A 70,582-nucleotide genomic window follows, 5' to 3' on the forward strand; every position below is an offset into this window, starting at 1 on the left:
CCTGTGCCCTCATGATTGGCTTTGGGGTCGTTATTGTTCTCATCATCGAGGACAGCAAACCTCGTACCAGCAATTGCTACCTTTCCTTTCCTTACCTCTCCTCCATTCACCCCACTACTTGTACCTGTGTCTACCCCTTTTTCGCATTTCTGCCACGCGTCCCTCTTTGTACGACCATCCATGGTCCAAAGGGCTCTTCTGGTCCGTCAATGACGCTTTTGCCCTTGTCAAGATTGGCATTTCCCATATTGTCCCTTCCATTTGTGTCTCCTCCACTTCCATTCACCTGAATTTCTCCTTCTCTCTGTGCCTCTTCTGTGACTTTCTGGCCACCGTTCTCCCCAGTTTTCTTCATTGGACAGTTTGCTTTTTCATGGCCCACAATCCCACAAGAGAAGCATATATTGTGTATGCCCTCGTACTCCACCAAGTAGCGGACTCCATTAATGGAGTATTGGGAGATCAATGGTTGTGACAGGTCTAACTCAACGCACAGCCTTGCAAACCTTCCTCGACACTTGTCTGTTGTGTTAGTGTCCACTTTCAGTGTTCTCCCTATAACATTGCCAATCTTCTTCAACATTTTATCTTCATAATATTCAATAGCAAGGCCGGGCAACCTTATCCATGCCGCCACCGTGTCAATGGTAGCCTCCGTTGGGTTGAAGTCTGGTTTCCAAAATCTCAGAGTGAGATAGTGGTCAAATATCTTCCATGGCCCCCCAGTGAGAGCGTAGTCAAGATCCTCTTGAGAGAAGAATTTGACGATGAAAAACTCATTCCCTATATCAATGACTTCAATACTTCCCTGTTTCCCCCACATTGCTTCAAGTCTCCTGGTAAGCACCGGCAAGGATATCCTCCTTCCCATAAGCTTAACAATGAGTGTTTCTCACCAGGGCTTTCTTAAGCTTTTCATTGCAGCTTCATTGACTACAAAATTAAAGATACCATTTACCTTCTCAACACGAATCTCAGGCTGCAAGCATTCCCCCTCTTCGTCATCAGACTCATCTGATGATTCTGAGCTCTCCTTTTCTTCTATGGCTACGGGCTTCTTGCCACCTTTCACTGCCTCACTGAAGGATCGTCTGGTTGGCTGCTCTTCATTGGGACAACCTTCTCTTTCTTCCACCATCCAATCTTCTTCTCTTGGAACTAGTGACATGTCTCCAGAAAAATCAAGACCTTCCCCACCTTTCCTTATCTTTTTAGCTGAGCGTTGTTCTCGATTGCGTCTCGACGATTCTGGGGGCTCATGGGAACGGGAGTGTCCTCCCCTAACATAACCACCTTTCATTGATAGCTCGCAATGGATCAGTTAGCGTGCTCTGTTTCTCTGAAGCTTCGGCAGGTGCTACTTTCTGTCGCATTGGATCGTTATGTAATTGGAATTGGAATTGGATTTGTGTATAGGTCATTGGTTTATGCCTTTATAGCTTTATGCACAAATTCCACATGAAAATATATGTTGAGTGCAAGGGAATTATAGACCGTGTCCGTTAAAATTAGCTATTAAAATTAGTTATTAGTATAAAATATATTATATTAAAAATAAATTAAATTATGAATATATTTATATATAATTATATGTAATTAATATTTTATGTGTACATAATATTTTTTACTGGAAATATTTGACTTTAGATTTGGAAGATTGTGCAACTCAAAAAATTCTGAAATTAGTACATTTAAATTTTGTGAAATAAAAAATAAAATATTATTATTTTTCACTATTTTCTTTTTCTCTTTTTATAAAATCTTAAAAAAATACTTAAAAAAAAAAGCAGATCCAACATTAAATTCGCGCTTACACAGTTCATGTGATTTCACACTTATTCAAAGTTGTTTGGTAGGTAGTGAACGCTTTTCAATTATTTATGTACACTTTTTGCATTGAAAAAGGTACTTACTAGTCATCACAAAACGCAAAAGGAAACCTCTAACCCTGAAATTCCTGAAATTTAGAAAATTATTCTTCCTCTAAGGGTTATACTTTAAGAAGTATTTCAGGTATAATTCGAATGCTTCAATGTATATATATATATATATCTTAGAGATCATAACTAAAAATATTAAAACACTTAAATTTTCGATACATCTAAAATGCTTCTTATACTTTATTATTTTATATCCCTTCACAAGCAAACCAAAGAAACTTAGCATTTGATTCTTTTAGACTTTTAGTTAATGAAAAAGTACAGGGATAGCACATCTACCAAACAAAATAAATAACAGCTTGAAAAATTAATTTTAAAAATTAAATTTTAAATTTGAATAATTAGGATTAGATAATATAACCTCTTCTATATACGCCCTCACATCAAACTTTCACACCACGTTCTTATTTCCTCTCATCGTGTCAACCCTCCGCTGTGAACACTGCCATAGCCCGCCGCCGTCGCCACTGGTGCGCGTCCGTTCATCCTGTTGTCCAGGTCGCTGCTTTCGACTGCTGCAGCACAAGTGATGCCATCGCATTGTTAAAAATAAATTTGATGGTTAGAATTTAAGAATGAATAGAAATCATAGTTTGAATAAGTTGTCTGTATTTAGTTTTAATTTAAACCATTTGTTTATTAGGATGTATTAAGTTTAGACATCAAAGAAAAGTATAAATACATATGTAATTATTTCATAAATAACAACACACAAATACATTCAATACATTCCTCTTCATTTTATATTTTTTGTGAATGTGTGTGCCTTGTTCTTTTATTTTCAAACAAAGTGGTATCAGAACCACTTATAAAATGTCTTCGTCAAAAGGAACTACTTTATCTTTTCAATACCCACAATTATCTAAGCTCAACTATGACAATTAGGCAGCCCGAATGAAAGCAATTCTCGGTGCTTAAGGAGTGTGGGAGATAGTTGAGAAAGGTTATGTAGAACCAGAGAATGTGGACAAGCTAACAGAAGCTCAGAAGGAAGAATTAGAAAATAAAAGAAAGAAAGATCAATGTGCACTTACTATCATTCATTAAGGCTTGGATGATGATATGTTTGAGAAGATTGCTGATATAACCAATGCAAAGAAAGCTTGGGATACTCTTCAAAATTCCGTCATAGGAGTTGAAAAGGTCAAGAAGGTTCGTTTTTAAACTCTAAGGGCTGAGTTTGAGTCTCTAATGATAAAGGAGACTGAATCCATTTCGGATTATTTCACCAAAGTTTTGACGGTAGTGCACCAAATGAAAAGGTTTGGAGAAAAATTAGAAGATGTTCGTGTTGTTGAGAAAATCCTTCGTTCTCTCAACTCAAAATTTTACCATGTGGTGGTAGCCATTAAGGAGTCCAAAGATTTAGATACGATGTCCATTGATCAGTTGAATAGTTCCTTACGGGCCCATAAATAAAGAATGGATAAAGGCAAGCAAGAACGTGTGGAGCATGTCTTGCAGGCAAAACTTTCGTGGAATGCTAGAGAAGAAACCAACGAAAGTGGAAGACAAGGACGAGGTCGAGGCCATAGACGAGGACGAGGACGTGGTTACGGAAGAGGAAGAGATGAGAAAAATTATTCTCAAGAGAAAAGAAATCAAAATTTTTCTCGAGCTTATGGAAGAGGAAGAACAGTTGACAAAAGACACATTGAATGCTATTCATGTGGAAAGAATGGACATTATTCTTGGGAGTGTCAGACATCCAAAGAAGAAGAAAATAAACTTGTTGTGCATAATGAAGATGTTGAAGAACCAACATTATTCCTTACGCTCAAGGAAGATCAAAATTTTGAAGATAGTACGTGGTATCTTGACAATGGAGCTAGCAACCATATGACAGGTGATAGGAGTAAATTTGTAGCACTCGACACCAACGTAAAAGGACACGTGCATTTTGGTGACGAATCAAAAATAGAGATCAATGACAAAGGGACGATTCTATTCGAGTTAAAGAATGGAAGTCATAAGATTCTTATCAATGTTTATTATATCCCAAAGATGAAGAATAATATCTTGAGTATTGGGCAACTTATGGAGAATGGTTGTAAGATAGTCATGGAAGATCGCTATCTTTAGCTTAGAGATAAAAATGGAAATCTTATTGCTAAGGTTTCTATGACAAGAAATCGTATGTTCTTGTTAAACATGAGAAGTGGTGGAGCTATATGTTTGAAGTCATGTATTGAAGATCCACCATGGATTTGGCATATGAGATATGGACATTTAAATTTTGGCGGGCTCAAAGAATTACAAAAAAATGGTAAAAGAAATTCCAACAATTGATCATCCTCATCAGTTATGTGAAGCTTGCTTACTTGGAAAACATTCAAGAAAGAATTTTTCAAAGCAGTCCAAATCAAGAGCTACCAAGCCACTTCAGCTTATCCACGCGGATGTTTGTGGACCTATCAAGCCTTTGTCACTTGGTAAGAGCGCCTATTTTTGCTTTTCATTGATGATTATTCAAGAAAAATATGGGTTTATTTCTTGAAGCAAAAGAGCGAAGCATTTGAAACATTCAAGAAGTTTAAAGCCCTCGTTGAAAAAGAAGGTGGCTATGAGATAAAAGCTCTTAGAACTGATAGAGGTGGAGAATTCACTTCAAATGAATTCAAGATATTTTGTGAAAATCATGGTATTCGATGTCCCCTAACTGTTCCTAGATCGCCTCAACAAAATGGAGTTGCTGAAAGAAAGAATAGGACAATTCTAAATATGGCAAGAACGATGTTAAAAAATAAGTCATTACTAAAAGAGTTATGGGGAGAAGCAGTTGCATGTGCAGTTTATCTCTCAAACCGCTCACCTACCAAGAGTTTGAGAGATATAACACCTCAAGAAGCATGGAGTGGTTTGAAGCCTAATGTATCACATTTAAGGGTTATTTGGATCTATTGCATATGTCCAAATTCTTGAGTAAGAAAGATCGAAACTTGATGATAGGAGCCAAAAGCTTGTATTTATTGGTTATGAGGAGAATAATAAAGGTTACAAATTCTTCAATCCTATCAATAATAAAGTAATAATAAGCAGAGATGTTGAGTTTGAAGAAAATGCAAAGTGGGACCGGAGTACACAAAATGAAGTCACTTATGATTTTCTGCCTTACTTTGAGGAAAAAGAAGCCCCGATGCAAGAAGTGCAAGGCGAAATCGATCCTTCAACACCAACATTAACCCCACTAGCATCATCATCGTCTTCTCCATCCTCTAGTTCAAGCGAAGGCCCTCATAGATATCGAAGTCTCCCTGATACCTATAAGCAAACAGAAAAGCTAGAGGATGAAAATTTATTGTGTTTACTCTCCAATGATGAGCCTTTAAGTTTTAAAGAAGCTGTCAAAGATGAGAAATGGATACAAGCTATGGAGGAAGAAATTCAAGGAATTGAGAAGAACAACACTTGGGAACTTGAATCACTTCCAAGTTCCAAGTGGTCATCAGGCTATTGGAGTCAAATGGGTTTACAGAGTTAAGAAAAACTCTAAAGGTAATGTAGAAAGGTATAAGGCAAGACTCGTTGCAAAAGGTTATACAGAAGCAAGGAATAGATTATGATGAGGTGTTTACTCCAGTTGCTCGCTTGGAGACAATAAGGCTATTGTTGTCACTTGCAGCACAGAACAAATGGAAAATCCACCAAATGGATATGAAGTCTGCTTTTCTGAACGATAATCTTCTGGAAGAAGTTTATATTGAACAACCTTTGGGTTTTGTTGTTGAGGGTTGTGAAGATAAAGTTTTAAGGCTTAAAAAGGCCTTATATGGACTGAAGCAAGCTCCAAGAGCTTGGAATAATCGTCTTGATACGTATTTTCAAGATAATAGTTTCAATAGGTGCATTCATGAATATGCACTCTATGTGAAAGAGGAAAGAGGAAATTTGTTATTTGTTTGTATCTATGTGGATGACCTTATATTCACAGGAAACAATCAAATAATGTTTGAAGAATTTAAGAAGGTAATAGTTCAAGAATTTGAGATGAGTGATATAGGACTAATGTCTTATTATCTGGGAATTGAAGTGAAACAAATGGAGGATGAAATTTTTATCTCACAACAGGCTTATACAAGAGAGCTATTGAAGAAACTCAATATGCTAGATTGTAATCCTACCAATACACCTATGGAGTATGGAGTCAAACTTTCCAAAGAGGAAGAAGGTGTAAGAAAAGTTGATCAAACATTATTCAGAATCTCGTGGGGAGTTTAAGGTATTTGACCTGTACCAGACCTGACATTTTATTTTCAGTTGGGTTAGTTAGTCGTTACATGGAGAATCCAACAGAAATCCATATGAAGGCAGTCAAGAGAATTCTTCGCTATCTTAGAGGCACTCTTGAGTATGGCATGTTTTATTCAGTTTCAGATGAATTCAAATTAATGGACTATTGTGATAGTGATTATGCTAGGGATATTGACGACAGGAAGAGTACTATTGGCTTTGTTTTTCTCTTTAGGAAATAATGTAATTTCTTGGTGTTCAAAGAAACAACCTATAGTCACTCTTTCAACTTGTGAAGCTGAATATGTTGCTGCCACTGCCTGTGCATGTCATGCAATTTGGCTAAACATACTACTGAAGGAACTTCATTTTGAGCAAGTTGAATCCACCAAGATCATGATGGACAATAAGTCAGCGATTGCCCTAGCAAAGAATCCAGTGTTTCATGACAAAAGCAAGCACATAGAAATAAAGTATCATTTCATTCGACAATGTATTGAGAATATGCATGTGGAGGTTGAGTATGTGAAATCACTTGATCAAGTTGCTGACATTTTCACAAAATCTCTGAAATATGATGCTTTTCAAAAGTTAAGGATTATGATTGGAGTCAAAAAATTATCAAGTTTAAGGGAGAATGTTAAAAATAAACTTGATGGTTAGAATTTAAGAATGAATAAAAACCACAATTTGAATAAGTTGTCTATATTTAGTTTTAATTTAAACCATTTGTTTATTAGGATGCATTAAGTTTAGACATCAAAGAAAAGTATAAATACATATGTAATTATTTCATAATTAACAACACACAAATACATTCAATACATTCCTCTTCATTTTATATTCTTAGTGAGTGTGTGCTTTGTCCTTTTATTTTCCAACACGCATGCGTTCCTCATGCGCCACTGCTGCTGTCTCGCATTCCCGGGGCCGGGTGCAGCCGCTACTGCCTCGCGATCCCTGGCGGCACTGCTGCTGTGTCGTCGTTGTCCTCCCTCTGCCGCATTGCAATAGCCCGCCTTTGCATTGTGTGTCTGTTTATCCCGTCGTCTAGGTCACCATTGTCGCAGTTGCACATGATGTCATCGTATGTTCTCCATGCGCCACTACTGCCATTTCGTGTTTCACAGACAGTGCTGTTGTTGTCTTGTGTTTCACAAGCGGTGCTGCTGCTGTCTCTTCCTCCTTCACTTTTTCGGATGTTTCTTTTTATTAAATGGATTTTTTTGTGGTAAAACTTTTGGAAGGTAGAAGGTAAAATTGTAAATATAAAAGATGAAAATAAGATTGTAGTAGATAATTGAGACTGAATTTTTTTTAATATTTAATGGACCTGAAATTTCGCTCATTATTTATGTTATTTGCACTCTATTGTTTATTTAGCGGAATTATTTTAAAACATAAGTTAAAGAACATCAAGTAATTAACTGAATATAATTAGCATCTTATCTAGCTAAACTTATGTTTCTTCTACATTACACCATCAAGGACATTAAAGTAAAGATACCATAAGAAATTTTGATACTTGATCATGATATCATGATAAAATGACTATTCAATAAGCTGCATGTGTTCCTTAGAAGGTTTATGACGTTGACATGGAAAAAGAAAAAAAGGACATGATAGTCATTAGTCACCACCACCAACAAACATAGAAACCAAGAGGAATTGAACTTCTCCATATCCATATCCATAAACTCATCATCTTCTTCAAACTACATTATATATCATGAGCATAAATGAATTAAAACCACTTCTTAATCCACCAAAATTTAGAAATTTATGGTAATAAAGATCGAGAAATACAAGAAAATAACAAGGAGATTTTTATTTAAAAAAAAAGAAAAAAAAAACTCTAATGAAAACCTACTACTACAATGGGGAAATAAAAGTTACATAAATGGTTACATATGAGGGTAACTAATTATAAAAATATCTAACTAACACTATACATATAGTATCTCTAAATAACAACATTCATAAAAGAAAAAAATTTCTATAGTTACAAAAGAAAAATTATTTATTTTATTTATTTTCTTCTAACTCCAAGGAGGAGTAGTCTTACTGTTGTGAGGGGCTGCTACGGTGGAGTCTCCTTCGGTTTCCGATTCGTGTCGAGAGCTCGAACCTCGCCGGTTCCGGAGGCGAGGAATCACGATGATGAAGATAATAAGGAGGAAGAAGGCAGTGGTAAGAACAAGAAACACTATCTTACCATGTAGAGCAAAGTTCTTGTCTTGAGAAATTGGAACCTCATCTACTTGTTCTTGTTGTTTTGGGCCATAATAATAATAATTAGTGTTGTTATTATTGTTGTAAGGAGTAGTAGTCATGGTTATTTAGTTATTAGAAAAGTCTATGGCTCTAGAAGGGTTAGAAGTGGCAAAAATATATATGGTTTATATAATTTGTATTGTTAGTTTTCAATAATTCATCGTGGGAAAACCTTGACCTTTTTTCTCAAATGGGACAACTTAACGGGTCGCATTCGTTTTTTGTTTTCGGTTTTTCCAATGATATTGCCAATTTTCCACACACATTCTTATTGATTAAGAGAAAATTAAAACTAAGCTTTGTTTTTAAGATAGGGAAAAAAAATCCCAGTTTTTTATTTTGTTTTATGTTAATGTTGGAAAATAAACTTGTGTTCTTGTGGAACACAATTATACAAATTAAATATATAATTTTTAACAGGAATTTAACAGGAATTTAATAAAAGTAATAATATTTTACACTTTTTACTTTCTCAAAGAATAAAAAATTACTAAATACACAAAAAACCGTAATAGAAATTACTTTATATTTTAAATTTTTTTCTCACGAGATCCTTTCATTTCGAAAATTTACTTAAATGAACTAATGAGATTAGACTTTATTATTATTATTATTATTATTATTATTATTATTAATTCAGCATCTCAGTTATGAAATTAAAAAGTGTACTAAAAATAGAAAGCAAGAATAATCAACATTTACATTTTCACCTTACAGCTGTTGCTTTTTCTGTTTTAATATTCGGATGTTATACTAACCTTTTTCTTTTCTTTCTATTTATTAGTGTGTAAATTACTAAACATGCTTTCGAATTATCATATAGCGGACAAAAGTATTTTAATTTGTTTACGATTAAAATAATTATATTTTAAAATACGAGAAAAATATTCAACCGTAAAACATATATTCTTAAAAAAAATTTAGAAATCGAATTTTGATATTTTTTTATAAAAATATTTAATCCTCTAAATTTTGTGATTTTACATTAAATACATTTTTTTTTTACTTTTTCTGTCAACAACAAAAAAATTTTTTAATAATTGAAAAAAATATAATAGCTAAATTTTGGTCTTTTTCACATATACTTTTTAAATAGTTATATTAATATTCTTACAAAATTTCGGATTAAATACACGAGTAACATGTCAAATACAAAAGTTGTTTATTATAAAAAAATATATATATTTTTTGTTATTTTTATCATATTTTAAAATGTTTTAAGAGTATTTTTATCATTAGTAAATTAAAAATGTGTTTTTGTAAATAATTTAATTATTCAAACACTTCTTTAATAGTTTACTACTCGTTTTTTTTTTTTTTTTTTGGTAAGTTACTACTCGTTTATTTAACTGTATGTTTCTTCTTCAGTTCTTCTATTTGAGGCCCACCGAAATTAGAGCGTAGAGGCTGGGGTGGACCAAGTGGCCCATGGTTCTTTTGTTGCTTCATCCATTATGAAATAATTCTATTTATGTAGAGACATTAGCATTAAAGTATTAAACACTATTCTGTTGGTTCTTTGTTTTCATTCTAACATGTGAACAATTTATCTTGAGTTGTATTTTATGGTAGTTATGATTAATAGTATTGGTAAATATGAAATTTTGATAATATTTAAAAATATAGCTAAAATTAAAATCATATCTTTTATTATTCAAAAATATTTTTAATTTGAAAATAAAAAATAAAATGTATGACTTAATAAAAAAAAATTATCAAACAATAAAAAATACAACCTTAAAATTTTGACTATATTTTTTAATTATTACTAAAGTTTTATAACCGTCGTAATTACTGTAATTACAGTTACCATGCAATATAATTCATCTATCATATACTAGGTATTTTATGTGGAGATTAGATTACATTTATCCATTTTCTTTGTCAACAAAAGATTTGTAATTGTACGCTTAAAGAGAGATACTAAAAACAAATAAAATAGTTTTCTTACTAAATAACAAGGGTCTTTTTAATATAAAAAGACATATAGTGTTTTAATAATAATGTTTTGATAATTTAATTCCCAAATGCTTAATTTACTAATAAATTAATTAGTATCCTATTATTATGTTTTTTTAGTAAACCTATTAATTATATCAAAATTGAATATTAAAATATAACATCCTTGCTAGCAAAGCACTTAAAATGCTAAGCTAAGTAGGATATTACTGTTTAGTTAGAAGTGTACTAGTCCTAATGACCTCTCAAATTAAACACGCGATAAAAAAAAAAAACACACACACACACACAAATAAAAAAGAGGTAAATGTAATTAGAAAAAGTATAGGTAAATAATGAAAATATTAAATAATATGAACAATAGATATCTATTCAGATGTTCATTTCACTAGGTGTACGGATGATTATTTTAATATTAAGATTTAGGTGAGTAATTTGGAGGTGTAGTATGTTTTTATTTGATTGGTAGTTGTTCATGTTGTTCAAGATAGTCATTGTTTACCTAGCACTCCTCATGTAATAATTCATGAGGAGTGCTAGGGGGCAGCAACTTTTGTATTTTGTAACCATCAATTGACCATCAATAATATTTTTAATGGTGTGGAATCATTCAATTTTCTTTTGATGGTTAAATGCTAGCTAACTTTTTAAAAAGTTTCTGGTGCTAGACTTTTTCATAATTCATTAAGCACATAACACACGTACATAATACCATAACAGTCTCATAGTTTAGGGTAAAGTACTAAATTGGTCCCCTAGGTTTGGGCGTAATTCTGTTTTGGTCCTTAAGGTTTAAAGTGTTCTATTTGAATCCAAAAAAGTTTTATTTAGCATCAATTTAGTCCATAGTGAGGTCAAAATTAAATAATTAACAAAATGTCCTACATAACAACAATTCAAGAACAAAATCGATAATATGGAGAACAAGTACAAGCTCCAGAGGCACAAAATCAACCATTGATGCATCAATACATTTATTTATTATTTTCTTTAGTTTTATAGAAAATATTTTATTTATATTATAAAAAAATAATAAATAAATGTATTGATGTATCAATGGTTGATTTTATGCCTCTGGAGCTTGTACTTGTTCTCCAGATTATTGATTTTGTTCTTGTACTGTTGTTATGTAGGACATTTTGTTAATTATTTAATTTTGACCTCACTGTGGGACTAAATTGATACTAAATGAAACTTTTTTGGATTCAAATAAAACACTTTAAACCTTAAAGACCAAAACAGAATTACGCTCAAACCTAGGGACCAATTTATTAGTTTACCCCGTAGTTTAAATACAAACGTTGCAAATGAAATATGAAAATACTTAAAATAACTAGGGTGCGTTCATATATCTCATAAGCAGAAGGTTTTTGGTTAATATTGGTGAGTGAATGCTTAGAAGGGTCCTTTTCAAAACTAACAGTTTCACCAAATTTCTATAGTTTAAAAAGTCACATAATGAGAATTAAAACGCAATTCTCAGTATAAAAATTAGTGAAGTATATCAAATATCATTTGCTCTGTTGCTCATGAATTGGTCTTGATTATTTTACACACATATATTCAACTGGGTATTATCACATTAAAAAAGAACATAATTAGATCACTTAAAATGTTTTGTTTAATCAATTCATGAAAATTAAACTCTTATTTTGATTTCAAATTACGGAAAGCGTTGCAATACCATAGCAAGGAAAAAAAAAAGAAAAAAGAAAAGAGAAAACAAAACAAAACAAAACAAACATAAACGAGATCTATAGTTTTACCAAAACTGCCAAACAACTGAGATAAGTAAGGACCACTAAAGATACTTACAATCAATCACATGTTCGAATTTTCTTTTATTATATTAATTTTTTAGGATAAATCTTTATTTTATTGGAGCTCTTATTTTCCATAAAATTTTGTAGAGAAGAAACAGAGAAAATGAAAACAATACTCTTGTTTCACCTGTCTTTTTCAATATATACGAGAACCCAAAAAAACGCAGCATTTCTGTACTCAGTAGTCACCGACACCTTATTTGAAACAGAGGAGAGGAAAGGGGAAAAAAAATGAAAACAAAGTATTATTAAATCCAGAAATGTGGTGATTCGTGGTAGAGAGTGCAGAGAAAATGATGATGTGTTTGGGAGAGAATTTCAGTATGATTCATAGAATGATGAATTATAAAACCAAATTGGGTTGGTCTAGTGGTTAGTTTACTAGTCCGTTTAAGTAAGTATTGGGTTGAAATTCCACCTTTTGCATGCAGCAATCCATTGGCCAGCAATAAACTCTTGAGTGGAACTCAGTACTGCGACGGATTAATCTTTTACTTGTCGAATTGGAAAATACCGTGAGAAATTAAAAAATGATGAATTATAAAAATGATTTAATTACTAAGCTAATTATTTATACTATCATTGTTCTAACTATCAAATAAATATCTTCGCACCTTGTAACCAACCTAACAAACTAAACAAACTTGCTGACTAAGGACCAGTTTGGCTAAACTTCTAAAATAAGTTCTTTTGAAAAATGAGCTTAAAATATAAAGACTTTTATTAATAACAACTTTTAAATAAGTTATTTTGTATTTAGAAAGTTATTATAGAAGTCCTTGTTTTAAAGTTGTGCATTAAATAAGAGTGATAAAATAGCTTTTAAAAATAGGAGAAGACACATTTTTCAACTTCTTTAAAAACTCTTAAATAACTTTTTGAAAAGTTAAAAATTTATCTAAAAAATTATACCAAACACTATTAATGTAACTTTTTATAAGTCAAAAGTAAAAAAAGTAACTTTTGGAGTTTTTTAAACGGACCCTAAGCAAAACTAACTAACTAACTAATTTGCTGACTCAACTACACCTAAATTACAGTTTATTAGTTACCTATATTTTAGTAAACATACAACTAACTCCGTTACAACTTGACTCAACTACTACTTCAACAATGTTGCACTTGCAATATGAGACCATGATCCTCTGTTTGATGTATAATTAAACATTATGCATTAACTTCAATGGATTATTAGAAATAGTTTTCTGTTTTTTACTTTCTGCAGGGCTTTTTTGAGGATGGTGTTTAGAATTTTTATCTAAAATTAAGCAATTGGAGGCTTGGATTTGGAGGTAAATGGAGAGTATAAAAGGATTTTAGTGATTTTGGAGCTGTTTTGTAATTTTGGGTTGATCTTTGACAAGAGTTATTCCCGAATTTGTAACATGTGTGATGTTTAGGGATTAATGTACAAAAATAAAATTTTCAGGGCTAATTTTGAAATTTCAGGGTCAGTGCTGATCTGGCAGTAGAGTAGAGTTGAATTTGCAAAGGTTGTGAATTGTGATACAAGATAACAAGAATGACACAATACTCTTTAATATCTACAAACATGATATGATGTTGAAGCGAAAAAAATGTTACATAAACACTACAAAACAGTAACCAAATCTGTCATCATCTAATTGTGTATTGGTCTTTTACTCAAGATGAGCTATAATTTAATTTCATCCGTTATGGATGATGAGAATAATTTAATTTTTATTATACATAATGAATAATAATTTAATTTTATTTGCTTTAATTCTATAATTAATAAATTTAATGACCATCATAATTCACATAATTATTAAATGCTCATAAGTCGTAATATTAATATTATTTATAATTTAATTTTTATATAATATACCTTATCTCTAAATAGAAATAAGTTTTAAGTTCTAAATTATTTTACTATTCTAGTATATTTTTCATGCTTACTTGAACATTATATTGTGTCTTTTACAAGTATTTACTTTTCGTATTCTTTATCTTTGTCAAAATATACATATTTCGGAGATGAAGAGACATGCTCGATCCCTCTAAGACGAGATATACTTTAAAGTTATTACCGTATAAGAACATGTATAAATACATGTATTGTTAACTTATTTTTAATATATATTTTATATTTTTACATATACAGTTAATTTAGTAGCTAACTTGTATGTATACTTAGAATAGTTAGTTGTACTGATACATGTATGTCTTTGATTAACAAAATTCAATTAAATAAATAGTTTAATTTAATACACTGTAGTGTAAAATAATTTATATAATGATATAATTATATTTATTCTTTTAAATAATTATTCACGTAATAACATAATTATTTTTGCTAATATAACATTATGTGATCGAATACATGTATAAATATGCTTTATATGTGAAAATGAAAATGAGTTTGTTACCGTTGTTGAAATTCAAGTCTAAAGTAGTGTTTGTTTTTAGAAATTGAATTTGAGAGTTGAGACTAAGAGACAAGAATTTAGTATTATATTTGATAACCAGATAATATAACTAAAATTTTAATTTTAAGATATAATTTCAATCTTTTCAATATTAAAAAAAAACTAAAATTATTAGAGATGAAAGCTAAAATTTTAATATTTATTTTTAAAAATATATTTATCTTTTTTAAATTTTCATTCTATCATTTTCACTATTTTTACCTTTCTAACTTGGGAGCCACTTAGATAAAGATGTCAAAAACATCTTTTTTTAAAGATATTTTTTAAAAATTAAAATTTAACATATATAATCAATTAAATTATATTATTTTTATTAAAATTAGACTAATTAGCAAAAAAATTAATAAATTAAATTTTTAAACCGGTATAAATTAATATTTTTTATAAAAAATTACTACAATATCCCTATTATAAAACACAACTAAAATATTTATAAAACACAACTAAAATATCTCTATCATATATATATATATATATTTGTTTTTTAAAAACTTTAAAATCTAACCCTATAACGATAGAGAAAAAAAGGGCTAGAATTTAGAATTCTCAAAATTAATATATATAATAAGAGTATTTTAATCATTTTATATAATAGGAATATTGTAGTAATTTTTTATAAAAAATAATATTAATTTAGACGGATTTAAAATTTAATTCACTATTTTTCAGTCAAATTAATTTGTCTGACCTAATTTTGACAAAAATAACATAATTTAAGTGATTATATGTGTTAAATTTTAATTATTAAAAAATATTTAAAAAAAAAGACGTTTTCTGCGTCTTTATGGAAGCATCCCCCTTCTAACTTTACCTCTATTTTTTTCTTAATCCCTCACCTCACTACTCCTACCAAATAAGATACTAAAACATAATTTAGTAAGAATAAATTATCATTTGTACCCATGAAAGATGTAGACGCTGATAAATGTATCCATATAAGAATAAAACGACAATTGTAACCACGAAAAATAGTTTTCGTGTGTCAAAAGCACCCTAACAGACCAATTGCGTAACCAAATATTCTTGGCACGAGGCTATCTTCCGTAGTTACAACTATGATTTTATTCTTATATAAATACATTTGTGGGCATCTATATCTTTCCTGAATACAAATGATAATCTATTCTTATTATTATACACTTTACACCAAACATAGTATTTGTTTCTCCATCTCAATTTCTGTTTCAAATGGTACCTAAATTCTTTCAAAAAAGAAAATTGAAGCCGTAAATTGTATTTTAACCCCAGAATTCCCCCATTTTGCAAATTCTACCCTCTAACGGGGATTCAGGGGATTCGCACACCACAGCACCAATCCACGAATCGGAGCTACACCCTCTTCTCCTTTTGACGATCTCCCTCTGATCTCTCTCTCACGCACACTGTGTCATAAAAGGTTCAAACTTTACTCTATCTTAGACACTTACACCATTTTTTTCATCTCTAATGTTCATGTTTTCTTTCCTTCAATTGTTTTTTATGCTTTCTGGTTTCTACACTATTTTCAGTTTTCTTAAGCATTTCATTTAATTATATTGGAATTCTTGATAGTTCATTGGATAGTTGATTATTCTTGAAATTTGGTTACCTTTTTGGTCATTGCCAGGTGCCTGTTTGTCCTTTGGTTCCGGGTAATTTTCTTTTGTTATTGTTAATGTTTAATGATCAGTTTTGCTTCAATTTGGTTATTTACTGATGTAATTTTGGCTCAAGTGGTGATTTTGTGGTAATTGGAATCGGTTCATACTTTTCATTGCTTTGTTTTTGTGGTTTTTGCATATGTAATGTTGAACTGGTGGATCAGAGAGACTGCAATATATGTGAGAATATGTGGTTTATTCTTTTGCCATTGGAAGAGAAATTTGTCTTGATAATAGATTCATAGAATAATAGTTTGATATTGATAATTACTATTGTGGAGTAAGTAACTTGCTAATCTGAAACTCAAAATGAAAAATTGAGGGATTCGATATTTATGTCTCCTTTGCAAGTGTACTGAAACTATGTATATGAAAAAATATTTTAGCATATGGCTTCTTTGTGATAATTTATGTATAGGTTCTGAATGATTAAGTTGTTCATTCTTTTCATAGCTGTAAAATATGTTGAAGTGAAGATCACAAATAACAATCTTAACCTTTGGCATAATGAGAATAGTCCCCTTTGGTAGCTTTGTTCGCTTGGTTAAATCGGCAAGCAATAGGGACCATGAACTGGCTTTAGGTAGGGTTAGACTCCTCATTGATTTTTCTTATGGAACTTGAAATTGATAGATTGTGATCACAACTTAACAGTAAAAAGGGGGAAAAGATAGCGTGTAGAGAACACAGCTGAAAATTGAGACAAATGGTGAAGCTATATTTTCTGTTTTTGCAATTGATTACGCTTTGATGATTAGATCAATACAATTTGATCAGTTTAAACTTAGTGTGACTCCTTGTTTAAACTTAAACAATCCTGTCCTCTTCACATGATAAAATTTATATCTATGTGTTGTTTGTGGCTGTATCATAGCATCTTAAGCATATACAATCTTGGCATATATTGAGATTCTTTAACTTTTAGTATATTTTGACAGGTAAAACCAATTTTGAACTTTACTGTAGATGCAGGTGATAAAAATATAATTACTGACCCTGCTTGGCATTTCTTTTTGTTTGCTTCGCAGTTGTCTTGTTTATAAATTCCGGGTTTTTTTACCGGCTTTCATTCGTATTGGTATTTATTAGGACTTGGTGAAGACTCATGTCAGCTCCTAATGAGGAAAACTTGTCGTCACATTCCCAGGTGAGTTTTTTCAGTTATGAGCAAGCATTTCTTATGTTTGCAATTAATTCTCCTATCACATTTCACACTCCAATAAACTCTTATTTGAAATCATGCTTGTGCACGTTTATGTGCTCACTTTAGATTTAGGAAGCAACTTTGAGCTAAGTTCTGGGACTGCTGTCATTTTGTTTTTCATTGTATGTTAAATCGATAATATATGGATGATTTGTATTTCTTTCCTCTTCACATTAACCGCTGTAAAGATTTTTAGGATCCATAGTGAAGAGAAATATTGTCTGTCCAGAATTCACAGGGTATTTGTCTTGCTATGAGCATGGTAACCTAATAAATCAAGAAAAACTGGGAATTGATCGAGTTGTGGGTTATTATTGTTCTTGATCCAGTGTGTTTAATCTTCTGTTTACAATGCTGAAGATGTTTTAATATTTTCCTAATGTATTGAATTGCTTATCCTTGCATCATCTGCAGAATCAATTTTGCATACTGTTGTGACATTTTACATCTATGTATTTTATATGCAATTCAAGACTTTGAACTTCAATTAGATGGATTATCTACCTTGACTGTTTATCTAGACTCCAAAGATTGAAATCTAAATCTTGCCGGTGTTAATGTGATTTTAAACATTTTATATCTAATGGTAGCATTATTTTGTTATTATTTTTGGTGAAAGATTCAGTGATGCTTCTAGTGTAAAAGCTAATAATCTTGAACAGCAAACCTTTGAATATGTTACATATTTTTCTTTTAGAATAAAGATGGAGAAAATCGTGAATGCCACTTTTCATTCCATTTTTTGTTATCTTAGTTGAGCAACATGACATAAACACTGACGTTAGATGATAAGCATCAAGCAATAACTCCTGTTTTCATTTTTTTCTTCCTTCACAAAATCCTGAAAACAGAAACCAGTCAGGCCATGAATTTCCATGATAGTATCATTTCTTCTTGTTGTGGGTTGTCTCCCATATGCATGTTCTAAAGTAATTTAGTTGTGTCAGGGAATTGAAACATTAAGATTTATCAAATAATACATTTTTCTCCACTTATACTTTTTCATGCTTCTTTCATTTTGCAGCTCTCATCTCATTTCTTCGCGGATCTCCTTGATTCCATTATAGTCGATGTAGCATCAGAGTGTCACAGAGTAGCAAGGTTGGGCCTTGATTCTAATTTGGAAGAAGAAGATGAAGAATTGAAGTTGTCTGCACAAGCTAGGGTAAAGGTTGCCGATCCTAGCAATAGTAATGAAGCAAATGGCAAGTATGTGGTTGACATATTCGGACAAAGTCATCCTTCCGTGGCAAGTGAAATATTCGAATGCATGAATTGCGGCCGATCCATCATGGCCGGAAGGTTCGCCCCTCATTTGGAGAAGTGCATGGGGAAGGTGATTATTTTATCTCTTAGAACTTTTTTTGGTTTTGAAAAAAGGTGAATTTAAAACATGATGATTACATAGTTGAACACTAATTATGTATAGTCCTCTATTATCAAGACTGTTCAACACTTGTTATATCTTCTTCAAAATGAGATGAAAGATAATATACAATTAGTTGTTAGTGAGAAGTACATTGGTTTTTTTTTGTTTGTCTCTATTTCGTATCATGAAAAATGCTTCTTCTCTGCTCCACCTCAGGGTAGGAAGGCTCGTCTCAAAGTAACAAGAAGCAGCACGGCCGCTGCCGCGCAGAACAACCGGTACTCCCGAGGCAGTCCTGTTTCTACATACTCACCATATTCAAATCACTCTAGCAATAACAGCATGAACCGGTTGCCAAATGGAACCTCCAATTTTGCAGGTGAGGAGCACTCAAATGGGACATTCGAGCCGTGACGAAGTGAGTGAGCATGGAGCAGTGATGTGGCAATGGCTGGCAGGCATGCATGCATGCATGGATTCAGGCTTCCATATCAGCAGTATCATCATCATCATCATCAACTTGGCTTTGCTGGAACACAGCATCATGATGATGTATACGGAGAAAAGGAAAAAGAAAATGGTACTTGTAATTTATATTGGAACTAAGCAATGACAATTTTATGGTAATAAAACATGGCTCGTAGTTTAGTTAATGTATGGAGAAATTAATAGATTGTGATGATTCTGGATTACTGGTGTCTGGTAAAGCAATTGATCAATAATAGCCCGTAGCCCTCGATGTGTACAATTATTTTTTAAAAATAAAAATTTCCGTTGCCGGGACTTGAACCCGGGTCTTTCGGGTGAGAGCCGAATATCCTGACCAACTAGACTACAACGGATTGATGCTTTATTGCAACATAGGTGCTATATATGCGCTACTTCATTTCGTTCAATACTCAATAGATTAAATTTGGATAAAAGTGGTAGATCCTAACATTTCTCTTAACTTAATGTTTCCTAAGTAAAAGATAACTCCGATATATATCATCATATCAATTAAATATTTTTCTAATAAACTATTTTACGTATACGTAAAAAAAAAAAATAATAACGACCAAATAAATAACTCACATAAATTATATATTAAAATATAAAATATACATTAAAAATGTGTAAAATAACATATGTATATATAAATAAATATTCAATAATTAATTTTTAGTATATATATAATATTTTTTTAATAAAATATAATAAATTTTACTTTGAGCCATTTATTAGATAAATATTCCCAAACATAGTTTTAGATTTATACTTTTTAAATATACAATTTTTTGTTGGCGGTTTATTGTTAATTTTGATTATTCTCCTAATTGAACCATTTTCATTAACAGACGAACTTTGTAGGCATAATATACACTTTTAATATATTTAGGAGCAATACTATATAACTAATAAAATTCATTAATTTTTGGTTAACACTTAGCTAGCCAACACTTTATATTCTAAATACTAAATTCGACACATTAAACCATAAATCCTAAATCTTAGTAGTATAAAAATAAGATATTTAACTAAGGTATTAGCTAAAGTATTAACTAATATTGATAAAAAAAAGTTTTGGTCTCCTAATATGTTTCTATATTTATTAAGTGAAAAAGGTTAGATAATTTTTCTTATCACGTAATAAGAATAATATTTAAGAATTTCATATGTGCTATGGCCTATGGGAGACTGTTTTCCTTTGTGAGAATCCATATTGGTTACGTTGTTGGTGGTTATTATTATTAAGGGTATTTTATACCACAAATGATCACCACTACGATACTATAAAGTTCTATATTAATAATTAAACGATGGAAATATGTATATACTACAGTCAAGTGGGGCTAGATTAAAGGTTGATTATGATTAGAAATTAAAAATGTAATTGATTGAGACATAGAATGATAGAACTAATAAGTAGCTCACGACTCCCACTTATCCCTGCCTCTCACACCTTCCATATATGTGAGATAACTTTTCCTTAGGGTAAAGAATGAAAATAGAAATAAATCAAGTGTTGTATATAGTTTATTTAATACTAAAATATATACCAAATTGAAGTAAAACCAAAATACCAATTTTATCCTTTTCTTCTTCACAAATTTCTTCAATATGATTTCAAATTTGATAATCGTTTTTGATTAATCAATTGAAACGTATTGCATTATAATATATGCCTTGTTTATGTGCCGGTTTTAATTTGGTGTAATTTGGGTCTTCTAGAATAAATTTATACCATCTCTATGCATTTGGAATTGGGTGCAATATATAGTTGTTTCTTTTTAGTTTTCTTGATTTATGTATTTTGAGTGTATTTTAGTTTTTATTTTCTTCTTAGTATTTTCTCTTCTCCCATATTTAAGATTATTATCTCATTGAAATTTTTAATGTTTTGTTGAAGGATCACATTCTCTTGTATTTTTCATGATCCTTTTAGTGATTTACTCCTGCAATTCCTTTTTTCTACGAAAGAATTATATCTTTGACAAGCAAAAAAAAAAGAATAATAAAGTGTACACATACACATTTCGAACCTGCACGTTTTGTAAAAATAATAATAATAAAAAAAGAACTTAATTATGTTATATTTATAAATAAGTTATTTAAGACAAAATGATAATAAAATAATAAAAATTATAATAAATGTTTTATATTTATAAATTATTTTTAAATTAATATATATTAACTGCTAGTCTATATTTTTGCACATTCCATATTATTTGTTATTTATACATTATTTAGTATTATATATAGTATAGGTTATTAAAAATACTTGATTTTTTGTTATACATTTATTATTTATATTTGATTCAAATATTTTTATTGAAATACATTTTATTTTATTTATAGTTATTTATCTAATTCACCTATTATTTATTTAGCTACTTAGAATTTATTTATTAATTTATTTATAATTATTTAATTAATTTGATTATTTTTATTTAATAATTGAGATTTAATTTAATTTTTTATTTATTAAATAATTATTTATTCATTTTGCATTTAAAGCATTATTAAATCATTTAAAAAAGATGGGAGAAAGAAAGAGAAGGGGGGGGGGGGGGTTTCCTAACTTAGTACTTACACTAATCATTATGAGTTGCATCTATATATCCGTATTTGTTTCTGAAATTTGGATTTAGAAAAGGAGGTGGCGAAGTTCAAATAGAATTATTGAAATCACATACACGCGTGGTTTGACATGCACAGTGATGGAACATTCAACAAATTTAAATTCTGGTGATTTCTACTTCTCTTATGAAAGAACTTTAATTTCCATTCTCATGTCTCTAATGTCTATGACAACGTGTGATGATAGAGAAAAGCAAATGGTCCTTTTCCAGTAATAAAAGGCCCATTTCTTGAGAAGGAAACAATCTGAAAATCATGTTCAGCTTTCTCTTCTCCTCTCTTCGCTTTTTATTTAAAGTTTAGCTCACCAATCATCTTAGAGTAAATGTTGAAATTATTTTTTGAAATTTCATATTTAAATTAAGTTTGTCGGAAAAACTACCATTTGTACCCATAAATTTTGTGAACGCTGACAAAAATACCCATCAAACAAGAAAACTAATGTTGTACCTATGAAAGATGGGTTCCGTGTGACAATAGTACTCAAACCGTGATTTTCGTTGACTTTTTAATAAAATTCCCAAATTCCTCCTTTTATCTTCTTCCCCAAATTCCAAATTTCACACAACCCTCATCCTTCGTCTTCCTCTGCCACCGCCAGTCACCATTCCCTCAAGACCCAAGCACCTGATGTCTTCCTCCAACCTTTATCCTCAACCTCTATCTCTCTTTATTCCAATCCTAATTTGTTCTCCAAATCTAAATCCAAATCAACTTTAACATCATTACCCTTGTTGTTTCTTTCTTCTTCGGATGTAACAACAACACTAAGAAAGCACACCCTTGTCAAACTCTTCAACCTCTTCAATCTAAATATTGTTGTTCTTCTTATTCCAAAGCAATAAGTAGTAGAATTCAACAACCAGAGCCAACAAGAGGCCGGTGACCACGTTCTCTTTTCAACGGTGACTCCAAACACTGCTCAGCGCCGTCGATCTGTAGAAAAATGGGCTGCTATTAGAGTATCTTCATGCCATTTGGTGGACTGATATTCACATCGCAGCCACCGCCGCTGCTCATGCTAGGCTTCCGAGGCCACCGCAGAACCCTCTAGAAGGTTGTGGTGGTAGTAACGTTATTGTTGAAGGATCTTGTTTCACTTTGAGTACTGGAGAACGAAGAGGGATGATGGTGGCGGGGTACATTGATGAGGATGAGCTTCTGAACATGCCGAGTATGATCGAAGACATAGCCAGGGGAATGTAGGGTGAAGAAAAACCCACACTCCCAAGCCCACCTTCGACGACGACATCATCAGCAAGTGCTGCTCCTCGAGTGAGTTGCAGTGAAGCTTCTCCTCTGCAACAAATACGACCGAGGCTATAACATCTTCTATCTCCGATATATCCTTCCTTCCGTTCCCAAAGGCTCTTGGTTCTGCGCCTCTTGTTCCCACAGTGACACCAAGAAACCAAAATGTATATTTTTTTTTGTTAATTTCAAACTTCTTTTTCTTTTTCTACACCAGATCTACAAATCCATAATATTTGAACAATAACCTCTGATAATTAATAATCCACGAAGGATGAGGGTTGTGAAATTTAGAATTTGGGGAAGAAGATAAAAGGGGTAATTTGGGAATTTTATTAAAAGTCAACGAAAAATCACGGTTTGGGTACTATTGTCACACGGAACCCATCTTTCATGGGTACAACGTTAGTTTTCTTGTTTGATGGGTACTTTTGTCAGCATTCGCAAAATTGATGGGTACAAATGGTAGTTTTTCCTAAGTTTGTCTCTAAATGTTGTTTTAAACAATTTTGTTATTCGATATAGGTTTAATTACTCTGTTGGTCTCTAAAGTTTCATAAAACTTTCAATTAGGTTCCTATACTTTTTTTTCTTTTAATTGGGTCCCTACACCAAATTTTTTTTTTAATTAGGTCTCTTTTGATAGTAATTGGCTTAATTGTATAGGGACCCAACTAAAAAAAAATGGGTGCAGGGACTCAAATAAAAGAAAAAAAAGTATAAAGACTAAGTTGAAAAAAAATTTTGGTGCAAGGACCCAATTAAAAAAAAAATATAGGAACCTAATTAAAAATTTCGTAAAATTATAGGAACCAACAGATTAATTAAACTTCGATATATATATTTTAGTTAAATTAGTCTTTGCGAATTTTTCAATTAACAGATTGCGTAATATCAATAACATCTAAATTACTATTAAGTATCAAAATGACATCTAAATAAAACAAAATGATATCATTTTGCTCTTTTAATCGAGAGAATCCCACGCAAATGACATTGTATTTGTTTTTTAATCGAGAGAATCCCTCTAAAAATTTTGCCGATCTCCTCTTCTGTATTTTTGCAGCTTCATCCTCAATTTCTTTAAATTTAGTAGTCTTCTTTACCAATAAATAATAAAAAAAATTAAATAAATATTAGACATATAAAATTATTGTTCTTAATGAATTCGCAAAACTATTACCAAATATTAAATAGAACTTTGTAGACTAAGTGTTCTTTTTTTCTTTCTTCTCATCATTCACACTAAATTTTATATATATCTAACAATACTTAATTAATTTTCATTTGAGGATAACTGAAATGCAAAAGTATATAATCGATTACTATAATGAAGAAATTGATTACTATAATAAAAAAAGACTCTTTCACAAATTAATCGATTACTACAATAAAAAAATTGATTGAATCTCTGTCGATTGTGACTTCAGCAACTGTGATTATCGCATGATGATGAACAAATATTGAATATTAAAAAGATGGATACACGATGAAGAAAAATTGGATATTAAGTAGATGGATAAACGATGAACAAAAATAATAAAAAAATAATAATCAAAGAGATTGATAGACGATTCCAGTTGTAGGATTGAGTAATTGAAAAATAAATTGATGATAGATTATTCACCAATTTATAATCTTAATATTGAAAAAGATAAGATTAGAGTATCTAAATAAAAATAAAAACCTAAAAATTGAAGATAGAATTTTAAAGATAAGATAGATGAATAATAAAATAATTTATAAATACGATGAGAAAAATTTAGAATGGCGTAACATATAATGTAGTGCACAATTTAATCGATTGGGTAACACAACCAATCGATCGAATTGTGAAAATCCATGTTGCTTTGAATACTACAATCGATTGGTAACACGAATAATCGATTGAACAAGAAAAAACTCACATTCTAAGCGCAGTTCAATCGATTGTGTAACAGTTCTAATCAATTGAATTTTGAGAACCCATATTGCCGTGTAAAAATCAATCGATTGTGTTACACTTTCAATCAATTAAATTCTGAAAAATAAAAAACCATAATGTCTTGTGACATTCAGTGGATTGTAGTGTACGCCCAATCGATTGAATTGCCAACAAATACGATTTCACAAACCTTTACGTTTGTAACGGATCAAGGATAAAATTATAATTGATTAGGATTGTCAAAATATTTATTACGATTAATGGAAGATCTAATTTGTTATTATTTTTTTAATTATTAATAAACATGATAGATGAATGATAAAATAATAATTTATAATTAAACTTAAATAAAAACTATTTAACAATTATTAAAAAATTAAAAAATATATATTTTGTTATGGGATCATTAAATAGTCCAAACGTTCTGGGACCATCGAATTCTTTGTCAACAATCTTCCATTTGTACGAAAACTAATCATGATAAATTAGATCTTGACCATACTATTATCTCAATAATACTTGCTTTAATCAAATACAATTAGATAAATTTTGAATAAGCATCAATGAAGTTGTTGCTAAATCTTATATTTTTTAAAAAGTTATTAGCTATTAACTTGGGACATATTTGAGTGTAGATAAATTTTTTTTTTTTTGGATAAAATTAAAATAAAACAAAATTTAAAAATATTTTTAAAAGTTTTAATAAATTTTAAAAATGAAAAATATATTTTACCTTATATTATATTAAATAAGTGCAAAAACACTATCCATGGAGATTATTATCTAAACAGTCTTCAGAAACATTGATGTAGGAAGTATTTGTAGGTAGATTAATGAAGCATTAGGGGAAATTAAAGGAGGACAAGAAGAAGTGGAGATTACATCAGAGTTAAAAGTGGAGTTTGGATCAGAAGCAGAATGTTCGAGTTAACTATATGAAGATAAGATGAAAAGACTCCCAAATAAATAAAATAATGAATTTTATTTTCATCCATTGCCACCAAAAGAAAAAGAATTTATGTTAAAATTATTTTTGGAAGATGTATTTTATTGACACAATTATGTTTTAGTAGAGAGATAATTAAAGAAGAGAATTTAGTGATTGATGGCTTCAAGAAATTAAATAGCATATTCGGTTTAGAACATAAATTGCATGCATATGAACCACAATTTGGAGATAAACGCCAGAGTCTTCTCATAATTATATATAATTATGTACCAAAAATAGACACGAATACGAATACGAAATACGATACGACGACACACAAATTTTAAAAAGTTGTCGGACATGAGGACACATATATATTAATAATATAACAATTCTGTTAGGAATCAAGAGGGATATAACCAACAACAAGCTAACAAACATGTTTAAATTATACTCTATACTTATTAATTATTTTTTTTTACTCTAATTTATCTTTTATCATTTTTTACGCAAACCCTAATTTCTTTTTTTGAAAAAAAAGTCCGAATTCAAAAAAAAAAAAAACACCAAAACATAAGATAAAGAATCATCCAATTTCTAAGAAAAAAATTATACAAAACATAGGAAAAAGAATCATCTAAATCCTAAGAAAAAAAACATACAAAACATAGGAAAAAGAATAATCCAAAACTAATAAAAAGAATCATCCGAAATTTAGGAAAAAGAAACATAAAAAACTAGTTAAAAGAATCATTCAAAACCAAATAGGAGAGGAAAAGAAGAAGTGCCGTAGGGTGACCGGCGACGACATCTTGGACGATGTTACGTGTATGGTGGGAGACTCGTGGTGACGCGTTGCGAGGAAGAAGCCACAGAGGCCGCGCATCGCGAGTGGAGGAGTCGCCATGGATCGGAGTAGTTGATCACGCGTCGCGAATGAGGGACCGGCGGTGGCTGCGTCGCAACGAATGGGAGCCGCAGCAGTGCAGATGCATCGGACAGTGGGCGACAACGTCGACGAAAGAAGGACGGCGATAGGACGTGCGGAAGAGGCCGCGCAGCGCGACGAAAGACGCGATGTGGTCGGTGGGCGGCGGAGTCGAAAATGCGTGGAAACGGCGGGGTTGTGGAGGGAGAGATTTTACTGTTTTCAAATGAATGAAAATGAATTAGGTTTTTTATGGAGTGTTTTTGTTGTGTATTATAAATGTGATTAGGATAAATGTAAAAAGAATCTTTTTTAAAGTTTGAATTTTGATTTTTAAATTTTTATTTATTTATAAAATTTTCCATAATATAATATATTCATTAATATTAAACTATTAAGTATTTTTAAAAACAATCATATGATATACATTTGTTCCTAAAGTATATAGATATTCAAAAGATAAAATTCTAAACTCTTATGTCTTAATAGAGTTAGTAAGAATTTTGTACATCACATGTACACAAAAAATTGATCTAAAATCATATTATTTCTCCATCATATATGGTTGATATCTCCGTCATTAGAAAAACAGAACCAATCTAACTCCTTGTATAATTCTTTTTGTTAGAATATAATTAGGATCAATTAGGATCAATTAGAATTATTTAATATATCTGAATATTTATTATAGGATATTACGTCTTTATTATTACGATTCTCTTAACCCTTATAAATACCCTTCTATATTGTATCATTCCACACAACTTGATTACACTCAATAATACACAAATCCTTTCTCCAGTTTAAGTCTCTTGTTTCTAAAATGATATCAGAGCCATGGTATCCCCCTTGAAGAGGATATGTTGTTTTTCTTGCGGTAAAATCACCATAGTTTTTGTATTTTTTTTCTATGCCATTCTTCTTTCTCTTTTGTCACTCCTTCGATGCTTTTTCACATCACCGACTAGCCTATTTTGAGTTGAATGATCAAACACCATTGTCATCCGCTGCTTACCTATTCTCATGAAGAAATAATATAGTTTTCGCTCTCTTTTGACAGTTCGGTCTGCGTCTCTCCTGGCAATTCCGTCTGCGTTCTATCGTGGCAGTTCCATCTGCATTCTCTCATGGCAGTTTCGTTTGTGTTCTCTCGTGGCAGTTCCGTTTGTGTTTTCTCGTAGCATTTCCGTCTGTGTTTCGTCTGTGTTTCCTTGTGGCAGTTCTGTCTGCATTTTTTTCCGGCAGTTTCGTCTGCACTTCCTTCAGATAGCGGCAGTTTCGTCTACGCTTCCTTCAGACAAGCGGCAGTTCTGTCTGCGCTTCCTTTAGACTAGCGACAGTTCCATCTGCGCTTCCTTCAGACAAGCAGCAGTTCCGTCTGCGCTTCCTTCAGACAAGCGGCGGTTTCCGTCTGCACTTCCTTCAGACTAGCGGCAGTTTCATCTGCGCTTCCTTCCGGCAGTTCCGTCTGCACCCGTTTTATCAATTTATGCAGTTTTTTTCTATTTATTTAGTTGTTTTAAATATGTTTCAAACTCAAGTTGTTACTTGAGTTTGAGGGGGGATGTTAGAATATAATTAGGATCAATTAGGATCAATTAGAATTATTTAGTATATCTGAATATTTATTATAGAATATTACGTCTTTATTATTACGATTCTCTTAGCCCTTATAAATACCCTTCTATATTGTATCATTCCACACAACTTGATTACACTCAATAATACACAAATCCTTTCTCCAGTTTAAGTCTCTTGTTTCTGTCTCTTGTTTCTAACACTTTTTATTCAAAACAGAACCAATGTCATTCCTTTTATACAAAATAGAACGAATCTAATTCCTTGTATATTCCTTTTATCCAAAACAGAATTAATCTAATTCCTTTTATACAAAAAAGAAGCACAAAGCAAAACAGAACCAAAGAGAAACGTAGAGCAAAATAGTGCAGAACCAAAAATTGAATGATGGTAAAAGAAGCATTCTTTCTTACTTGAAACGGAGGAGGCAGACGATGACCAGAGAGACCATAAACACGGCACCGCACACGATTGAGCACGGGAGCAGCAACAACAACGAGCACGGCTGAGACAGACAGCGATCGGAGAGGCGATGAACATGGTAGCGCGCAAGGGTGACCGTGGGAGCAGTGACGACGAGCACGGCGGAGGCAGACGACGCCAGGAGAGGTGATGAACACCACAACGTGCACGGGTGAGTACAAGAGCAGCGACGACGAGTACAACGGAAATGGTGGCAGTGATGAGAGGTTGCTATAATTGAGAGTGAGTGAGTGTGGATACTGACCACGAACACCCGTACAGCGACAACGGCCGGAGGTGTGGTGATTGACGACGAACACCCGTATGGCGGCAGCGACGACCGGAGGTGGCATCAGTGACAATGAGAGGGTGAGTGGGTTTGGAGCCAGAGGAATGGGAGGCGATGACAGGGAAAAACGAAAAAGTTAAGGTTTTTACTTTTAGTTTTTATTATGTATCATTATTGTAAAATTAGAGCGCTTTACTAAATGGGCCGTGTTTGTCGTGTCTAGGTCGTGTCTCGTGCTTTTTTTGTTTTTTTTGGATAAGATACTTGTAGACACGGAAGACACGCGTGTCTGATAAGTGTCTCTATACGTCGGATTCAAAATGTGTTCGACACATCGATACAACAATTCAAAAAAGTATATATACTTTATAGATAATTATTATTCAATTACATAATTTTATATTAGTAAAAATATTCAACTCAACAACTTAATAACATAAATTATAATAATAAAATCTTCTATAATATATAACAATATAATATCTTAACACTAATTTCTAAATAAATATAAATATATGATTAATTAGAGTATTAAATACTCTTTCTCCTTAATTAATAGTCTCGAATTCAAATTTTTTTATACGAAATAATAATTGCTACTCATTCCTCCTACATAATCTTCAATATTTAAGCAAATCGATGATGCTATATTGATCAAATTATTTTTTTGGTAATTAAATTTAATTAAATTAATTTAATAACTTAAAAATCAATAATAAAAAAATTTATTTAAATTTTTTTTTATTAAATTTGATTTATAAAATAATTTATTTATTTAGTATTTTTCTAAATCAAATTGTCTAAAAAAAAATAATTGTGGTTCCTTTTTTTTTAAATCTAAATTAAAAAATTAATATAAGAACGAACATAATCTCTTGGAATGGATGGGACCTACTTACCACCTAAGTGAAAGGGGGAGGAAATTGGTCCCCAACTAAGTATCTATGAGCAAATTATAAGTGCAAACTCCAAGAGTATCCATCCAAAAGGGTTTATAGAGGAAGACAACATAATTCATGCAAAGAAAGATACATATGACATGGTACACTTGTTGTGGAGGATACAATCATTAACCCAAGCAAAGATAAAAGAATGAGAATCTCCCACTACAAAAAAGAAATGAAAAAGAATAGAAAAAAAAAAGGTCATCCAATGCTTAGCGGTGGATCCCGAGCCCCATGTTTATTTACTTCCCATTGGTGGAGTGAAGAACATATATTGGTGCAACGTGTCATTTTTCAATTGGTAATTAATGGGTTTTCTTATTATTAGAATTATTCCGAAAATAGATTCTCTTAATTTTTTTTTCATCTTTTTAAAAAATGTGATTTTTTATTGTTCAATAATTTTTTATATATATATTTTTTAGTCTCACTTAAAAAGTGTATAATAAGAGACTACACTTTACAAAATTTTTTTTTTTTAAAATTAAGAAAATAATCCATTCCTGTATAAAACAATGAGTAGGCAAAAAAAATTATATGATTGGATGGAAGATGAAAATCTCAATAAATGGATATTTTTAGTGATTTAAAAAAAATTGAAGACAAGTAGAATTTGTTAAGACTCATTTAAATTGACTAGAGATCAATATTATCTAATTGTCTTAAAATTAAATTCAATATAAATTTGTTTTATTTGTTAATAAAACATATTAAAAGTTAACGATTTACTAAAAATTGAGCTATTAATAAATTATTGACTTCCTTCAAAATTTATGTAACTTAAATCACATAGAAAGTCTTAATAATTCGTGAGAATTTCACAAAATTTAAAATAAACTAATACTGAGGATCTCACTATGATTTAGTATGAATTATGCGGTCTATTATACCTAAAAAAAAGTCTCAATTTAGTGATGCTAACAACATAGAATAAATCATGACAACTCAACACCATTTAATATGAAACTATAAGAAGCATGTACAAGCAAAAACTAAATAAAAATCGCATAGTAATGGACAACATAACCACATATATAGATCTTAGAGAAAATAATCGAATCAAAGACAAAGAGAGGGGAAAAAAATATAATAAATTGAATGACTAAAATTTTTTAATTGAGATTATTAGCATTTTACTTTAATCTTATTCAACCTCCATCTTAGGCTTTATTATTATGTTCACAATTAATATTTTAATTTTTTTTGCATGAACTTTTTTCTTTTTAAATCAAAACGAATATAAAATATTTTTTGTATAATTGTTTTTAAACGAAACCTAATTAGACTTATTTTCTCGGTAGATATATATTTTACATTCATATCACTTAAACTCAGAAACACTATTCAAAAAACATTAAACATATAGCACTTGAACCAATCTGAATGTGAATCGCGCGCGTATTAAAATTTTACCTTTAAAAAAAATTAGAAAAATGATTAGATATACTTTTTAAGAGTCCCTAACCTATTATGATTAGGCCAAGCAAAATAGCAGTGTGTGTTAACTAAACCATGAAGTTACGTAAATTTTGGAGGAAGCCAACGATTTATTAATGTTTTAATTTTTAGCAAATCGTTGGCTTTTGGTATGTTTTATTAACAAATACAAAACACCTACCATTCTCATGATTTACATAAAAAGTGGGAGAATAAATTTGTATTGGATTCGATTTTAAGACAATCAAAGTAGTATTAGTGTCCAATTAATTTAAATTACTCTCAAGATCAAATTGTAAAATGTTAGATTTTTTTTATTCTAAAAAAATAAATTCGCCAACCTAACAATATTTTTTTATTTTCAAAAAGTAAATTTGTTGACAACAAACTGTCTTTTTATTTTTATTTTTAAATATAATTGGCTTCCAGTAAATTGTCTTTTTTATTATTTTTAATTATTTTTAAGAATACAATACGCCAAAAACAAATTAACATCATATCTCAATAAATAGAGATATTTCACCGTTCTTTTGAAAATCACCAAACCCAGAGTTATATAAGAACTAAACAGTATAATCGGGTCAGGGTTAGATAGGAACAGATTTAAGGAGGATAAGTATAGGCTTTGACCCTCCAACTTTTTTGAACAAAGTTAACCATGATAAGAATATAAAATTATTATATAGAGAAAGTATAGAGAGTCAAATGAAGTATATATATAATGTGTATAATGGGGGTTAAGGATGTTCGATTCAGTAGAATATTATATGTTTATTATCTTTGGTATCTGGATGGTTATTCTGGATAGTATGGGCGTATTGTGTTTGAGAAATTAGTAATATTTTACTTGAATGTTCATTTTTTTAAATTATATTGAACCAAATAAACAGTCCATTATACACATTGTACAGATATTTCATTGGCTCCCTAACGAAATTTTATTATATATTATATAATTTTATTTAAAAAATAGGGTAAATAATTATCTTAAATAAATAATTAAATTATTAAACTAAAAAACAAGTAATAATTTTTAAATTGAAAAAAAATATTATTATCAATCACTTTTCAATTAAATAAATTTTTAAATCTTTAAATATTTAAATTTTTTTCTCTTTTTAAATATACTTTTTTTTTAATTTTCCACCTATTATCATATAAAAATACTTTAATATTTATAATAATTAAAAATTTTTTTATATATTATAGTACATAATAAAAATAAATTATTTTAAAATTTATTTATTTATCTCATGATATTATATTAATAACATATATATTAAATAAATTTATTAAAACAATTATATTTTATATATTTTATTTATGAATATATTTTAAATGCATATAACAAAGTTATAAGAGCAACTTATTTATATTATTTTATAGTATATCTTTTTATAATATGAAACATAAAAATATAATTTACTGTCACAATAATACTCAATAAAGTATACTAATAAAAAGTAGATAATTTTTATATTTTATCGAATCTAAAATAAAAAAAAATTTATAAGAACTAAGATAAATTTTTTATATAACAAGCACTTATTAGTATTTTTTTAATTAAAAAATATTAATTATGATTATATATATTAATGAATATATAATATTTTAATTTTCGACTCCTTGTAACACTCTATCACACGGAGCTTTACGCTTAAGTCGTAAAACAGAGGTGATGTGGTATTACGACCTCTAAATTAAAATGTGTACATATAATAGCAGAAAGAATATAATAAACTAGGAGCCTTGAAGAACAGGTGAAATAAAAATTGCGAAATAAAAACGCAATGCTCAGAAAACGAGTTAACTTGCGTACTAAGAAAAACTATAGCTATCAAGTATAAAATAACAAAAGTAAGAATAGAGGGGCAAAAATACAAAATAACAAGCTCCTAACTCAGCCCGCGAAATCAAGGCTGGCCGGAGAATATTTACACATACATATACATATTCAAAACCCAAAATTACATAGACAAAATTCTGTCTCTCTATAAGCCTCTAGGAGGGTCAAAAGGAATAAGTCGTGTGGAGAGGAAACTAGGTATATATATATACATAAATATACAACAAAAGTAACCCGACAACCACTTCGCTTCAGAAGTCCAGACGCCTAATGAGGTGTCTCTCGACCTGCATCTGAAAAAAAACAACAACAACAACACAGTATGGGGTGAGAACCAGAGGTTCTCAACATGGTAAAGGTGCCACACATATAAGATATAAGGTCCTGGGAATGCCATAGGCAATCCTAGAACGCCGACACTCGGATTATAAAGCTTAAAGTATTAAACAGAAACTATAAAAGGTGGTTTTCTAAGAGTATCTAAGCCTAACTTAACTTAACCTTGAATCTAAGTCTTACCGTCTTTCCTTCATACCTCCATCTCCGACAACATATCACAAACAAACAAGCAGATAAAGGTAAGTACAAGAAGATTACAAGTACTGCAGGTAACAAATATACAGTTAACATCACAAGTACACTTAGGCACACTCAGTTAATGCATAAACAAGTAATTCAAGTAATATGCACATGATGCATGCCTGTCCTATGGCTGATGAGTCTCATCTGTCGGTTATCAAGCCAACCCAACAAGTCTGGTTTGCTAAACCCTTGGACTGTCCCTCATCGTGCATCCCCAAGAGTCTATGCATAGTTTATTCTCTTTTATAAATATCAATTGCTCAATGGGGATACCATTCCCGAAAATTTATACGTGCCCGGTCACCCTTATGACGTAGGGTCAACAGAGTATTGAGTTTCGACCTGGTACACGTGGTGGCAAGCCACGGTATTTTTACCCAGGGAATCTTGTATCCCAAATCATTTGATTATTCACGCCAAGTATCATACATAATCATTCATAACATTTCATAATCAATTCATCACTTTTTTCAGCTTTACTTCACCTCCAAGTTATCCCCATTTCCTAACTTCACTTGATTATCAAATTTAATACTATTATTTATGATTAGAAGAATGAAAATAGAGATTTAAAAGTTTGAAATAAGGTTTAGAACTCAGAAAACCATGTTTGCTGGAATAGGGCCACGCGTACGCGTGGCTCACGTGTATGCGTGGCTCACGTGTACGCGTAGTTGAGTATCTCATGTCACGCGTATGCGTGGGTATGCATGCTGGCTCATTACGCCTACGCATATAAGGAGATCAGCCAAAATTCTATGCCATGCGTACGCGTGGACGTGCGTTTTTCCAAAAACCTGATTAAGCAGAAAGCTGCAAAATTTATATAATTCCAAAGCAAACTTCCGACGTACATAACTTAATCATTTTAAATCGTTTTTCATCCGTTCTTCGAACGGCATAAACTTCACGAACCCAATTTTCATTTAAAACAAGTTAGAAATAAATTGAGGGTTCGAAAGTCAAGTTATAGCTTGCCGAAGTTCGACCAAAACAAAAATTTCACAAAACTTCCCAAACCTCATTTTCATTCAAAATCCCATTCCATTCATTACCAATCTACAATTATCAACACTATATGCCCTTCCTCATCATCACAACAAACACCACAATAAACATACCTCAAATCAACAATAATACACATACACTACTCAAATCCATCAACCAAAACCATAACTTACAAAATTCTAGGCTTATAACACAACATGCCCTTCCTCATCATCACAACAACTACCACAATAATCATACCTCAAATCAACAATCCTCCAAATCACCAACGAATCAACAAGCACCAAACCAAACATATTTATTAACAAGATACTAAACAAAATATATATACGCATACATTCCAACCTATCCTATGGTCAACTAGCCTAAGTTTTCACAGAACATTATATATTAAATGCAAGAAACCTAAATCATACCTTGGCCGATTTCCTCGTAGTGATCAAGGCAACTCACTAAAATAAACACAGCCCCAAAACTTCAATAAACACTAGTGTTCAGCTTCCTCCAAGTTCTAATATCCACAATTTCAGGCTTTAATTATTTATTCACAACCTAATATACATTCATAACACATATACACCTAAATTTAATACTCAAAGCACAAATTTAGAAAAATTGAATAGAATTATGGTATCCTCACCTTACCCAAGTTTCGTATTAGTAAGAATGAACGTTTTCCTCAAGCTAATTGGATCCTAATACATCAAGAAGCAAAGAAATTCAATACCCCTACATAATTTTTTTGAAAATTGGGGGAAGGAGTGGCTGAGAGTAATTAAATGGATTACCTATGAAATTGTTCTGATAGAAACGTGGAGGTCAATGCGGTGGTCGCGTGGCCACAAACGGTGCGGCGATCGGAGTTTGGACGGAGGAGATACGGTGATTTGAATTTACCGTAAGGGTTAGGGATTCTTTTCTTCTTCTCCCTTGTTTATTGCTTTCAACGTGTTCTTGTTGAAATGGGGAGGAAGAAGTTGTGGCTCATTTAAGTGTGCTGGGCCGGTTGGGCTCACGGGTCCGATTTAGGCTCAATTCAACTGGTTCGGTCCGTTCGGTTCAATCTTGGGCCGAATTCTTTAAAATTAGTGTCAAAATTCTCGTTTTGATGAGCTTTATCCTAATTTAATATAATATTCACATTTCTAATTTTCTTTATTAAAAGCTAATTTATTGACTAATTATTTACTAATTTAACGGGGTTTATACCCCTCCTCTACCAAATTCCTGGATCCGTCCCTGGGGTTTGATATACGTGCTTGTAAAGGAGTTAAGTCCCACTTTAGTCTTTAAGATTGGCGAGTTGCACTGATTTAGTTTTTGATTTTTTAATTGCTACAATTTAATCCCTGAGATTAAAAAAGTGCATTAATGTAGTCCCTCGTGTATTTTCCGTCATAGGAACTCAACGCCGTTAGTGACGTGACTCAAACCTTACCACGCTGAACATATTAAAACCGCGTTGTACGTGTTTTGACGCTAAAAAAGACATTAAACTATGTCGTTTGAGGGTTTGAACAATCTTTTCATAACCAAATTCCTTGTCACAACCCTCAAAAGACGTTGTTTAATGCCTTCTTTAACGTCAAAACATGTACGACGTCGTTTTAATATATCCAGCGTGACAACGTAGTAAGACTTGAGTTACGTCGTTAACAACGTTGAATTTCGGTAATAAAAAATATACAAAAGATTATATTAATGCATTTTTTAAATTTAAAAGAATAAATTATAACAATTAAAAAATTAAAAACTAAATCAGTGAAATTCACCAATAGATACAGTTTAATATAATATACCCAACTCGACACCGTCGTCTAAAGTATCCTATCAATTCGAATGCATGTTTTTGGGATATAATTAGGTCATGGTATTCAAATAAAATTATTTTTTTTTTGAATGAAAAGCTCAACACAACAAGTGGAGCAACGGCATAATATAAAAGCAAAATTACAAGTTACATGATACCCCTTGTCATCTTCGGCACTGCCATCAACAACAAAAGGGATCTACACCTAACCATTCCTTGAACTTCGTGAAAGACTGGTGAATAATATCGTCAACCCCTTTTCCTTTATTCTGAAAGATCCTCAAATTCCTTTCAAGCCAGATATTCCAGATAATAGCACAGAAGGATACCATCCACCTTTTGCGCTCCTGCTTGCTTGTTGATAACTCAGTCCAACTCTGAAAATGTTCCTTTAGTGTCCCTGGGCATGACCATTGCCTTCCAACAAAAGATAGCCATGCACACCAAACCTGCCAAGAAAATTTACAAGCAAGAAACAAGTGGTGACAAGATTCTACACTTTTATTGCACAATACACAGACCACCTCTTCTTGGTTAATCACTCCCAACCGACTCAGCCTTTCCTTTGTATTGACCCTTCCAGTCAAGGCAAATCAGATAAACAATTCAACTCTTGGTGGAACTAGACCCTTCCAAACTGTCCTAGTAAAGCTGAAACTCGCTATAACCTCCGGAAGCAATTCCACCTGCAATTCCTGCACAAAGGAGTTAGTAGAAAATACACCTTGTTTATCAAGCTTCCATACCACTCTATCCTCTCTATCATACACGAGATTAACCAGTCTTAATGTTTCATGCAACTGATTCAGTAGGTCCAACTCCCATTGGAATAGCTCTCGCCTCCATTGGAAATTCCACCTCCACTCTAACCCGTCCCAGAACCCACAATTCCCTATGACGGATCCTCTTTGGAAATTGAGAAGAGTCTCGGAAACACCTCTTTCAGGGGCCCACCACGCAACCAGACATCCTCCCAAAAACGAGTTCGTCTCCCATCACCAATCTCCATAGACAATCCATTAATCATCTTCTGTCTTACTTGTTCATTCATAAACTGTATATGGCAGATATCCTTCCACGGTCCCCCCCGAGTGGGTAAGACTTGGGATGACAGCATCACACTGGGATTCAGATTGTTACAAGAGCACACCACCTTTTTCCATAAGGGACAATCCTCCTTCGAAAATCGCCACCACCACTTAAAAAGAAGGGCTGTGTTGCGCACCATTGCATCTCCAACACCTAAGCCACCTAACTTTTTGGGAGCCTGCACCACCTCCCACCTGACCATGGCCATACCAATCCTACCATCCTCCTTACTCCATAGAAACCTTCTCTGAAGGGCAATCAGTTTCTCTGCAACAGCCTTTGGCATTTTATACAAACTCAAATAATATACAGGCAGACTGTTCAAAACAGATTTAATAAGTACCAGCTTACCAGCTTTGTTAAGCGCCTTAGCTTTCCAGACACTCAGCTTCTCCTCCACCTTTTCTATAATAGGCTTCCAAGTCTTCACCAACCTCGGGTTCGCTCCTAGTTGGATTCCCAGGTATTTTATCGGAAGAGATGCTGCCTTACAGCCCAATACACCACACATACGCTGTACCCACTGAGTCTCACAATTAATAGGAACCAGGCTAGACTTATCAAAGTTAATACTCAGCCCCGACATAATCTCAAAGCAGCGAAGTATCCTTCTGTAATTCTTTATGGTCTCTCCCTCCGGGGGACAGAACAGGATGGTATCATCCGCAAACTGCAGATGTGACAACTCGATATGATCTCGACCCACTAGCAGCGGCGAGATTCTGCCATTTCTCACCGCCTCTCCAAGCATCCTATGTAGAACATCTACCACAAGTACAAACAGAAACGGAGACAGCGGGTCCCCCTGTCTCAGACCTCTTTCCATCTTAAAAGGCTTAGATGGCGAACCGTTTATCAGCACTGACATAGAGCTCGTACCTACACACTCCATAACCCAACTCCTCCATCTATGTCCAAAGCCCATCTTCTGCAACACCAGGTCAACGAAACTCCACTTGACTCTATCATATGCTTTGTGGAAGTCTAACTTTATTATTACCGCTTCCTTCTTCCTCGCTCTTATCCATTGAATAGTTTCACAAGCTATAAGAGCCCCATCGTGAATCTTACGTCCCTTGACAAAAGCGCTCTGAGTCTCACCTACCAGTCGTGGCATAATTGCTCGCATCCTCCTAACCAGTATTTTTGAAATGACTTTATACACACAACCTACCATACTGATTGGTCTCAGGTCTTTGATCTCCTTTGCACCAGAGAATTTAGGGGCCAGTGCCACCCAAGTGAGATTTGCATCCGCTGGTAGCTTGGATGTAAGGAAAAAATCCATCACCGCTGCTGTAAAATCAGATCCAATTTCAGCCCAACACCTCTTGATAAAATTCATGTTGTACCCATCACTACCTGGCGCCTTGCAAGATTCACAGTCCCAAACTGCTTCTTTAATCTCTTCAGGGTTCGGCTGTATCTCCAAAGCTAGAGCATCATCTTCACCAATCATTTCTACTAATCCATCCCTGAACCCCACCAAAGGAGCCTCTTCCTGGTGATACAAATTCTTGTAGAAGTCTCTAATCGCAATCTTAATCCGAGCTTGATTCCTTACCAATCTTCCATTAATGAGCAACTCATCAATCCTGTTGTTCCTTCTTCTCGCAGAAGCTAAATTGTGGAAGTACCTCATATTCTTGTCAATGTCCTTCGCATGTCTGGATCGCGACATCTGCTTCCAATGTAACTCCTTCCGTACATACCATTTCTCACAGCAAGTCACAAGTGCCCTCCTTCTTGCCTCCATTGTTCCATCATACACACCATCACTCACCATGTCATCAATCTTCCTGATCTCTTCCTCAAACTTCTTGATTTTGTTATCCATATCCCCAAAGTTATCTTTATGCCATCTTCCTAGAGGAACTGTCATAGCCTTTAATTTATCTGTAAATTGTGTCACACCAAGCCCTCTCCATTCCTCCTTTACCATTCTCAGGAAACCTTCATGGGTAAACCACGAATCAAGACTTCTGAAAGGCCTCGGACCATCGCTGCGCCTTCTTTCTTCCACTATAACAGGGCAGTGGTCAGACAAACCCCTTGGACCACCACGCATCCGAGTCTCTGGAAACTTTTCAAGCCATTCCAGACTAACCAGAACCCTATCAATACGACTGCATGACCGACCTCTGAACCATGTAAACTTGCGGTCAGTAATCGGCAAGTCCACCACACCCATGTCATGTATCCAATTCTTGAAGTCTTCAGCTGACAAGGATAATGTATCTGCACCCCGTCTTTCTTCCACCTGTACAATCTCATTGAAGTCCCCCATGAAGCAACAGGGAACCTGACATAAACCAGCTATATAGCTCAATTCTTCCCAGACAACAAGCTTCTCATCTCTAGTATGCGCACCATACACCAGGATAAAAGCACAAATAAAATTATACTTCAATATCTCCCCTTCAACACACAACCATCTTTCTCCTTTGTGGCTATTTCTTATTTTGAAAAACCCATCATCTCATATTAATAACAGCCCACCAGATGCACCATTAGATTCAACAAAATTCCAATCCGCGCCACTATTTCCCCAAATATTTCTTATATCAAAATTAGTCACTAACTGTCTTTTGGTCTCTACCAGGCCTAACATATTTAATCTGAATGCACTCCTCAAGTTCTTAATCATCCTAAGCTTCCCATCCCCCCTCAACCCCCTGATATTCCACGAGCTAAAATTCATTTCAAAAATTTATTACACACCTTTTTATGAGTCTTTGGTCTGCTCCTCCTCGCTTTTGCCCTTTGTTTCGCCAACTTTTTCTTCCGTGCTATTTCTTCGTTCTGCTGCTGAAGGATCGCCATAATGTCATTTTCTTCATTATACAGCATTGCTCCTGATTCCCTTGCTAAGTCCCAAGTCCTTTTGTTCTCTAAGAGCTGCTCCTCCAATGTTAAACCCTCATTGTCACTGGCTTCATCGTCCTTGTCCTGAGCTTCGTCCTCCACGCCACCATCGTCCACATCATAGCCATTCTCGTCATTAGGCTCCAGTAAGTTTCTGTCGGCAGTAGCTTTTACACCAGGCCCGATCTCTCCAAGCTCTTCCTCATCTTCACCAATTCGTTCATCAGCATCACCTAGTTCAGCCTTGTTTTCCGCGCCCTCAGGCCCTCTTTCATGGACTGCTCCTCTGCCACTTTCCGCCTCCACCATTCGTTTTTTCAGTCGCATCTCCTTATGCCTACCAGTCCCTGCCAAACTCGTCACTTCCCAAGGGGAATTCTGGTTGTCTTCTGACCGGAGAGCCACCGCCGTCGACTCCCCGACGCTGCCCTGCTCTTCTCGGCCTCCTTCTCCCTGTTTACCTCCAATCTCTTTCGCCCAACATGCATCCCCGACTGCGTGAACCGGCTAAGTAAGTGCTTCAGGAATCAGGGTCGGAAGGCGTTCTTGACTGGGGCAGGAGTGTGCTGCGCCAATCCTGGGAGTCCCAGCCTTCAGCGATCGAACAACCCCAGCCGCAGATGCAAGCGAAGCCTTTCCTGGTACATTGCGCCGGTTCTTCCCTTCAGATCCCTGACCCGCTGAAGGCAAACCCGCTTCGGTACTGACCCGGTCCGTGCGCTCCAAGTTGAGCCCAAGATGGGCATCCGTTCCACTACTCTGTTGGATTCCTTTGGGCCCTATCCCTTCAAGGCCCAAACCTGCATTGCAGCATGTATTACTATAGCGGGCCTTCCTTGTGCATACATATACGTTACACAATTTCTCCCCTCTGCCTGGTCCATAATGTTGACAACCGTAATCCCATGGAATCGTCATTTCAGAATCCACTTCATCATATCCCACCAAATCCGCCATACCTTCATTACCACTTTTATTTGATTGATAAGTTACCAACTTCAATTGATTGTGTCTTAAATTATCATAACTCCATTCATTCAAAATTGTTTCTGAAATTACCAATCTATCCTCATCTTCAACCTTTTCTCGCCTCACTTCGACAATGACTTCCGCTGCCTGATCCGCACTGCCTGTCGAAAGATCCGGTCTTGGCGCCGTTATAGCTACACCATCATTAAACTCATTGGTTAAATTTCTCTGCTGCTCACCGCTATCTTCACCATCCCTCATCATTCCCATCTTAACATCCATCCCATATGTTTCACAACCAACCTCTTTAACCAGTATGTCAAAACCACTAGTGCCTATTGTGATATGGATCCATTCTTTAATTACGTCCATTACACATGTATCGATTTCTACCCGGCCAGCACTAAACGAAGAACACGATTCTGTCGCGTTATCACAGCCAACCACCTCACCCCATTGACTGCCTATTAGCCTGAAAGTATCCCCAGACCAAGCATGTAAAGGTACCCCAAAACATTCTAGCCACACCCTTCGAGTTTCACTTTTCTCCGATTCGTCCCACCTCCATACGCTGTGGAAAAACTGTAGTAGGCCATTCATATTGAAAGTGTAAGCCTCTTCCGCATTCAAGAGGCTGTCAAAGGTCAACAGTGCTTTATAAGCACCCATTTCTCGTACCTGGATGATATGGGGAAAAATTCTCGCAATCGATTCCCTCAGCGCTCTGAAGTCAATAGCCTTCGTCGATCCCCCAACCAAGCTTTTCTGCAACCAGTCCAGGTTTTCTTTCACTGCCATTACTTCAACTCTCTTCGTCCATCCATTGCCATGTGGAATCTGATCTGTCTTATCATTCATCAAGGCCTTGTTGGGAGGTTCTGTAATCTTCTTGGCCTCTCCTCCTTCTTCTAGTACTTGTCGATCCATAGCATTTCGAACATCCCCTTGTGGAGGAATCCTGTTTGTGTCTTTCACCTCGGATATTCTTCTGTACTTGGCTTCCCCCACAAAAACAACCTTTCCTCTCAACCTAATATGATTCATCTCCGCTATAGCCTTTGATGCTCCTCCTTTCGTGGTGTATCAGATGAACGCAAAGATATGGAGCTCCATTCTTGTATTTCCTAGATAGGTATATGTCGTTTATGCGCCCGGTCCAGTTAAACAGTTGAAACAGCTCTCTTCTCGAGATGTCTAATGGGAGATTATCTACAAAAATTGAAAAAGACTCGCTCTCCAAGCGTCGATACTCATCTCGATTCCAAACTCTAGAATCCTTTACCTGACCTAACGTTCTACCCCTCCCCGTGTTTCCCACCCACACTCTCCCTCCCTCTCTCTCACTTTCTCTCTTACCGAAATTATTCAATGATTCAAATAAAATTATATATCGCAAAATTCAGTAGAAATCTAGTACGAATTCTTTCCAAATTAATAGGGAGCACACTGCAAATATTAGGTAGAAATAGAATATCTATTCTGATGTATGTTATTTTTTCAAATCGATTTTAATATCTTTTAAATAACTACGGACTTAATAATTAAAGTTCCTTACACGTATCACTCCATCCGACTAATATATTGCGACTGTTTAGAAGTTTTCAACTCCTCAAAAGTCAATCTACATGGTTATTACTGAAGCTTTAATTTTTGTGGATGGAATTTGTTGGTAGATAGATTTTTGAATAGAATAGCACTATTATTTGAATATTTATAACCGGTGTTTATTTCAAGAATTTAAAAATAAAGATATGGGAGCTCGAGAAATAAAAATAAAATTGAAACCATAATTTAATTAATAATTATATATAGATTAAATATATAAAAATTACACATAAATTTAAGTGATGTCCAAGCAATCATTTTTAGTGCTTATTGGTAGGGGCGGAACTAGACTAAAAGTGAAAAATTTGAGTGAATGAAGATATTGAGAGGAAAAAAATTATATTTTATTTTTTAAATAAAATAAATTATTAGACTAAACCTAAAACTATTATACTTTATTAATGTTATATAAAAATGGACTGATTTTTTTTTATGAACGAAAAGAGGGCCGAAAAAGTGTACAAAAAAAAAGAGGAGGGGCTGAAAAATAAAAAAAGAGGGATTATGTCTATTTTTTTTTTTAACAAAAATTAAAAATTTGGGGCCATTGCCCCCTTTCCATATGTGTAGCTTTGCCCTGCTTATTGGTTCCTTTTTTTTTTCCATGTAACACAATAACAATTATTTTCCATGTATAAATCGTTTATACGTATGTCCATACAAATGATTTATATTCATGCGTTCTATATGTTCTTCTTTTTCTTTTTTTTCTTCTTTTTTTTTTTTGATACTTCGTCTTTGTCTTCTTCTTCTCCTTCTTTTTCGTTATTTTTCTCTTTTATTATCGTTGTCACCAACATCACCTCCGATCCTCTTCCTCCTCCTCATTTTCTCGTTGAACTTTTTTTTCCTTCTTCCTTTTTTTCCTTCTTCCTTTTCCTCCTTCTCCTCCATCATCTTCATCATCATGAGCATCATTGTTATAACATCGTCGTCTTCTTCTTATATGTATCGTCGTTATCGTTATTATCGTTATTGTAAAAATTTTGCCATATTGATGACATTGACCGATCAAACAAATTTTGTCATAGAATTTTTGCTATAGAATTTTCTCAATTTGTGTAGTTACAGCAAATTTCAGGATAAAACTAAGACATTTAAGTGTATTATTTAAGAATTTTCTGTAAATTTATACTGATAAATTCTGCATAATTCAAAACTCTTCTAGGCCATAGGCTAAAAAAATTCATTAATGAGTCCTTTTTTACATTATTTCGTACTATTTGTATTGTACAATTCCTTTGTTTGTGGGATTCTTTTTTCTCCTGCGATAAAGAATTCAATTTTCGAATGGATTCCTACCTATGCCTAGATCTCAGATAAATGAAAATTTTATTGACAAAATATTTTCTATTGTAGTCAATATCTTACTTCCTCTTCCTCCTCTTCATCTTCTACCGCTGCTTCATTTTTTTATTATCATCACCAACTTTTTTTTCTTATTCATCTTTTCTTTCTTGTTTTACCTTCTCAAGTTTCTTCTTGTTTTACTCTTTCTTAACAAGAATAAAAATAAAAAATCAAACAAAGAAGAAGAAGAAACACATAATGCTACAAAATTACTTAAAAGAGGATGAACCTACATTCATTCAACTAAAAAAAAGAAAGAAATAAGAAAAAAAAGAAAAAAAAATGCAACATTAGAGAAAATATTTTTGTGTAGTTGCAGCAAAATTTCGGGGTACAATTAAGACATTTAGGTGTATTATTTAAGAATTTTTGGTGGATTTGTACTAATAAATTCTGTATGATTCAAAGCTCTTCCTCTTCTTCATCCTCATCTTCTGCTGCTTCTTCTTTTCTTTTCTTTTTTTATCATCATCACTATCTTCTTCTTCTTTTTTCTTATTTATCTTTCATTTATTGTTTTACCTTCTCAAGTTTCTTCTTATTTTACTCTTTCTTAATAAGAATTAAAACAACAAAATAAATAAAAAAGAAGAAGAAACACATAATGCTTTAAAATTACTTGGAAGATGATGAACCTACATTCATTCAACTAAAACAAAGAAAGAAATAAGAAAAAAAAAAAGAAAAAAAGAATGCAGCATTAGAGGTAAAACTAAGACATTTAGGTATATTGTTTAAGAATTTTCGGTAAATTTGTACTGATAAATTCTGCATAATTCAAAACTCTTCCTCTTTCTCCTCCTCATCTTCTTCTGCTGCTTCTTATTCATTTTTTCTTTCTTGTTTTACCTTCTAAAAAAATACGTAGTATTGCAAAATCAATAGAAAGAAGAGGAGAAAAAAAGTGTAGCAACAACATCAACAATAAAAAAAACGACGAAGAGGATAAAACACGCGAAGAAGAAGGAACGCAAAGAAAAAGGAGAAAGAACGCAAAAAAAAAAAAAGAGAAGAAAGAGGAGGAAGAAGAGGAGGAACACGAGATACAAACGTTAAAGGAGAAACATCGTGATTTCACACACGCGTTATAAAAGTGAATTTTGTTGAGTTAGTGTTAACTTATATAAATTTATATGCCAAAAAAACTTGTATGCGTAGGAGGTCTTACACAATAAATATAAAAAAAAATGAAAAAGTTGTATATTAACGGTTTAAAACAATCCATAAAGAATATAAGAACTATACATGTTAAAATTATTCCTACAATTTTGTGTGAGAGAGAGAAAAAAAGGTGAGAAAAACCAACATTCAAAAATAGATTACTTGCAACAAGATTTTCTTAATCTACACTACTTGCTTTGAGTAATAAAATTCTTGTTTCCCACAAACTTTTATATAGTATTGTACTAATATTCTTGTCCATATATAATGTAATGGATTTTGAGCTATATAATCGTATATAACAACTTTTAAGTCTTAGCATCTAGTATTTAATGATTAATGATAAGCTTAGAAATATATCTTGAAATTTATGAAAAATATAAGAAACATTGACTTTGAATTGAGATAAGGATTTCTCTTAGTTTAAAGTTTTAAACACTGAATACCGTTTTGACAATTAGTGACGATCATAAAACATATATCGTAAAATTTTTTTGACATAATTATTTATTGTTGAAAATAATATTCGAATTGATAACTTTTTCTACATTAATAATGGCAGTCAACGATTCTAATTGGTCTCCAACAAATTTTTAGTCAAAAAATGTTAATTTTTCTTAATTAACAATCAGTAATTTTGACAGAGTACCATCATGCCTTTAAGTTAAATAAGGATGTGTTTATCACAAGGATACGAATGGAGAAAATAATCTAAGATCGATGAATAATATATATATATATACACAGACATACACATTAAGTTAGACATAATGATCTACTATGGTATATACTTTTTTTTGAACAAAGAAGCTCAACATAATAAAATGGAACAAACAGAGAACCAGAAGAACAAAGCACAATACATAAACAAAAATAATAAATTAGTCGCACTCGTTGTCATCTCCGGCATTGCCATCAACAACCAAACGGATCGACCCCACACCATTCCCTGTAGCTCAAGAATGATCTATGCTTTACTCCTTCGACACTTGTCTGTAAGCTCTGGAACACTCTACTGTTGCGCTCCAACCAAATGTTCCAGACAACCGCACAGAATTCTGTCAGCCATTTCCTTTGCTCAGACTTGCCCCCTGGTACTCCAGTCCAACTTTCAAAGAACTCTTTTCCTGTTCCCGGAATGGCCCAAGCTCTATTAGCACCCGTCAACCAAGCACACCATACCTGCCATGTTAACTCGCAAGCAAAAAATAAATGATGTGCTGATTCTATGTCCTTTTTGCACAAAACACACATATTGTCATTATGATTAATGATGCCGAGTCTAGTCAGTCGCTCCTTCGTGTTGACCCTGCCTACTAAAACAAACCATGCAAACAGTTCAACCCTTGGAGGAACCAAACCTCTCCAGATGGAACTAGTGAAGCTGTAACTTGTGATGTCCTCTGAGATGGTCTCCTTCTGCAACACCTGCACAAACAATTTAGTAGAAAAGACACATTTTTTGTCAAATTTCCAGACCACTGAATCCTCTCTATCAATCGATAAACTTACAACCCGTAACCGGTCGTGGAGTTGATTGAGCAACTCTAGCTCTCATTGAAAGAGTTCTCTCCTCCACTGGAAGTTCCACACCCACTCTAGCCCATCCCAAAACCCACAGTCCCCTATTACAGATCCTTGTTGATTTGAAACAGAGAAGAGCCTCGGAAAACAATCTTTCAAAGATCCACCTTGTAACCAAGTATCCTCCCAAAAACGGGTGCTTCGGCCGTTTCCCACCTCCATGGACAAGCCACTGATCATCATATTTCTGATATACTGCTCTTTGATATTGAGCTGACAGATATCTTTCCACGGGCCCCTTCCTAAAGGCAACAGTTGGGTTGACAGCATTGCATTTGGGTCCAGCTGATTACAGGAGCAAACCACCTTCTTCCAATAATAATATTATAGTAATATCAAACATAATAATAATAATAATAATAATAATAATAATAATAATAATAATAATAATAATAATAATAATGTCCCAAGTTATTAGTTGTTAATTAAAAAATTAAATATTGTTTAGAAAATACTTTACTCAATTTCTAAAAGAACTTGAAAGCATATAATTTTTATTTATAGTATTTTAAAATTTTTCATTAAATATTAGAAAGTAAGCTATATCTTAGGTATTTCTTTTGTGAATAGAAAATATAAGTGAAAATAATTTTTATATTTAGTAAATTATTTGTGTATTTGATCTAAATTTTGTGAAAATATTTGAATAACTATTTAAAAGATACATATAAAAAAATCAAAGAAAAATCAATTTTTAGACTTTTTTTTTTCATTTTTAGAGAAGTTTTCAATTATTTACAAAAGAAAAAAAAAGGAAAGAACTCTGGGCAAACAGGCGCGAAATAGGTGTACTGCCGAGTTGAGACTCCATGTCTCTTGTACCGCACACAAAATGTGACAAATTTGTGTGTACTGCACACGAATTGGAACAACGGCTAGGCTATAAAAACCTTTCTCCAGCAGAACTAAAGCCACATTTCTAATTCTCACTTCTTCTACCCTTCCTTTTTCTCCGAAAATTTCACTCTTATAGAAGCTGCTTTTACTAATTTTTGGGTGTCATAATGGCATTTGAACATATTTATGTGGTCATATATTTCAACGAAGAAATTTCGTATACAGCTGAGGAAGTGACCTTTATGTGTGACGACCCACTTTGGATAATGATTTCCCCACAATCGTGTCTGCAACAACTAAAAAATATGATTCTGATGAACACTGGGCTGATTGGAAAAAAGGAGATCAGTACGCTTATTTACAGGATGCCGGTTGCTGTAGCAAGTTCGTTAACATATCAGAAAATACATATTAAATCTGACCAGCACGTGTCGATGATGTTTTCGTATCATCGTAGCATCGGAAGCATCTATTCGATGGAACTCTGTGTGAAGCTCCAAGATGTGGGGGGCAGCTCATCTAGTTCGAATAACGTGGAGGAAATGCAAAATTCCGGTGCTGGTGAAGGCATTCCATTTTTGGAGATAGGTAGGGCTCGCAGTCCATCCTTTAACGCCTTCGTGGCCCCCGCCCAGAATGCAGAAATTCCTGACCGACGTCCCTTCCCCACTGTCCATGTCGCATATCCGGAAGGAATGGCCGACGGGTTGGCTGACTCCTTTGAGGAAGACGAGATTGAGAATGATAGTGGAGAGGAAACATAAGTTGTTCCGAAAACCCAACCGGTTCAGGGCAAAAGGGTCATCCCAACTGGTGTTGAACCGATAAATGTTGCAAGGGTTGGAGGTCTTTCCAGTGGCACCCCCGACCATTACCTGCACCTCAGTCTTGGTCCAATGAACTCGACAAATGCAGAGGACATACCCAGTAACTATGGTTTGACCGGTGAAATGGAGCTAGAGGTTGGCTTGAAATTCCTGAGTAAGGATGCAGCAATGCTTGCTATTAAGAACTACAACATCCGTCGAAGTGCAGAATTCAAAGTAGTGGAGTCAGATCATACTAGGTATGTTTGTCGATGCAAACTTTTTGGTGACCAATGTTGCTGGATGGTGAGGGTTGCGAAGACGAGGGCGTCCAGATTTTAGAAAGTTCGAAAATACTAAGGGCCTCACAGTTGTTTGGCGTCTGCGATGTCGCAAGATCATGCTCAACTCGATTCAAATGTCATATGCCAGCACATATTCCCCATGGTTCAAGCAGACGCAACCATTTGCATAAAGGTGTTGCAGGGATCCGTGGAGTCGGCATACTGATACAAGGTGTCTTACAAAATGGTTTGGCTAGCGAAGCAAAAGGCAATAGCGAGAATCTATGGAGACTGGGATGATTCTTATAACCAGCTACAGAGATACTTCAACGCGTTGCAAACTTTTGTTCTAGGTAAGCCTTTCTATCGGATTGCATACTTGTTTTGTAATAGTTATCATGTTCTTATGAATTTGCAATTTCGTCATAGGTACAATTGTCGACCTACAAACCCGACCATACTATGTCGACAACACGCTCGACCGCGAAAGTGTCATGTTTCATCAAGTATTCTGGTCATTCCCATCGTGTGTCGAGGCATTCAAGCACTGCAAGCCCCTAGTTTCGGTTGATGGAACACACCTGTATGGTAAGTACACGGGTACCTTGTTGATGGGAATAGCACAGGACAGAAACAACAACATTCTTCCCATAGCTTTCGCGCTAGTGGAACGGGAGAACACAGATGTGTGGTACTTCTTTCTGACCAACTTAAGGAAACATGTGGCTACTCAACCGGAAGTTCTACTGATGATAATACATGAGGAGACATGTGGCTACTCACTGGACGATAATACAACATAGTCAAAGCCATAACGTGAACTAGTGATGGTGTCCACCATGTCCCAACCTCCCACCTGTACCACAAGAAGGTGCTCGAGTGTCGCAGCGGGGACGTCATGCCTGTGTCTCCTCCCCTACATCATCAGCCCCCGCATACGATAAGCGACGGCCGTCTAACAACGATGGCTCAAATGGGCGCATCTGGGATCCGGCCATGTCACCTACAGAAACAGATCTCCTCCTTCCGACAGGGGGGTGACTACCTGAATCAGAGGGTCGAAGTGCAAGTCCTAAGTCGGTGGGTGTGTGTGGTGATGCTTGAGAAGGAATGAATTGATCTAGGCCATCAAATAAAGATGAAAAGTTTGTCCAACCAACTCGATCCATAGAGTCAATCAGGTCCTGTGTACCGCCCCCTGCGATGAACCACCCTCCTCGTAGGTACTATTATAAAGCATATACTGATGGACCGTGGATGACTGAAAGGGGTCGTCTGCGACGAACGGCTGCGGACAGTAGACATCTCCAAAGAAATTCATCTCCACCGGTGGATGTTCCGGCTGATTCCAAGCATTAACCTGAGCTGGATCCTGAACTGGAGAGTTTGGGACCTGCATCTCCTCAACTTCGACAGCCTAATGTCTTCCACGGCGGGCACGATGGCGTCTCCTATCCTGTGGAACTGCTGGTAGCTGAAGAACTAGGCCTCTACCGTACTCTGCCGGAGCCCCTCGTGGAATGTCATCTCCTCAGGGATCATGGAAGGCCTCCGGGGGTGACAGAAACCTCTTTGTTCTCGAGCAATACCACCTGTAATAATCACGACTGGGTTGCAAGGTATCTGCCCTATCAATCTCTAGCCGATATGATACAGTCCGTTGATTTGCCCACACTTCAAACCATGTCTGCAGACGGATGGGCCACCATCCATCTTCGTTGCGAGATGACTGGCGATGGAAGGTGTCTATGTTTAATGGAGGGTTCGGTGGACCTTGTTTGCCGCCGAATTGCCGCATGACTCTATCGATGTTAACAATCTCGATCCAGTGGAACAGAATAAGTGGCACGACCGCCGTATAGAAATCCCCATGTGGAGCTCCAAGAAATTCTGCAGGCACCCTCGACAGAATACGTGCATCCCTGTACGGCATCCACAGAAACAATCAAAGCCGAGTGTCATTTACACATGTAAACGAACTTTCAGGGACAAAACAAATTCATGCTAGAACATACAACAGGAATAGTTACCTCGTCCACCTTCAAATTGTCCATCCTCAGACGGTGCCTTTGTAAGCGTTGCTCGGCGTAGTCATTCTTTCCTCTCTTGCCCGCCCACCTACGAAAGAACACCATAATCATAACCACATTTAAATAAAAAGGCAAACAAAATAACAACATGCCTCGACGTTATAATCAGTCGCTAGGCACATGCCTCTATACAACCAACAGAGCACGGCACTGTCCCAACTATATGTACTAATGGCATCATAGTTTGCCAGGAGAGGAAGATAACGTACGTGAATCGTGTTGTTCGCTTTGTCAGGAAGTAAAACGCCACCCAATAAATACATAATGTAACAACGTGCATACCGTACGAGGGCCTCCTCGGGAGAGTCCAGAGGCATCTGTTGTAGTCTACTCTTGAGCCACTTCAGTTTTATGTTATACTTTGTGGTCCCAACATGTCTGTCAGGAACTTCTCCAAGGAGTTCCTCACACCATTGCCAAATATCTCTCTGGTGGAACTTACTCCATGACCTTAGAGTTCCGCTCACCGGCTCACCGTCAATTGGTAACCCCACCTGCATCGCAACATCCTCCAAAGTGATAGTACACTCACCCCATGGGAGGTGGAATGTATGGGTCTCAGGACGCTATCTCTCCACAAGAGCGCTAATCATTGGGTTGTCGTACTCAAAACGCTTTATCAAAGACGCATAATAGAAGCCGGCTCTTCTTAGATACGGCTCAAGCATCTGCCTCCTAATCTCCATACTCGGATCTGCTTCGTCTACAGAGAAAATATCGATTAGCGTGCCATTCAGAGTCAACACACGTGCCGGCTGAAATTGAAATAGATCAAAACACAATTATTTAGTTTACAACAATTTTTTAATCATTAACAAATTTTTATTTATTTATTAAAAAAACCTCACCTTAACATGTAAATGAGTAGAAATGTGAAATTCATCCAACCTATTAAGGTTTTCTTCCACATTAATTCCACTTCCACTCATTTTTTTAATAATAAAAATTATTCCTCCAACACAAAAAAATTTTTTCACCCCACCAACAAGTAAAACTTTCTCATGCAACCCACTACTTCTCTTCTCTTTTTTACCTTCGAATTGGTCCCCTCCCCTCCCTTCACCTCCTTTTATATGCTTCACACTCACAAGACAACAATAAATTACCTCCCAATCACCCAATGCATGCTCGTACGGGAACTGCAACACTGAGACTTGCTGCTTTGACTGGCCCCCTCCCCATTTCGTGCCTGCCACACGTGAGGATGGCCATTTTGTGTGTTCCACCCATGAAGTGCCCAACTCGTGGATGTCATATGTGAGTTGGGCCATTTCGTGTGTGCCATGGGTGATATGGTGCATTTCGTGTGTGCCATGTGTGAGGTGCTCCATTTCGTTCCTGAAACAAATGAAATGGTTTGTGTCAGTGGCCAGAACTCATTTCGTGGCACCCCCTTGATATGTATCATATTTCTATTTCGTTTGTGATCCTTGCGAGTTGGCAGTGTGCATTTTCAGAAATATTTTCAGCCATGCGCATTTTGGGAATTAAAGTTATTTGCATGCGCATTTACGTAAAAAAGCCCAATTTATAATCAGTCAAATTTTAACAACTATAATTAATATTTATTTTTTTATTAAAAATAATTTGTTTAATATGTTAATAATCAACATTAATAACAAATTTGAAAAAAAAAGGAATGCCTATTAGAGCTATACATTCACGTCACTTCTTCGGCGTCAAGGAGTACCCAACCCTAGTTCCGTGATCGCACCTCCACCCTTTTTCATATGTTGTTGCCATTGTCGTATTTGTGCCGTCACCGTGCCATTGCACAGGCCGATTATACGCACATCGCCAGTCCCCAATTCCATTTCTAATCCAACCCATTCTGTCAACGAGAAACTCATCGTACACACTGTGATCGCATCCCAACCCCACTCTAGTTGTTGTCTTCGTCGTGCATGCATCGTCGTCGTTCCCCCGAATAGCCCACCCAAATGCACAGCAACGTGATCAGGGAATTCTCATAGAACCATAGCGTTCCACTTCCATAGGAGTAAGGTGTAGTTGTTGCCGCTATTGGTGGTTTGAGAGTGTTGAGTAAATGGAACCATCAATTTGTGAAGAAGGATTATATGACACTTTCTATGATGTGAGTGATTACTCTAATTGCATCGAAGTAAATGTCCCGTATTCGAGTGATGATGATACTCAACGTGTAGACAAAGTAAGTAGCGGTTTAGTAGTATAATTGGTGTGGATATTTTTTATGCTAGTCTAATGGTACAACTTTGATATATGATGTGTTTTTCTTGGAATTTTTGTTATGCAAGTTGCATGTTTTTGTAATTCGGTTAAAATATTTTTTAGAGGTATTAATAGGAATACTCTTGCATATTATTTGATCTCCCGTAGTAACTTTTTGCATGTTTCTTATTTTTTATTTTTATGTAAATTATTGGACTTTTCTTTGCTTATACATTGGTGTTTTCAATGAATAAGTGCATGTTGGAAGAAATTTTTTGGTTGTTGAATAGTGGATGCTTATATCTTTATGTGATACACTTTTGGTTTGATTTGCTGTGTATTAGAGTGTTTTTGATTGCAGGTGGAAGAAGCTGTAGACATTATTAAAGTGGAAATGATGATACGAAGTTGGTTCATAAGGTGTGGATTGTATTTTATTGTTGTCATAATACTAACGAGTTATTGGAGTCCAATTTTTAAGTGTGTGCGGCATTGAATGTTTTTTTTAATGGATTTACAGTTGCTGGATCACACTGGCATTCACCTAGAGGAAATTCCTTACGTATGATTGCGATTTGATTCATTGCAGCAAGCACAGGAATTCTATTCGAATTATGCAAAGAAAGTTGGGAGCCTCGAGTGAAGGCAGCATCTTGGGTAAAGAAAATAACAACTACGAGATGCAGAGTAAGGATGTACGTGATGTTGAATAGGCAGAAGAATAATTAGATGGTGTTAAAATTAGAATTGAAGCATACACACGCGTGTTCTGCTAAGAGATCGTTTCATTGCCACGAGTACAGAGAACTGACCATGCATACCAAGTGTGTGATTAAGGACAACGAATCAACGATAAGCCTGTCATACAACCCAACAAGACCTACCTCGCACTAGCAAACGAGATTGGTGGGTCGTCAAACTTGAGTCACTCAGAAAAGAACGTGAGAAATTACATTACATGCAATCTCCGCTATGTTGATGATAACACGGATGTTAAAGAAATGTTGATCTATTTCTTGCGAATAAAAGAGATCAACTCGAATTTCTTTTATGCGGTATATGTCGACAAAGCTAACAAGTTTAGGAGTGTGCTCGGGTAGATGCAAGCTGCAGGGCATCGTACAAATATTATGGAGACGTGATTTTGTTTGATACAACATACAGTAGAAACAAGTATGTGTGCATTTGTGTCTCTAGTGAAAGCTTTTCTGTTTTGAAATTATCGTGAGTTCTTACTTGTGGCTGTTTTTTCTACAGGCATGAACTACTGTTTGCATCTTTTGTTAGTGTCAACCATCACGGAAAATTCACTCTGCTTGGTTGTGTTTTTCTTGGGAATGAGAAAATCCGTAGCTTTGAGTGGGTCTTCAAGCAATGAGTTAAATGCATGGGAATTGCCCCACAGGGTGTCATCACCGACTAGTGCAAGGCCATGTTTGGTGCTATTAGGAATGTTCTTCCAAATACTTGCCACCAATAGTGCATATGACACATATTGAAGAAGATACCGGCTAAGCTCGGAGGATACGCTTGGTACAGAGAAATATATGCTAAAATGACTGGCATTGTATAAATGCTCAGTCTGTGGACTCTTTTAAGAAGGATTAGGCTGGATTCATTACAGAGTTTAATCTAGAGCACAACAGATGGCTATCAAGGTTATTACCAATAACCTATATCAAGTTTTAGTTTTTGGGTTACATTTTGTCATGTGCCTGTATGTTCTTTTTGGAGAGTAGATTCTTTGTAAAGATTTTTTTTATTATACTGAATTTTTAGTTCCGTTTCACCGAATGAATTATAACTCATTTGGATGTTTTATTGGATTTCTCTTTTTCAAGTTCGATGGGTGTTTCTTTTCCTAAGTCAATAGATGTTTGTGGTGATGCAGTTAAGTGTTCATGATTGTGCTTTTTACATTTTTGTTTTTGTAGACCTTTATGAGGATCGACAAATGTGGGTTCTAATATTTTTCCAATGTGAATTTTGGGCTGATATGAGGAGTACTCAGAGGAGTGAAAGTATACACGCTTTTTACAGGAGGTTTTACATTGCAAGAGTGAATTGTTTCTATTCGTGCATGATATGACAATGTGCTTGGGAACAAGGAACAAAGGAACTGGAGAACGATGCTGCAAACTCTAAAGGAGTTATCTCCTATTCATCCAGCTCTACAATTAAAAGACAATTTCAACAGGAATACATAAGCTTTATGTTTAGGGAAGTCCAACAGGAATTTAGAAAAAAAGGTGATTGTTTAATCCATGGTATGACACAAGAGGGTGATTCGTCCCATGTGAACGTGGACAAGCAATTCCTACTTTATGGGAAGTCTAGGTACTGCACTAACAGTGTTGATTTTGACCTTTTGACAGCAAAGTTCGATGCGAGTGCAACCTGTTTGAATCAAGAGGTATACTGTGTTGTTATTGTCTTGCTGTGTTTTCATATTATAGAGTAGACAGAGTACTATCTTGCTCTGTTCTCTCTCGTTGGAGCAAGAATGTACAGTGCAAGCACACTTACAGTAAGAATGTTCACACTTCTTTAATGTTGCCCAGGATTTCGTGACCTGTGACGAAGAAGAGGCCATGTTGAATTCGGCTCTTGACGATATGAGGGCCATGATAGTTGATTATCATGCCAACTTGGGGTCCAAAAATGTTGCTGGTACACAGAACAACATGGCCACATAGTATGAGTTCGTGGTTGGTGGCAACGAGGGGTCGACAGAGATCGAAGAGGCTTGATGTTGAATTGGACAACTCGATCAAGAAATCTATACGAAGAAGGAAGAAAAATACACCTCCGGTATGCTTTTAGCAATTTTAAACCCTTTATTGAGATGGCTTCATGGATATAGTTGACTTATTTACTTTGTGCGTGGTGATTTTTTCCAAGAAAATGATGTAGCAGTCACTCAAAAATGTAGTGGTCAGTTCTGGTATTAGAGCGAATGAATCGCAAGAACATGGCATATTCATGTCTTTGTTAAACTCGTTTGGAATTAGTTAGAAGAATTTTGATTAGAGATTTGTAAAAAGTCATTTTTTGGTTTTTGGATGTTTTCCCCTTATTTTTAACACAGTCTTGTGGTATATGGTTTAATAAATAATTTTTAATTGAGGGATATACTGTTATTTTTTAGTGTGATTCACTGATATAATTATACTATTATAAGTTTTCTAGGTTTCAAACTTGAAACTAAATCAGCACGAGTTATATGATTTCTAATGTGGAGGAAACAACATAGGAGGTTCTCTAACTAAGGTTGTGTTTCAAATTTGAAAGGTTATGTTTCCAATTTATTTTGACTAAGACTTACCAAAAGAAATTCCACAAGAGTCTCGTTAGAAACTCCCACAGTCTCGATAAGGAACTTCAACTTTAGGAAACGGAAGACACATCCATTGGGAGACAGCTCCATTAGCAGACATGTCCAAGACAAAAAAGACACATGCATAGAAGACACGACTAGAAAAGACACCTCCATAGATAGACACATTTACAAAACACACGACCTCAGAAGACATCTCCAATAGAAGACACATCCAAGAAAGACACCTCTAAAAAGACACGGTTGTTAGAAGACACAGCAACAGAGGACACATTAACAAAAGACACCTACATTGAAAGACACATCCATAGAAAGACACATCCTTATAAGACACAACCAAGGAGGTTGTAAACAGAAGACACATCGATAAAAGACACATCCAAACATTGACTTGTTAAAACAATCCAAGTGTTAGTCTTTTGCAATAAGACACATCAATATCCTAACAGAGGATTTATATCCACAATGCAGTGTCCATGTATTAACCAACAAAATTTAACAAGGGTCTCAATAGAAATACTCACTAACAAGAATATACGAATCCAAAAGAAACAGGCAACATGTGTAATACAAGAAAAATATCAAGATTCAACAAAATGTAGCTACGCATGGGAGGGTATCATTAAACTAGTTAACCAAGAATGTTCTATAGAACTTTCTTCTTCTCATGTTCATCACCTTTTTAGGTCTTTTTCTTTGATAAACCATCAGCCTACCAAAGTATGCTCTTTGTGCTCAGTGCTGTAAACGGTGTCCTAACTCCTTACGTTTGTTCCTTGGATGGTTGCAGCACACAGCAGGTTAAGAACGAGTGTCGAAGAAATTCAATGCTTGGTCAATGGCTGAATTATTAGGATCCAAAATGATATCAAGCATTATTTCCTTCCTGTATTCCTTTATGGTGTTCTGCATGTAAAAATCAATATTGCACGACGGCATTATTTACAGACAATCATGTGCGTTTATAGAATTAATTATTCAGCGATAGGATTCGGAAGCTCAAATAATCTCATTCATTCAGTTTACCACCTTCAGTCATGTACTCCATGAATTTTATGGCGTAGATGCCAAAATCAAAACTAGCTGAATGGAAATAATGGGTTGTATTAGGAGAATAGATATAGATGTAAGTAAAATTACAATTTAAGATATTGATAGATTTTGAAGGGGACTCACCTATTTGGTTATATTGGAACAGTGACGTATGTGCGAAGCAGGCCGCTTTGTGTAGGCTCATACGTGGGGATGGGCCCTTTATCTATGTTTTCGATGTGTCTCCCTGAAAAGCAGTTAAAGTTAGAACGTTATACAATAATAATACGGGTTAAATATATTAAGGGAGACATGATATCTTTTTGTACCCATATGCATCTATCCTCATCCGTGATGTAGCAGGTGGTTTAAAGTGTACACTATTCAGTACAAAAAGCCTTTTCCCTGAGGCATCAAATGCATACACCCACCAGTGATCAGACATACATATGGGAAAAAACCACTGCAACAATATACAGATGTAACTAGGCAAATTACGTACAGGGATAAATAAAGACACATCTTACTTGTTCGGTTGCATTGATGTAAGTATTATGTTAAACGGCAAATAGACTTACCTAGCGTCTCTTTGCAGCTACTACCTTGTCAAAATACTTGGTATCAGCACCAAAGTGTTCTCCCAAACCCACATACACGGGAGTTGGATTGTCCTTAAAGCCCTTCAGATTTTTTTGGAAGCATGACCATTTTCTGTACAAACAAGACATGTGAGTGTTGGTAACATGTAAATATAAGATTGCTATAAAAGTTTTAATATCAGTATCCCCGGACACATGCAGTAAAAGTGACGCGTGAATCTTTTTGACACTAAGTCGTTGAACGTGCAACACATCCATTGCACGACCTGCATTGCCAGGTTTTCAAATATAAATTTGGCAAAATATGTGATTAAAACAAACTGAAGTGTGATGTTGGACTACATACGTTGTTATTGAGCCAACGACAGGCTTTTAACATGCACAAGTCCTTCCTTACCAAGAGGTCTACCATCATACAATGCCAATGTCTGCTAGTTATCGAGAGACATGTCTACAACCCATCTTCGGATCCATTTCTCAACATGCTCAGTGAGTTTTTGCCCCCAAAATTACGAATGAACGGCGCGAGGTAGGGACGGTGTGGGTTTTTCTGCCAGCTGGGTCATTCCAAGTGAGACTGAGGGGTGCTGTGACTCGGTGTGTAGCAAGAAGAAATTTTTGGAATAATAGTTTTGATCGGATCCATGCTAATGGGCTTTAAGCCATAACGCTGTTCAATATATGCCCATATCCTTTCGCACTCTGGATCTCACCGAGACAAGATGTCAGAATTACTGTTTCAAAAGTAACTATTGTTAGAGGGGGCAGTCTTTATGCATTTAAAAGAACCGAGACTAAATTACATTCATAATAGCCACAGAAAGGTTTCTAACATTCATTTTCCTTTTGAATTCACGAGAATAGTCTTCAAATCCTAAATATTGCACCAATGCTATTGACAGAGTCTTGGGTTCGGGAACTTCTGGGTCGGTTGGTTTCTCTGGAGTTTTTTCCCGGGTGATCTTGCCCTTGTCTCCCCCGTCCTGTGATGTTGAAGTGTTCCCGTTCGATCAATTTTTTGCGCAATCTCTTGGCAATGGACTCGTCATCGTCGTCATCCTTGTCAGATGCAACTAAACGTGCATCTGTGTGGACTAAGCCGTTGCTAACTCTCCCTGTTATCAGATCCCTGAATACGAAACACCCAACTAACCATACAGATGCACCTCAAATTGCTTTTAAATTAAACAACCAATGAAAGATACATTAATACAACATGTCATCAAGCAATTTAAAATCATGGCATCACCAGCTTAATTTAAAGATAAATTGTACTATACTCACTATTTTAAATTAAAAACTTGCAACTTAAAGATTTGTTCAAATGGTCACTTGTACTTACTTTTGTGGACTGTAAAGGTCTTTCTATCCGATGTGAGCCTTCTTTTTTGGTAGTTGGGTTCGTTGTGACCTTACCTGTGCGGCCTTTCATGACCCTCCCATTGTTCTTGCCGATGTTGATGCATTTCTGTTCAGAAAAAGCAGTTAGTCGATGACACATCCATGACAAACACATCCATATACTGTTGAAATAGAAGACACTACTATTACAGACAAATCCAAGGTGAAAGGCACATGCAATTAATTTTAAGAAAAAAAGATAGTTTTATTAAAAAGATCTCATAGACACATCAAGTAAAACAAGCAATGTACATAATGGAAAAAAGTGACATGTGCTGTTTAGGCTCGTTTTAGTGAGTACCTCAGATTGAAAATTTGATGCCATATCATTGAGTTCCTTGGTAGTCCACGCAGAAAGCCATGGCTTTGGTCTTTGACACTGCTCCAGTTCACCATGCTTTAGTCTCTGGAAAGAACACAGACACAAGTTATGTGTCGGGATACAAATGTTGAGACCAATTAAGTGGCATATTATATTAAGAAAATTACCAGCAAAACAAACATGCAACCCTCACAGGATTTGTTGTTTTTATGTTGATATTTCTCGATTGCCTGTTCTAGCCACTTGAAAATATGAAATGGCCAACAAAATCTCCCTGGATCAGAAACATCTAGAATTGCATGGATGTGCCACGGCGAGATGACGTGTTACACTGTCGAGCACAAGAACATCTTCAGGATGAGTAGGATGAAATGCCACCTGAACTCCACCTTGTCGGCTACAGTCTCCATAGAACAGTTATTGACGAAATCTCGTAGTTATATGGTTTTCATCTTGTGGAATTGTTTGTTAAGGGTCACATGAGCAATATTGTTGCCGTCGAAAGATGGGAAGTCATCGACTACAATATGGAGGTTTATTAATTAGTTTAAAATCAGTTGTACGATACAGATAAAAGAGGAAAAACATGGAAACTGAACGTATTGGTAGATGGAATGCTGTTGAATATCAAAAGCTTGTTTCAAGTTAATGCGGATGTGTCCAGCATCTACATCCAGCGTGCTTGTTTCAAGTTTGTAGGACCTTGCGAATGAAACCATGATGCTTGTTTAATAGGCCACTTTGTGATTAGCTTCAGGAACCCATATCCCATTGATTCTATCTCTGCTAGCTTTGCTTTGACCTAGTTTCTATACAGATTTTTCAACATATTAGTGATGTAATAGGGTGAGCATCTTGTCTCCAATAATTTCTGTTAACATAGGAAGCGACCATAAGAAGGAAATAGAGCCACAAATTAAAAGACAAACACATAACAGTGAACGATGGAGTACTGGTTTTTCCATCTTGCAAGGTGATTTTCAGCAACACATCAATAGTTAGGGACTTCCGACACTACCTGGGAATGCAAACAAATTAACTGAAAAGTGCAATCCAATGCAAGCATCCAATTAATACTAAATTAAACACACATTTCAGCTCAAACAACAATATTCCACATCTAGTTTGGAGACAACACCTTAATCATTAATCAAATTTCAACTAAACGCACAGTGGAAAGAGAAAAAAAACAACAAGGAACAATATATCAATACCAAGAGCAACATCAAACATTTTTAGATAGTTTAGACCATTGAACCTATAAATTATTAAATTATAAACCAAGATTCAACTTTTCGTTTTTTCCAAAACTTCCAAAACACTGAGAAAGCATCAACCAAATCAAATGTACAAGGGTAACAAGACATTAAATCACTCAATATCAACTTCTATTAATCAAATGAAAATCAATGAACACTTAACAAAACCAAATAAATTCAGTTAGTTTCAACTATGCAAATAATCTGAACCATGGAACATTGCAGGAAAATCAACTTTAATTAGAAGACACATCCATTATAGATACATCAAAAAAATCATTCAGTTTATTGGACTACAACTACTACTTTTTATCCAGAACTCTGAAAAATTACTCTTAGTTATGGGGATAACAACTAGCTATTTTTCTTCCAAAATGGCACAACATTTATTCCGTAAACTATCTTAAGCATTAAGTTGACCACATTCAAACCTAATTTTAATCCGGAAAGGAGAAAATAAACGAACTTATAATCCCGATTTTATCCCACAGTTGTGAATTCTCTAAACAAAAACAATTAATAACGCATATAAGAACTCTCCAGCAAAGCACAATGAATCGATAATCATAGAAAGTTCAATTCAATTCATATAATTTAACTTCTAACATTACATAAAAATAACATCCACAAATTCAAAAATGCATCTTATATGAATACCTAATTCTAGTATATGAACCCTAAACAGATCAGCCACATCCTTTGAGTACTGAAACCATGAATTACTACTAACCTTTTAGAGCAGTGACGCCGACGGAGGAGGAAGAGTCTACACGACGCATCTTGGAGCCGGTGCTGGTTGTGGCGTTGATTGGGGTTGGTCAGGTATACGAGATGAAGTGGGATGGTGGTGCTTTCGCGGGACATGGAGAAGTCTTACGCGACGTGCGTGGAGGTAGAGCACGCGGAGTTGCGATGGTGACATGCAACAGTAGTGGTGGCGTTGCGTTGATCTCCTGAAGACCCGCAGTTGCTCGTCAATGATAGTGCCGGCGGCGCTGACTAAGGTTGATGCTGGCAATGAAAACAGGCACGAAGAAGAAGGTTGGATGGGCTGCTGTCGGGTTCTGGAGGGAGGTGTTGTTGAACGGTTAAAATTAGGATTAGTTAGGTTTACTATAGGTAATTGAGGTGAATTAAGTCTACTATGGGTAATTAGAAATGTGACTTTTCTGATGAAATGGGTTTAGGAGTCTAGCCCAATGAGAGTTGACAGGAGTTGGCTGGACTCTCTATTGATTATCTAGCGGGCTTATTAATATAATGTATATAATGTATTCTTGTAACAAATTAACGATTAATAAAGACCCTTAAATAGAATTCAGATTTGCGATAAAATAATCTTTAGCTTCTTGAATTGGGAGATATCGTGGACAAAAAAAAATAACAATTAATAACTCTATAATACTAAGTTTTTACATTTGGATATATTTTTTAGACGAATAAATAAATCATATTTCTCACTATAAAAGATTTAAATAATTATATATATTAATTCTATAACTATCAAAGATTTTATTAGTTTGACAAACATCGAGTAAACTATCCAGCAGTACTCGATGCATATACCGAATTAATTTATTTATAATTAGATTTATATAATATTAACGGCTCATCCTTAAACGCTCCTTGCTAAGTATGGAATGCTACATATCTTATTAATTTGTTAAATCTGAACTCTTTATTTATTATATTTTATTTGAATGGTCTGAATTTAAAAAAGGTAACTTGTTAATCAGATTAACCATTTTTTTATAAATTTTAGATTTTTTTTTTATAAATTTCAGATATTGGACTAAAATCCAAAACAAAAAAAATAATTTATAAATCTTAAAAATAACATATCTGTACAACAAAAAAAATTACTAGACTTTAAAATTAAAATAAATAATACATGAAAAATAAGTTGAAAATTTATCTACTAAATTCAAAAAAAAGATATATTAGAATCTTAAAAAAAATAATATTAAATATATATTATGTATATAATATTAAATTTAAATAAATTTTGTTTTGTGTAAAATAAAATTATAATATTAAATATAAATACAATAATAAAAAATTTTGTGTTATATAAATTTAATTAATACATATATATATAATTTTATTTTATGTGAAACAAAAGTATAACATTAAATATGAAATAAATGATAAAAAATTTGTATTATATAAATTTAATTTAAAAAATATATATACAACGTAAGAAGCAAACAAACATATAATAATTTTATTTTGTACGAAACAAAAATTCATATAAAAAATATTTATATAATTTTTTTATTAACAATTTTTTTATTGAAATATGTTACTTTACTATATTTAAAATATATTATTTGAAATAATTATATTATTTTAGTTAATATATATTATTTAAAAGAATATTTAAAATTTAATATTTTGTATTAAAAATATTATTAAAAATATATTATTAGTTTTTCTTAAAATAATATTTTTTTTTGTTCAAATACTATGACAAAAAATTTTAGACGACTATTCAATAAATATTATATAAGTTAATAAAAGAAAGAAGTATTCATTTTTTTTACTAATAATCGGAAGACTCAAATTCACAATCTTGTGAGTATGAAAAGAGTATGCCATTTAAATTATAGCTCGTTGGCAAAAAAAGAAATACTCTTAATTATATATTAAATAGAATAATTATTTATTAGGCTCATTCTTATACAAATAAAAATTTCTCTTAGCTTTGTATTTGTAATATTTTATACCAATTAGTTTAAAGTTTAATTATTTTTTGAATAAATTAATAAAAAAGTAATACAAATAATTGTTTACATATAATTGTATTTTAATTTTTCATTTACACGTTGAAAATAATTTGAAATAAAAGATAATGGACTTGTTGTAACTGCCATGTATTTTGTGTTTTGACTGCGTCGTCATCTGAGAATTACGGCGCCTTCATGGAGACCGGGGTTCTTCTACAGAATCGATTTTGTGTTTGGAGTTAGCCAACCAGTAGCGGCGACACACAGGCTTCTTCCTCTTCTATGGCAGCGGTTTTTTGGGCTTTGAAGGTTATTCATGGCAGAAATGGAAGGGAGTGGGTTCAAGAGCGTCAAAATCTGTGACTAACCAGAACGATAGTGGAAACACCGCCAACAAACAAAACAAAACAGTGAAGATGTTTGAAGACATCGCATCCAGAATAACAGAGTAATAGAAGAATTCGATCAAGTTTTCCTAAGTACTTTTGTGGTGTAAAGGTAGTCCTGTGTTAAAAGAGGGAATTATTTTTTTTTTGTCAGTGTTAATTTGTTTATTCAGCCCATAAAAAAAATAGATAAAAATAATAATAATAATAAATAAATTTAATTTACTGATAATTTTTTATAATAAATTAATTTTTAAAGAGTACTGCACTCTTTACTTTACCTAAAATGCACTAACTTTCGCCACTATAAACACTCAAAACTTTTAATCTTTTATTCTCAAAATTAATTTTTTATTATTTTTTACCGATATGTACGTACTCTCCTGTGCTGGTGGTCCGCCGAGTGGTTGGTATAGGTTCGGTAGCAATAACTGTCCTCACCTTCAAACCAAACCAAACGCAAAAAGGTGATTGAGATGCTCTTAGAATCATAATATTATATCAAGTGTGCGTGATCAGTTGGTTATTGGGGCAATTATCATAATAAATATTTAATTATAATTGTAACGATATACAAAAGAATGATTGTAAGTAAACCTTAGATAGACAATGTATCAAATACTGCAAAATTTAATATGTGTATATCTTAATATTATTTTTGGTATAAAAAACACTTTTCATTAAGACTATTTGTCTCAATTTATGCATAATCTTCAATTGTTCTTTTTAATATTTCAATTTTTTATTTTTATAGAAATTAATTAAAATTGATTTAAATGAATTCTAAAACAAATACAAGAAAATTAGTTCAATCAACTATGCTAGGAATAGGATCTGTTGAAAGAAAGCGTAAAAAAATAGTACAATTTTGGCCAATTCTAAATATATTGGTTAGCAATGTTTATCCACCTTTTAATACAAGCACATCAAAAAATAAAAATAAATAAAAGTAAAATAAAATAAAAATTATGAGCTTTCTTTAAGATAGTACTCATCTAAAGAATTTTTTTTATTTTAGATAGGATAATAATTAAATAGACTTCAATTTTCATGGTACTATTAGTCTGGTACTATTAGTCACCAAAAGTTAGCTTCACATTTACATCTAATTACATAATATCAAATTATAAAAAATAACTATTTTTTATAGTTATCTAAAAGAATTAATGTAATTAAATAACTACATAAAATATTTTAGACGATCAATACATTAAAATTAAATTCAATTAAATAATATTAAAAATATATAATCATTCAAATATCTTTATCTAATATATTAAACTTTTTAAATAAGTTATTTCATAAGAAATCAATTATGTTAATAACTTTTTCAACTATAGCATTTCATTCAGTTTTCACTTTCTAGAGACATTTTTAACTCTCTTTTATGCACATACATCATAGTGATTTTAGACTCTTGGTTAGTTTGTAGTAGCAGTCATTCAATTCATTTGGATTTTAGGGCAATCTTGTCAATATAAATGTATTTGAAAATACATATAATAATTAATAAGCATATAGAAACAAACTAAGCACAATGAGTTTAGTGGGGTTTAACTTTCACTTTCGAATCTGACTAATGTGTCTAAACACAAAGGGCCACCCATGGGCACACAACTTACACACAAACATATAAATTCTAATTAAAATATATTACAAAATAATTCTTAAACTCACATTTTATAATGTGGGGTTATATATATATATATATATATATATATATATATATATATATATATATATATATATATATATATATATATATATATATTATTGATGAGGTATAAATTTCATGTTCTATAATTATTTACACTATATAATATTTAAAAATATAAGTGATTAGCATCGATAACATAGTTTAATTATATAAAAAAAAATTATTAGTTAATATGTGTCCTTAAAATACATGATAAACTTATTACTAATAAAAAATTTTAAATATTTTTATTTAATAAATATAATTAAAATAAATGCATTAAAAAATTATTTTTTTTATTTTGTAATCTTAACGTGTACTTTTAAAATACATGATAGATAAATTTAAAAAAAAAAAACTCTTTTTTGTTTATCAGATTAAGACATTCTCTAATCCGCAAAGACTAACTAATAAACTGAATCCTAATTAAATCATTAATATTTGAGAAATAATAAAAGATGAGCTAAAACAACTTATAATTATCTTATTTAATTTTTATAAATTGTCGCTATAATCTCCAAAGACTAACTAATAAACTAAACCCTAATTAAATCATTAATATTTGGAAAACAATAAAAAATTAATTAAAATAGTATAAAATTATCTTATTTAATTTTTATTAATTATTATTACAATTAATACAAATTAAATAAAATAAGTTTGGACTGATATTTTTATTTTTTTAACATTTCCGATAATCAACATCATATCCCATTAAATTATCTCAGTAATTAATTAAACACTATTAGTATTGAATAATCCTTGTGGATGTACTTAATTATTTTTTCTTTGGCTAGCATGCACACATCCTTTTACGACTTACACCAGTACATACTATGTACCTATCTTAGTGTAATTTAATCTATTTAATCACTTGTCGATTAAATAATTAAAGAACTAATAGGGCTTGTTAAATATGGTTAATTCATGATTAGATTCTCCTTTTGGTTTGTGTAAGGTATTTAATGCCCTGCCGACTTGTACGGATGAGTGCGGTGATTGCAAATTTTGAGTGGGTCACTTTGTAGTTTCTGTACTTTTTATTTCGATCACAATCATGCATGTCAAATATTTTATTCAATAAATATATTATAAATAATTTTTAATAAAAATATAAATTTAACATACGGTGAATATTACAGTGCCTAAAATATTTTAAGTATTTTATTTTTATTTTATACATTTTATTTTTTATTTATAAAAATAAATTAGACACCACAATAAAAGATACTATAAAATTCACCTTAACATATAATTTTTAAATTTTTTTATAGATTAAATATGTTATCGTAAGAACTAATTTTTTATTTCTTAATCAACTTTTAAAATACCTTTTTACAGTTTTTAATAAAAAGACTATATTAACAAAGATAATTACATTAATAAAATAAATCAAAACCTTAAGTGTCCACTTGTCTTAAATCAATTTTGTTTTATATTTGTCCAACTTATTTACATGTTAATCGTAGTATATACTAATTTTTTTATAAAATTTATCTAACACACGATTTAGCAACAAAACTTATGAAACTCACCTACTAAATCGTAGTAAAACCTAACTAAAGGCCACGATTTAGTATGAATTTATTAGTCCAAAAATCCAAAAACCGAATTAGCTTGGAGGCGAACAACATAATACATTAATACCCTTTCACTTTCCATAATTATATATACAAAGGAAAGGCTAATACGAAACAAATCCCACGATTTAGCTGGAAAGATATATAATAAAAGGTTTATTCTGTTGATCTCTTTTAATTTTATTAAATTTTTAATTATATATATATATATATATATACCCCAATTTTCATTTTGGTCCTCGAAAGATAAAGTTAATCGAAATCGTCATCGAAAGATACACGATTAGTCACGTTAGTCCTTCCGTCAGTTGGATGATGACGTGTCACGTTAAGTGCCACGTGGCATATGATGACGTGGGGGCTAATGCCACGTGTTACAAGATAATTGGTTGACGTGTCAGCTCAGTGACACTTGGCATGCCACGTGTCAGGTCAGTGACACGTGGCATGCCACGTGGCACTTGACGTGTAAAATAGTTATTTATAATCAAAATAGTCCTTGAAAGTTTAGACGTTAGTCATTTTCATCCCTAAAATTTTAAAAATTAATTAAATTAGTCCTTATATAATTTTTTTATTTTTTCTTGATAATATTAAATTTAAAATATTTTTTGATACTACTAATTTTAATAGAAATGTAATTGACAATAAAAAAATTAGTAATTGTATCTTTTTTCTTAAAAATTTTTTCAATAAAATTATCTCTTTCCTTTAATTCTTGTCAAAATCTCTCTTATTCTTTTCTATTCTAAAACATTTTTCTTACATTATTACATTTTGCTGGAATATATATATATACTCAAAATTGAAATGTATGTATTTGTTAACCTAAACAAAGTTATATGCTCAAAATCAAAATTTATGTATGTTAACCTAAACAAAGTTAATAAAAATTTATACATCTTTTTTTTTTTATTATGGTATTACTTTCATTTAGGTTAACATACATAAATTTTGATTTTAAGCATATAACTTTGTTTAGGTTAACAAATACCTACATTTCAATTTTGAGTGTATATATATATATTCCAGCAAAATGTAATAATGTAAGAAAAAGATTTTAGAATAGAAAAGAATAAGAGAGATTTTGACAAGAATTAAAGGAGAGAGATAATTTTATTGAAAAAATTTTTAAGAAGAAAAGATACAATTACTAATTTTTTGATTCTCAATTACATTTCTATTAAAATTAGTAGTATCAAAAAATATTTTAAATTTAATATTATCAAGAAAAAATAAAAAAAATTATATAAGGACTAATTTGATTAATTTTTAAAATTTCAGGGATGAAAATGACTTACGTCTAAACTTTTAAGGACTATTTTGATTATAAATAACTTGTTTACATGTCAAGTGACATGTGGCATGACACATCAACCAAGCATCTTGTGATACGTGGCATTAGCCCTCCACGTCATCATATGCCACGTGGCACTTAACGTGACACGTCATTATCCAACTGACGGAAGGACTAACGTGACCAATCGTATATCTTTTGAGGACGATTTCGATTAACTTTATCTTTCGAAGACCAAAATGGAGATCGAGATATCTTTCAGGGACGATTTTAGCTATTTACTCTATATATATATCAATTATATTTTTATATTATTTTTAATTTTGTAATTAGATCTTTTTAATGTTAAAAATATTAAAATTAATAAAATATTTTTTAAAAAATATGTGGTCAAATATCTAATTAAGTTTTTAATTATGAATACATATCTTTAATTTGCGAAGAAATATTAAGTGAATTTTAACATTTTTTATACTAAAAGAAACCTAATTATAAAATTAAAAATAATGTAGAGACTCAATTAAAATATATATATATAAGAATCTAATTACAAATTTAGTAAAACTATAAAGAACAAAATAATTAAACCATAATAAAATCATATGAAGGCATGATTTAGTATTCATCTCCAAAGAATTGAAGAAGACAACCACAACCACGAGAGAAAGAGAGCAAGGGTGTCCATGAGAAAATAGAGAAGAAAACAACGTGATGGATTATGCAGATCAATTGGTTAGATGATATTCCGCACGTGATGGAATTCATAAATGAAGAGGTTTGTCAAATATTTTCTTTTTTCCATTTTTTTACATTTCATTAGGTTCATAGAACAAATTAGATTATACTATATCTGTTGATAATGATGTTCTAATTTAGGACCGGGAGTTTATGTTAGATTATTAACAGAGTATATATGATTGATTGTGATTATAACTTAGGTTGAGAGATATAAAGTTGTTATCAATATAAATTGTGTCAATGAAACATGTGAAATTACTTTAAACATGCTAATGTGAATTAGGTATTATATGTTTGTAACTGATTTATTTCTTTTAGTTTTGTTGCAAGGTTGTATAATTTTATAAAATATTTTATTAAACTTATTGAATATTTTGTAGGTG

The 70,582-nt window shown here is 33.2% G+C and overlaps 2 protein-coding genes, 1 long non-coding RNA gene and 1 other non-coding gene across 15 annotated transcripts; 2 read left to right on the plus strand and 2 right to left on the minus strand.

The window, feature by feature from the left end:
- Positions 1 to 7,702: 7,702 nt before the first annotated feature.
- Positions 7,703 to 8,541, minus strand: LOC140176303 (uncharacterized). The gene is made up of 2 exons (XR_011867193.1): positions 8,236 to 8,541; positions 7,703 to 7,885 (listed from the first exon to the last, which is right to left on the minus strand). It is a non-coding gene; the product is annotated as an uncharacterized lncRNA (long non-coding RNA).
- Positions 8,542 to 15,778: 7,237 nt separating this feature from the next.
- Positions 15,779 to 19,581, plus strand: LOC112719977 (SAGA-associated factor 11). 12 transcript variants are annotated; one of them, XM_072206346.1, is made up of 7 exons: positions 15,926 to 16,072; positions 16,283 to 16,307; positions 17,255 to 17,288; positions 17,406 to 17,463; positions 18,545 to 18,856; positions 19,106 to 19,167; positions 19,269 to 19,581. In XM_072206346.1, the coding sequence occupies exons 4-7, from the start codon at positions 17,422 to 17,424 to the stop codon at positions 19,270 to 19,272; spliced, it is 420 nt and encodes a 139-aa protein (XP_072062447.1). In that variant the 5' UTR covers positions 15,926 to 16,072; positions 16,283 to 16,307; positions 17,255 to 17,288; positions 17,406 to 17,421; the 3' UTR covers positions 19,273 to 19,581. The 12 variants fall into 12 exon arrangements, with proteins under 12 accessions (XP_025626531.1, XP_025626537.1, XP_025626535.1 ...); XM_072206348.1 differs by lacking the exon at positions 17,255 to 17,288 and having other exon boundaries at positions 15,897 to 16,072; XM_025770748.3 differs by having other exon boundaries at positions 19,106 to 19,581.
- Positions 19,582 to 19,658: 77 nt separating this feature from the next.
- On the minus strand, positions 19,659 to 19,731 carry TRNAE-CUC (transfer RNA glutamic acid (anticodon CUC)). Its single transcript has one exon. It is a non-coding gene; the product is annotated as a tRNA-Glu (tRNA).
- A 30,059-nt stretch (positions 19,732 to 49,790) lies between these two features.
- On the plus strand, positions 49,791 to 50,349 carry LOC112720848 (uncharacterized). Its single transcript, XM_025771943.1, has 2 exons — positions 49,791 to 49,899; positions 49,976 to 50,349. Exons 1-2 carry the CDS (start codon positions 49,791 to 49,793, stop codon positions 50,347 to 50,349), a joined length of 483 nt encoding a protein of 160 aa, XP_025627728.1.
- Positions 50,350 to 70,582: the final 20,233 nt, after the last annotated feature.

The sequence above is a fragment of the Arachis hypogaea genome, chromosome 11 (genome assembly GCF_003086295.3).
Source record: "Arachis hypogaea cultivar Tifrunner chromosome 11, arahy.Tifrunner.gnm2.J5K5, whole genome shotgun sequence".
NCBI classification, from domain to species: Eukaryota; Viridiplantae; Streptophyta; class Magnoliopsida; order Fabales; family Fabaceae; genus Arachis; species Arachis hypogaea.

Excerpts from the sequence above, each read along its gene's own strand:
- LOC112719977 (XM_025770746.3), top strand. The coding sequence starts at position 17,422 with ATGTCAGCTCCTAATGAGGAAAACTTGTCGTCACATTCCCAG. Across the intron at positions 17,464-18,544 it reads ACTTGTCGTCACATTCCCAG|CTCTCATCTCATTTCTTCGC; the intron begins GTGAGTTTTTTC and ends TTCATTTTGCAG. Across the intron at positions 18,857-19,105 it reads TGGAGAAGTGCATGGGGAAG|GGTAGGAAGGCTCGTCTCAA; the intron begins GTGATTATTTTA and ends GCTCCACCTCAG.
- LOC112720848 (XM_025771943.1), top strand. The coding sequence starts at position 49,791 with ATGGTTTGGCTAGCGAAGCAAAAGGCAATAGCGAGAATCTATGGAGAC. Across the intron at positions 49,900-49,975 it reads GTTGCAAACTTTTGTTCTAG|GTACAATTGTCGACCTACAA; the intron begins GTAAGCCTTTCT and ends ATTTCGTCATAG.